At 44.6% G+C, this 50,896-nt stretch overlaps 1 protein-coding gene across 1 annotated transcript; it reads right to left on the reverse strand.

The window, feature by feature from the left end:
- Positions 1 to 4,815: 4,815 nt before the first annotated feature.
- On the reverse strand, positions 4,816 to 26,452 carry NUAK2 (NUAK family kinase 2). The gene is made up of 7 exons (XM_044004517.1): positions 25,699 to 26,452; positions 15,188 to 15,308; positions 11,957 to 12,108; positions 10,520 to 10,585; positions 7,919 to 8,038; positions 7,197 to 7,329; positions 4,816 to 6,763 (listed from the first exon to the last, which is right to left on the reverse strand). Exons 1-7 carry the CDS (start codon positions 25,930 to 25,932, stop codon positions 5,706 to 5,708), a joined length of 1,884 nt encoding a protein of 627 aa, XP_043860452.1. The 5' UTR covers positions 25,933 to 26,452; the 3' UTR covers positions 4,816 to 5,705.
- Between the last annotated feature and the right edge of the window lie 24,444 nt (positions 26,453 to 50,896).

Here is a 50,896-nt window from a genome sequence, read left to right on the forward strand (position 1 = left end):
TTCCTTGATTTTGGTAGACATTGTGGGGATACCAGTGGAGCACACGATCAGTGTATAAATTGTCCTTCACCCTCACTATGTGACCAGCTCACCTTTTTGTTCATTCACTTCCTTGATGACATCCTTTGTGCTGATTCATCTGATGATTCCTTGTTTGTAAGGATATAGCCTGCTCATACTCACTCTGTGCCTCTCCCTTTTCCTTTAAAGGATACTCAATTTCAATTCTTGGAAAACTGCAGTTTTCTATGACTTTTCATGATGTCTCCCACTCTAATTAGATTGTAAACTTTTCAAGGGCAGGCGCTGTCTTTTGCCTCTCTTTGTATCCCCAGCACTCATGACAGTCACATAGTAGGTACTTGATAAATGCATATTGACTGGCTGGTTTAAAGCCATGCAACCATGGCATAAGGGATGCCATCTGGGAAATGTATGCTAGGAAAAGGAAGTGGGCCAGTCATCTATTAAGAATGAGGGATGTTGGGGGGCAGCTAGATGGCGCAGTGGATAGAGCACTGGCCCTGGATTCAGGAAGACCTGAGTTCAAATCCAGCTTCAGACACTTGACACGTACTAGCTGTGTGATGCTGGGCAAGTCACTTAACCCTCATTGCCCCTCCAAAAAACAAAAAACAAAAAAACAAAAAAAGAATGAGGGATGTTGATGGACAACCCAGTGCTACAGGGGGACCCATGAAATGTGAAAAGACTTAGAAAAAAAGCTTCTGTCTTGTTGGGTAAATCCTTTATGGAGGATCTGCAGCATGACATGAACAAGATGGGCAGGCTGCTTCATGGGAGGGAGTCCACACTGATGAAATCACAGATCCCTTGGAAGTTTTGGAGTGTTCCTGGGGACCAGTGCTTAGCACACAGTAGGTACTTAAGAAATACTTGTTGAATTGGAGGCATGTAATCACTTCCCAAAGGAAAACCCTTTCTGGGAAAAAAGTCCTGGATGTCACGAGTTTGGAGAGTTATCATAGATGTAAGACATGAAGAGTTTCAAATATCTCAAATGCTCAATACTTGGATAGATTTGTGTGTTCCTTCCAAAGATGATGATGATAGCATTTATATAATGCTATAAGGTTTGTAAAGTACTTTATAAATTTTATCTCATGTGAACCTCATGATAACCCCAGGTGGGTGTTATTTATCCCCATTTTACAGATGAGGAGATTGAGACAGACAAAGGTTGTCATCCATCCATATCCACCTATCCTGTAGGACTCTTGTTTGTGTCTTCCCTTAAGTTCAGGAGCAGGGAGTCTTCTTCACTTTCTCCTGACATCATGAGGATACCTGTGGTACACAGGGTTCATCCACTGGTCTTTCAGAGCATTAGCCATGTGGACAACTCACACCTTCCCCTTTTTTTTTTTAAATTATACATTCATTTGATGTCATCCTTTGTTCTAGTTCTTCTTTATATTTCCTTATTTGTCATGTTGCAACTTGCTTATACCCACAATGCACTTCCCTACTGTCCTCTGGGTAGAGTTATTTTTAATTTTTCAAAGTGTCCTATGACAAAACCACACGACACTGGTAGAACACCTAAAAGAGTGACCTTTGTTTGTTTCTAGAAGTTTGGAGCCCTTAAAGGAGCTTTGTAATTTCCCAAATGTAATCTAGCCCACTTTACTCTTGTTTAATTACTGCCCCACCTTCAGTAAATTCACTTTATAGTATCTGACCAAGATAAAATTTGATCAAGGAATTCTTGTTCAACACCAAAAGTGGGAGATCTTGTGGTGCATGGAAGACTGAAATATCCCAGAAAGGAGTAATGCTTCAGGTATGACTAGATAACCTTAAAGATCCCTTCTAATTCTAGGATTCTCTGAGTCTGTGATGAGCTTTTTAGCCCAAATCTCTTTTCCTACGCAAGATACATCCAATTAAATAAGCTTTTCATGTCATTATAAGTAATGAATGTCATTGATAAGCAATTAAATGTCATCCCACCCTCCAAATATCTAATCAAAAATCATTTGTAAGAAAAGAGAATAAATTCCATTGTAAACTTTTACATATGTATGTATGTACATATGTATATATGTGTGAATGTATGTCTGTATATATAAAATGTGGGAAATGTATAATAGAAAAGTGGACCAGTCATCTATTGAGAATATATGTTTATACACACACACTTACTTAGTGGATGAACTCTGTATATTGTTCACCTAAACATGCCACTTCCACAGCCAATATACTCGAGTTTCCCTATCACTTCTAGGATCAAATATAAAATCCTCTGGTGTTCATAGCTCTTCATGAACCTTGCCTTGTTCCCCACTTTTCTGGTCTTCTCGTACCTTACAACCTCCCCACCCCACCGTGCATTGTTCAGTCTGGTAACTAGTCTCCTTGCTGTCCCACACACAAGATCTCTCTTGGCTTCAGACATTCTCTCTGGCTATGTCCTGGAATTCTCTCCTTCTTCATCTCTACTTATTGGTTTCCCTGGCTTTCTTCAGGTGCTAGCTAAAATCCCACCTTCTACAGGAAGTCTTTCTCAATTCCTCTTAATTCTAGTGCCTTCCCTTTGTTAATTATTTCCCATATATTTTCTGTATAGCTTGTTTGTACATAACTGTTTCCTTGTCTCTTCCTTTAGATTGGGAATTCCTCCAGGGCAGGTACTGTCTTTTGCCTTTGTATCCTCAGAGTTTATCATAGTTCCTGGCACATAGTAGGTGCTTAATAAATGCTTTCTAACTGGATGTCATAATCTAGACAATAGGCATTTTTCATCCATTTGATTTTTCTGGTTTGGATGGTTCCATCAAACTCTTGAGTAGTTAAAGCAGATTTGCAATGTTCTAACACTTGTAGCTACCCAAATGCTATCCAAAAATAGGAACATCTGGAGAAGTTCATCATCCGTGAGATCTCTCTTCAAATTGGATTCCACCCTAGATCTTCCAAGATTCCATCAGCTTTTGGATTCCACCCTCTGTCTGATTAGAGGACAGAGTCATGAACCCCAAGCCTCTACAGTTTAAAACATCTCATTTCTCACCTGGATGAATTACTTCGGGATTTTGTTGAATTTTCCACTATACCCCTGTCCATTGGGTACTTTCTTCTGTCCACTCCCCCCTAACTTCTAAACTTCCTTTTGTGTGTTGTCTTCTATCCTTGACTTCCTGGAGGTCAGCAGAAACCTTTTTGCCTCTTTTTCTATCTCCAGCACTTAGCATAGTGCCTGGCACTTAGTATGCACTTAATGTTTATTGACTAATGGGTTAAAATATGGGAAAGCCTTTGGCAATAGGTCAAAGCTCACCAAACAGCAGAGAATTTAAAGGAAAAAACTTACTAATATAACAAATGAAGATCCTTTAAACACACTTGATCCCTCATCACACACTGGAGGCCTCACAGGAATGTCAGGGAACAAAAATTCAGATTTCTTCAAATCCATCTAATTAAAGAAGCTGGATGGATGGCCAATAGCTAGGTATACCACAAAAGGAATTCCTTTTGCATGTGGGTTGGGGTAGATTGATAGATCTTGAGATCCTTTCCAACTCTCGAGTTCTGTGAAAAATCTTGGTCACAAGATATGAGGGGCGGCTATGTGGCGCAGTGGATAAAGCACAGGCCCTGGATTCAGGAGGACCTGAGTTCAAATCCGGCCTCAGACACTTGACACTTACTAGCTGTGTGACCCTGGGCCAGTCACTTAACCCCCATTGCCCCACAAAAACAAAAACAAACAAACAAGATATGAGGGGTCTTTCTTTTGGAAGGCTGTAAAGGATAGGCTTGTTTTCAGAAAACAGGCATCATTTGTGATGTTAAGAATAAGTATTTATGGTATCTTGAATAGCAACTTTTTCCTTGGTCAGACTAGAAGACATCATTAAAATGGGCCAGAAGGGGGCAGCTAGGTGGCACAGTGGATAAAGCACCCGCTCTGGATTCAGGAGGACCTGAGTTCAAATCTGGGCTCAGACACTTGACACTTACTAGCTGTGTGACCCTGGGCAAATCACTTAACCCTCATTGCCCCACTTTAAAAAAAAAAAAAAAGGGCCAGGAAGGTCTTAGCAAACTATTTGATAGAATGGGACGAAATGCCTGCCTTGACCTGTTTCGTATGCCTGAGTTTGCTTGCACAGTACAGATGTTCCTTTCTCCCTCTGTGATTGGTTAAGACTTGACTTTGGCCCTTGATGTCATGACTTTCAGGAACTCTGAGGCCCAAGGAGAGGCAATGTTCTTCTTAAATCTCTGTCCAATAAAACCAATCTGAACTATTGGCAACTAAGAGCCTCCCTGCCAGAGTAATCCTTGACTCAACTTCCAAAATCTAAGCTCAATTTGATTTAAGCAGTCAGATGACTGAAGTGGAAGGGAAGGGCTAGAGTGCACAGGCAATCCCAAAGCCCCCCCAGTAACCAGGATCATGAGCAAGTTGGGCCAATTCCAGACTCTGCCAAGGGAATGTGCTGGGGACAAAGAGCCATCTTCAACTGAGGTGGTAAAGCCAGTGAAGCTGAATGCTTGAGGGTCTGGAAAATCACAGCAGGGTTAATGACAGTACTAGGGAAACTTGATTGAAAATAGATCAGTAAACTGAGGGGCTGGGCCACGCAGTTTGTGTTTCATTATGTACTTTCACTTCCCTGAAATTTGATTTGTGTGTGTGTATATTGCTGTTTTATTTTGTTCCTTGTGACTATAGCAACACCAAAAAAACCCCACCAAAACAGTTTCTGGAGGATTCAACCCATCCATGTTATTGAAAACAGCAAGATTCATTTAAAAAAAAATAATAATACACAAGTGAGGAAATACAAATAAATAGAAAACCTTTTTCAAGACAAAAAGGCCCCAGGCCAGTGATCCATCCACCCACCCATTAGAGAAGAGGTCAGACATTGTCTGGGGTGGGGAATTGGGCAAAGAATGAGGAGGGCTACCAGCCCTTCTTTGAGGTTCAAGGATCCAGGAGTCCAGACTCTCACTGAGATGACTGTTTTATCTGTGTAGCAGCAAAGAGTCCTTTTCAAGTCCTTTGGATTTATAGCAGCTTCCCTTAATGGTTCAAAGGGAAAAGCCTGATACAGGGTCAGGGCCCATGTGTAGGCAGCAGGGGAAAAGGGGGAAGAGATGTGTAGTTCTCTGGAACTACTGGGTGGACCCTCCCCTGCACCTAGGAATGTACTAGAGACGCCAACGCCATGACACTGTAAGTCACTGTAAAAGTCACCACAACGGGCACCTTATTTCAATTTTGGAGTTCAGGCTTGAGGAAGAATTAATTTCTTCTGAAGACTAGACTTTGGATGTCTTCCAAGCCCACTCAACACCCCATACTGGAGTGATAGGGTCTTCTGGTGGAGGTGGATCCAGTTGTATGTCAGTCCTAACTTGGCACATCAGAAGGAATTGGCTACTTGTAGATTGTCCATTCAGACATCTTTGGCTACCTGTCTCTCCATCCCCTTTCTATTGGGGGTGATCAAGGCATATGGTTTAAAGGGGAGATCTCTAACCCTCACCACCTCACTTACTTTCTTCCCTTCCTCTCCTCAGGGCTTAAGCCCAAGTCCCTTAAGCTTCCATCACAGTGAACTCAGCCTACTGTAAGGCTGTCTCTTCTGAGGTGGAGGTATGGCAAAATATTTGAGCCTTCTTTACTAGACACAAGGGATGGGGCAGAGTTTGATGCTTTCCCACCCTCAGCTGAGTTTCATGCCAACAGCCATTGCTTTCTGGTAGAACGTATTGAGTCTCTTGCAGTCCGCCAGGGAGAAGCAGCTGTCAGCAAGGGGATCCTGCTTCCATCGCCTGAGCCTTGAGCCAGAGCCCTGGGGTGCTGGCTCCTCTAGGCCCATCAGGTCGTCCACTGACACGCAGCCACGCAGGCTCAGCTTAGGGTTAGGTAAGCGTTCTGGTAGGTCAAGCTGGTCAAACGACTCTGTGGACAGGATGCTGTCCTCGCTCACAGCACCTGAGGGCCGAGGGGCACGAGTGGAAGATAGGGCCGGGACCAGCTCATCCAGAGAACCAAAGACAGTGAGCTCTTGAGAGGCCCCTGAGAACTTGCCATTGTGTTTGAGGATGCCCTTGCGATGGAGGGGCAGCTGTGGGGGCCGGTAAGTCTCCCTGACACTGGGGTAGCTGTTCACAAACACGTCACCTGCATCCAAAAGGTCCCCTGAATCACTTGGTTCAGGAGAAGAGTAATACCCTGACTCCCTCTGCCGAGGCTTCTTAAGAATTCCCTTCTTGGGTAGTGCCAGGGCAGTGTGCCTGGGACTGATGGGGGGTGTGAGGGGCTCCGCTGTAGGCTCCTCTGAGTGCTCTCTCTGTTCCTCTGTGGGACAGGCCACCTTCTTCTTGAGGATACCCTTGGGCAGCTTGATACCTTTGCCTGGGCCAGGGGAGACCTCTGCAGTTACACCCCCCTGGAGAGACTGAGCCATATCGTTCTCCTTTCGGGATTTCTTAAGCGAGTGCTGGCGCTCCAGCCCCGCCCCGCCCGTCGTATGCTGCTTAAAGAAACTGCGCACCTTGGCACTGTTTTCCAGGAGGGGCCGAGAGGATCGTCGGAGCCACTCAGCCACTGTGGTCCGGGGGGACTCTCCCCCTGGAACTCCGCTTTCTTGAAGAGCCTCCTGCTCCCTAATTGGCATAGCATAGCCCCAGTTGACCCACCAATGGCTGGCCACATCCTCCAGGGTGGCCCTGCGGGTAGGGTTCACCATTAGCAGCCACCGGATCAGTCCACAAGCATCTAGAAGGCAGAAAAGAAAGCAATGGGAACAGAGCATCCCAAGAAAAGGCACCTGATTTCTCTTGATGGCCTCTCTCCTACCTTCTGTCATCCTCCTTGGGACAGTTAGGTGGCCCAGTGGATAGGACACTAACCTTGGAGGAAGAATCTAAGCAAGCTTTTCCAACTATAGGAAAGCAGTGTCCCAAGGAAAAAGAGCGACCTATAATCCATATTCCTTGGAGATATTCCCATTTTCTGGGATACTGACAGGTCTGTTGGAAGGAGAGGAAGAGATAATAAGATGAAGGAGGGTGATATCTGACACTCCTTTGGATTTCCAGCCATTGCGAGTGACTGTTCTGCCCTTCTTTCTATTCTACTAAGGAAGCCAGAGAGAGGAAGATCCTTTACCAGGAAAATCCAGTAAACCAGTACATCCCATGCTACTCACCAGAAGGCTTGGTGGGTTCCCGATATTCACCATTGCTGATCTGTTTCACAAGAGTCTTAAAATCCTGTCCATCAAAGGGCATCATGCCGTGTACCAGGATATAGAGGAGAACACCCAGAGACCAGCTGTCCACCTGACACAGAGAGAGGGACATTGGTGGCAGGGAACACCAAATTCCTGGGCAGACCTATCAGCCTCCCCACCCCTATCCCTGCCATGGCGCCAAGGAAAAGAAATGCCCTTGGGCATATTGGAATTGTAAGGCCCTTCCCTCCCTTGTGATGGTATAAAGACATATGCTGGAGCAGGAAGGATTGAGGATAACCTCAAAGTCAAGATAGTCCTTCCGGTCTCTAAGGAGGGGTCAGTTTTGACATGGCCTTCAAACAGAAGGCAACTAGGCCATGCCTAGTTGTCCCATATGTCATCTGAGGCATGGAGATTGAAAGAGTACAAACATCATCCAATCTCCTCATTTCAGAGGTGTGGAAAATGAGGCCCACAGAACTGGCTGCCTGCGTAAGCAGCGGGAGATTGGTCCTTCCTCCTACTCCAGCTCAGTATCTAACCCCCCTTCTAAGACCCCATGAATGTCACTTGTATTTCTGAACTAGGCTAAGCACTCGTGTTTATCCCTGGGTACCACCGGACTAGACCCAGGCTCCAGGCCAGCAAAGGAGTCCCCGGGGAAACCGATTGATTTGGAAACTGAAGCTACTCACCTCTGGGCCCATGTAGGGCTTCCCATTGACAATCTCCGGTGAGGCATAGAGGGGGCTCCCACAGAAGGTCTGCAGGAGCTTGTCCTGGTGGTAGAGGTTGGAGAGGCCAAAGTCTGCGATCTAGAGGGTCAGACGAGAGGTGGGTGGTCACACGGAGGCTTAGGCTGGAGAGAGTTTTTCTTACCGTCCCCCTGCTCCAGCAAGCCCAGCTCGCTTCCCTGAACACTCTACACCAGGCACATCCAACAAGAGGCACAGACCAGGTCCTTTGGCCCTTGACACTCTGCTCACAGTCTCAAGGGAACAGCTAAGAGAGTTGATATAAGGCAAGAACCTCCTCAGGAAGGGGGCATTGGGGGAGGGGAAGGTTAGGGTTCCTTCTTCATCTGTAAAGTAAAGGGTTGACCTAGATGGTTTCTAAGACTCCTCCTTTTTTTTTTTGGTGAGGCAATTGGGGTTAAGTGACTTGCCCAGGGTCACACAGCTAGTAAGTGTCAAGTGTCTGAGGCCGGATTTGAACTCAGGTCCTCCTGACTCCAGGGCCGGTGATCTATCCACTGCGCCACCTAGCTGCCCCAAGATCCCCTTCTTCAGCTCTAAATCTAGGATCCTAAGATCCTTCCTCAGCTTCATGAAGCCTTTGGTGACTTTCATACCCAGAAGCATGTGAGTCCATATACGCGTGTTGAGGATGGGGATGGAATAAGGGAGATGGTGTCTGGGGCTTGTACCATTCTCCAGATGTTCCCAGTGTTCAGTTTCCTTTCTTCCAACGCACTAAGCTGCTGAGAGGGAAGAGGACTCCTGCTGTATAGACCTCAGTCTTTCCTAGCACAGGGCTGAGTATGAGATACATGTTTGATGACTGAAACGAGGATCTGGGAGAGTGGAGGCAGGGAAAAGCTTGGAAGAGAAGAAATATTCTCTTGACCTGTAAATCTAAAGGCTGGACCTTAAGAGAGCCCTTGGTTACTGATTAGCCCTACAAACATAAGCTGTCTATTTTCCCAGTCAATAACTCATTTCTCTCTATATTGCCTGAACTGCAGAAGGGTGTGGTGGGTCTGTGTGCTCTTGAAGAGTCATGGGCAGGAGGCATCCGGTCTACACACAATCTGAACTTTTATACCAACAAGACTTGGGGTGGGAACCTCTAAAAGGACAGGAATCCCAGGAATAGTAGTTGTGACAACTCACATGTAGAGAGAGCTGTTTTCATTATTTCATCTGATCCTCATAGCAACCCTACCTTCCATCTTGCAAACGAGGGAAACTGAGGCTCTAAAAAGCTGTGACTTGTTTGGATCTCCCATCTAGGTAGTATCTGAGATGGGACTGGAACCCAATCTTTCTGACTAAATCTAGCGTTCTAACCACTAACCCCCTAGCCATTCAGGACTCTCTGGGGCCCAGGGACCCCAAGTGCAGTTCAGACCAGGGTGGTAACTTGAGACCACCTTGATGGCCATCCCCCCCAGTTGATGCTTAAACCACTGGTAGAGATCTCATCCAAGTCACTCCCAGGTTAGTTTCAGTCAATGGTTGTTTATGAAACTGACTAGAAGGTTTATGGCTTAATTGGTCTCTTATCAAGGTAGTAAGGTCGTTAGCACAAATGGGAAGGTTCAAGACTATTCCAGAAACCTTTTACTGGCGCCGGCTGTCTCTGGCCAGCTGCAAGGAAAGCCCCACCTGGTCCGGGAATCCCTAGGCAAAGGGCACCCGAGGGCAAAGAGCCAGAGCTACCCATGGGAAGCACATTTCATATTTGGGGTTGGGTGAGACCTCTTCCTCTTGCATGGCACCCAAAGGCATGACCACAAAGATGCTTAGCCCCTGTGCTGAAGCCTTCTTGCAGCCTCCTGGCTAAAAGATCTGAGTTCCAAGACATTTGGCTAAATCCACCTCCTGACACAAAGGTCCTGGACTTAGATGCAAAATGAGACATATGTTTATTGATATGGTCAATGTGGGAATGTATTTTGTCTTGTTTTGTTCTTCTTTTCACTTTTATTTTGAATTTGGGAGGGAGGAAAAGTAAATGCTTGTTAATTTAAGAAAAAAAAATTTAAGTATACTTAGCTAAATCTGAGATAATAGGATTATATTTTAAAATCACAAGATTATAGGCCTGGAGCTGGAAGAACCCTCAGGCATCCTCTAGTCAAATCCCTTCATTTTACAAAGAGGTCTAGAGAAGTAATTTCCTCAAGGTCATGCAGGTAGTAAATGTCAGATGAGATTTGAACCCTAGATAACTTGTACTTTCCATTGTACTATGTTACTCTTGTTTTCCTGGCCTTTTGAGTCAGTAGACATACAGATGGGGATTTACAGCAGCAAAAAATTCCTTCCAACTTCAAATGAGCCACTTATCATTTCTTGGGAATCCAGGATGATTTCTGGGAAGCTGTACTGGAATGCAGGCTCCCCATCATAGGCATCAGACCGAAAGGATAAAGTTCTCAGGCTGTGAGCAAAGGTCAAATTGCTTTGAGCTTTGTGAGAACATGGAAAGTTTGGCTCAGCTACTCCCAGTTACCTGCTCTGAGAGCTCAGCAGACTTTGGGAGAGGCCTTGGAAAGAAAAACAGGGGCTCACCTTGATGTTGTCATTAGCATCCAGGAGGATATTCTCCAGTTTGAGATCCCGGTGGACAATCCCATTCTAAAAAGGGAGAAAAGATAAGAATTGGTCAAGCAGGAAGGCATGCTGACCAGGGGAGGTAATAGCTAGGGCTAGCTGATGGAATGAACATGGAGAAATTGGGGAACCCCTAAAATGAAGGGAGTCATAGGTTAAATATTGGAAGTGGAGTTTCATATAAAGGGTTCTGCTTTGGAGTCAGAAAACTTAAGTCTGCCACTTACTAGCTAGTCAAATCAATTTATCTCTCTGGTCACTTCTAGAAAAAGGGGATGATATGCACAAAAATATAAAAAAATTTTTTTTAAAAATTTTTGCAGGGCAATGAGGGTTAAGTGACTTGCCCAGGGTCACACAGCTAGTAAGTGTCAAGTGTCTGAGGCCGGATTTGAACTCAGGTCCTTCTGAATCCAGGGCCAATGCTTTATCTACTGCATTACCTAGCTGCCCCCACAAAAATATTTTTAGAGCAATTTTTTTTTTATAGTGGAAAACTAGAAACTAAAGGGGTGCCCATCAATATGGGGAATGGATGGACAAATTTAAGTTACACTAATGTATGGAACATCATTGTGTTACAAAAAATGAGAGGGATGGTTTCAGAGAAACCGGGAAGATTTATATAGACTGATGAAGAGTGAAGTGAGCAGAACCATGAGAACAATTTATACAACAACAACATCATAAAGAAAAACTTTGAAAGACCTAAGGACTCCGGTCAACATAGTGACCAACTACAGTTCCAGAGGACCGATATTAAAGCATGCCTCTAGGTAGATGATGGACTCAGAATGTGAGATGAGACATTCACTTCTGGACACAGCCAGTTAAGGAACTTGTTTTGCTTATAATAAATATATACTTGTTACAAGGACTTTTTTTTTCTTTTAACAGGTGGGGAGGTAGGGTCTGTGTGTGGTTAGGAATGGTTCTCCCTTCTACAAATAAGTGAATAGAAGGAGTCACCCATAAGCAGGGTAGCTTTGAAAGTTACATGTGAAATTTACTATATACTTAAGAAGAAAAGCAAACTATGTAACAGATCCATGGTTTCATGTGTAATCTTCTCTTTCTATCCCACAATGTATAAGGAGCAAAATGCTCTCTCCTAAGTTCCATTCCAGTATTAATCTTTTCTACTCTTTGATATGCTGCCTTGAAGGCAATGGATCCTGGACCAGGAATCTAAGAGATCCCAGTTAAGTCTTTATTTGTTCTTGGGCTTCCTGTGACCACAGTGGAGTCTCCTCTGATTGGTACAACACAGAAACTTTCCAACCCCTTCCTAGTATGTGGAGGGTAAATTGAAGAGCTCTTGGGAGGAGTATCTTGGGGATAAAAGGGCAAGGAGGGGAAGGGAGGGCAGATGTAGTTGGGGAGAGGGTGTCTTACCTTATGACAATAGTACACAGCTGAGACAATCTGTCGGAAGAAATGCCGGGCCTCTTGCTCACTGAGACGCTGCCGTTCACTAATGTAGTCATACAAGTCTCCTCGGCTGGCATACTCCATGACGATGACGATCTTGTTGTTGTTTTCAAATACTATGGCAGAGAGAGTGAAGGAACAGTCAGATTTAGGAGTATCTGACTAGGGGCCACAGTAGGCAGGGTATGGAGCTGGAAGCAGGCCGACACATTAGGCATTGTGTGCGGGGGCTCAGACCCCCCTGCCAAAACACAAGCAGGATGGCACTTCTTGCTTTTGGGGAGAACCAGCCCTGTGAGGGACTTATCATGAGATCATAGATTTAGAGTCCAAACTCCTTATTTTATAGCTAAGGAAACGGAACTTGGGGTCTTCCTCATTCAAAGTCTAAAACACGGGGCAGCTAGGTGGCGCAGTGGATAGAGCACCTGCCTTGGAGTCAGGAGTGGCTGGGTTCAAATCCGGCCTCAGACACTTAACACTTACTAGCTGTGTGACTCTGGGCAAGTCACTTAACCCCAATTGCCTCACTAAAAAAAAATAAAATAAAATAACAACAAAGTCTAAAACACTGCTCAGTACCAGCCAGATACCTCAAACTATGGCAAGATGGAAGGCATGGGGGTAATGACCCAACTCTCCTAGAGACAGTGGGCCAGGTCAAACCCACAGTTGTGAAACTAAAGGCTACCTGATCTGCCAATTTCTAGAGAGGGCGGGGAAGAGGGGAGTATCTTTTCAATTAAATCCAATAAACATTTACTAAGGGCCTAAAGAGCTCTGTGCCAGGTGATATAAGCAAAATTTATAGAAGACATGTTCCTTTCCCCAGTATATAGTAACATAGAAATGTGGAGAAGCATAAAACAGGTCTGTGAAAGGCCCGGTTCTCTCACATACAACAGAAGCTCCTCATGGCAGCCTCTCTTGCCAGTTCACATTCAGAAGAAGGCAGGGAGGGACCTCCTGGGACCCTTATTAGTGCCTCTGACACTGTGATTCCTGAAAAGGGTGTACGGGTATAGCATGGGAGGCTCATGCCCTAGCCCCAAGGAACTGCCTACCTGTTGTTCCTGAAAAACTGGGGCAAAGATGGATTTACTAAGTTGGTCCCTTAGCAGGCAGGAAGGGCATATGTGCCCATGAGTGTCAAAGGTTGCTATGCATTTAGCCAGTTACAAGAGAACTTCTCCCAGTCTCCTGTCTAGGTCCAAAGGAGGGAGCTAGGTGGTTGTGGCTGTCAAGATCACAAGACTAGAACCCAAATGTCACGCCTGGGTCAGAGTTCCTCAGAATACAATGAAGCATGTGCCTCGGGCCTCGTGGTCAACACTGTACTGTTTGTACTTTTTGTTTTTTAGGGGCAGAGGGTAGGGAAGGGAAAGAATTAAGCTGCTGCTTATAGCTCAACCAACTTCCAACTCAGCTCAACCTGAGATGGGAGGCTGTCCCATCTCAGAGCTTGGCACCTCTCTGCCTACGGGAGAAGAGAGAATGTAACCTCTGCCCCACAAACTCCAAGGAGATAGGCCCTACCCTCAAAAGCTAGTCAGGGCACGTCCAAGAGAAGGAGCAGGGTCATTCTCCTATCCCAGAAGCCCACATTAGGATCAGCCAAGGGGCCTGAACTCTCATAGCTTTTATCCCCATACCTTTAGGATCCAAAAGAACTGGGGAGAGGGGGTGGTAAGGAGGGTACTCTTTGAATTTGTGATCGTGCATGGATGGACCTCATGTGAGGAGGCCTATGGAAGTCCCTATGGGGTTGGTTCTCCCTGAAAGCAAGGCTACACTTTGACGCACACCGTCCAATCACCAAACCAAACCTGACTTCACCAACATGTTGTTACCTTCCTGCCCTGCCCTGGGGACATACACGGAGATCCTCCAGTCAGCCTTTTCTACCATTTGCCCAGGCATTCTGCATGATTGGCTGGGGTGGGAGGCCAGGCCTGGGCTAGCTGCTCTCCCCTCCCAGGTCTTCCCAGGGAGCCAGAGAGCGTCTGAGGGGGAGTGGTTTGGGACACTTCCCTGCCTGCTCCCTGTCATTAAACAAGGATAAAGAGAAAAGTGGCCTGGTCTTGGCTCCCTTCTCTCCTTCCCTTTTCTAAGCATTATGAAGATCACAATGCAGACAGGTGCACGTGGGTGTCTGCCCTCTCCCCCACCCCCCCCAATTGTTTGGAACACGGGACAGAAGGTGGCTGGAATGACTGACGTCAAGGGGAGAGGAAGCCAGGATGGAGAGAAAGAGAACAGAACACAGCAGAGCAGGTGGTGAGCCCGGCCCTCAGGGCGGGAATGACTCAGGCTACAGGTCCAGGGGAAATGAGACACTTCAGCTCTGTCTCTGCGTGTGTCTGTGCATGTATGAACACCTTTGGGGGGTGGGGAAGGGAGGCTTTGAATTCATGATCATGTATGAATGAACCTTATGTGAGTAGGCATGGGAAGGTGGTATGAACATCAGAACCTTGGAACCTGATTTATTTAGAAGGTCTGAACCCCAGATCTATTACTTAATAGCCACGTGACCTTGACAAATCTCTGAGACTTGGTCTTCTCATCTGTAAAATGGAGATAAGATATGGTCCAACTTCTAGGTCAACTTGGCTTACCCCATCTACCCCGACTCTCACAGGGCTATACTAAAGGTCAAAATAGATAATGCTCGGAAAATGTTCTGGAGCTATAAAAATGGTACCTAAATATGAACAGTGATTTGTGGATAGAGGAGCATCTGGATTTATTTAAACTTTCAAATACTCTATAAATGTGACTTATCATATAATGATAGCAGCAACATAGTATATAGGGAGATAGAGCACTTTTAATCTGGAAGACCTTTGGATTCTCTTTCAGAATTACTAGCTGTATGATCCTGGGCAAGTCACTTTATGTCTGTTTGCCTCAGTTTGCACAACTGTAAATGGGGATCATAAAATAGTACCTACCTCCCAGGGTGGTTTATGGGGCTCAAATGAAGGGCTATTTGTAAATAAAGTGCTTAGCACATAGTAGGTGCTTAAAATGCTTATTCCCTTTCCCTATCTCCTTCCCCAGTTGGGATGAGTTGAATAACCTGCTATTTGAATATCCCCTGAGCACTAGGGGGCTAAGGAAGATCATGTTCACCTCAGATGATGCCCTCCCCCTCCTACGGGCCCCTGGCCACCCCTCTTCCTCTTTCCTTACCTTCATGGATGGTGATGATATGTGGGTGGTTGAGAGATGACATGATCTCAATCTCCCTCCGGATGTGCAGCAGGTCCTGCTCATCTTTAATTTTATCTTTTCGGATGGACTTGATGGCCACCTGGAAGAAGAAGGGGGCAGGAATTGAGTTAGGAGGTAAACAGGTTCATCATATTCATTTTCCTGAAAGTCTCTTTCCCAGTAGATATATCACTGAAACAATGTGGTGCCACAAGATTGAATAAACCTAAAATACATTCAAATCCTGGGTTTGCTATTTGTTGCCAGTGTGACCTTGGGTGGTCACTTCATCTCTTGAGATTACAGAGGGGGAGTAGCTAGGTGGTGCAGTGGATAAAGCACCGGCCCTGGATTCAGGAGGACCTGAGTTCAAATATGGCCTCAGACACTTGACACTTACTAGCTGTGTGACCTTGGGCAAGTCACTTAACCCTCATTGCCCCACAAAAAAACCCAAAAAACAAAAAACAAAAAACGAGTAAAGAGATTACAGAGGAAGCTTTGGGTAGTGGACAGGGCACAGGACTTGGGAGTTAGGAGGATCTGAGTTTAAATCCTGACTCAGACAGGTAATAGCTGGATGACCTTGGATAAGTCACTTAATTGCTTTATGTCTCAGTTTCCTTATCTGCAAAATGAGCGGTGTGTGAGGTCTTTCCCAGTTCAAAATCTATGATCCTATGAATTGGGGTGCATTACAGGCCCTCCAAAAACCCATTCCAGCTCTAAATGCTAACTTTTCTCTTCTGAGATCAGAATAAGGGGGAAAACAAGTTTAAACTGCAGCTTGCTGGCTACAAATGAGATGGGATAAAGAACTTCTGCACAGGGAGGGCTGTTAGTCATCAGAACTGCGGACAGAATCTCACCTTCTCTGGTGATTTTGGATTCGCATTTCCCTGAGGCCAATTGGGTGTGGTCTAGTCCTCTAGACAAGCAGGGGGATCCTCTACCTTCTTTGTATATTCATGGATCCCCTTTGGCAGCGGCCTGGTGAAATCTACAGGGCCCCTTCTCAGAATCATGCTTTTAAAAGTATAAAATCAAATATATGGGATCACAAAGGAAACCAATTCTACTGAAATAGTTATGGAAATTTTTTTAAAGTAAGCTGAGTTATTTCTTGCATTTCTGAGTATTTTTCAGAAGGTACTGTGACATTAAGTACATCTGTGTATCCTGGTAAAAACATTACATTCATATTCTGTTTAAAAAGGGGGGGGGGGGCAGCTAGGTGGTGCAGTGGATAAAGCACTGGCCCTGGATTCAGGAGGACCTGAGTTCAAATTCGGCCTCAGACACTTAACACTTACTAGCTGTGTGATCCTGGGCAAGTCACTTAACCTTCATTGCCCTCCAAAAAAAAAAAAAGAAAGAAAAGAAAAAAAAGGAAAGAAGGGGGTGGGGGGATCCCAGGCCAAGACCTCCTGCCCTAGGGGCAGAAGTTAGATAGGTGGGATGAGAGGATATAGCCCTGGGACTGGTCAGGAAGCCTGGAGTTCAGATCCGGCCTCAGATATTTCCTGGTAGTTGTGAATTCTGGGGAAGATACTCAATTTCTGTTTGCCTCAGTTTCCTCATATGTCAAATGGGGCTAATAATAGCAAATAACAGATTTATTTTGTAAAGCGCTTAAGCACAGTGCCTAGCACATAAGAAGCACTGTTATTGTTACCAGACCTGAGAAACCCTGGACATTGGTGAGATCAAGGCAATTCTTGGTGGAAGCCAATGACTCTTTACAAGAGGCAAAATGCCTGGGAAGAAGGGCACTGATGACCTCTGCCCTTCTCCTGGGGTAGGGACTTGAGTGGGCATTGCTGTTATGGACCTAGCTCTCCTCATATGTAAAGATGGGGAAGCACCTCAGAGGCTAAGCTCTCGGTCTCTGAGGGGCAGAAGGGGAAATGGAGCAAAACCTGATTGACAGCAGCCCCCTCAAGGGCATACTTTGTCTGCAGGAGTCTTCACACTTTGTGAGCTTCGAGAGGCAGCTGCTACCTTACAAAAGACAATGAAGCAGCAGGACCGTGGGGGAAGGGCGGCCCAGTCAGTGTTCAAGGAACAAAGTCAGAGACTTGGGATTATTCTGGGAAAGTCAACCATTAGGATTGGTTATATGGCGGTGGGGGGAAAATCAACCTGCTCCCAATAACCCCTTGTCTGCTGAGAGCTGGAACAGTAAACATAAGATTTCTTCCGGCCCCCAGCCTGATAGACAAGTTTTTAGAAACCCGAACACAGGCAGAGGTGAATAGCTTCTGATTCAATACTCCAGAAGGCTTCTCTCCAGAGGGGCTCTGAATATTTGCCCTCCACCCCCTAGCAGCCGAAGGGAGACAGAGAAAAGGAAACCATCCCAGGAGAGGAGGGGCCGCTAATCCACCCTTTCAAAGGGGTCCCAAAGGCAGACAATGCCCTCCCCGGCTCAGAGGGACAGCCAACTCTGCTGGGACTGAGTTCCCCCATCGGACAAGAATGCGGAACAATCATAATCCCGTAAGAGGAGCTGGCTCACAAAGCCAAGAGCCTGGTCACCCCAGCAACAGGCCAGGGGGATGGCCCGGCCTCCACCCCCATCCCTCTCTCCGAAGCCCGCAGAGGAGGGGCCGGACCTAGCCCCAGTGAATGGGCAGAGGGGAAAGCCCCACTAGAAGCAGGGTATCTAGGACAATGGGCAAGGCGGGAGAGGGAGAGGGAGGTCAGTCACCCCAGAGGCCTCCCTCCCAAATATTCAGGATGAATGAGGCCACAGTAAATGAGACAGGCTGCTCTAAAATGAGATGGGATTGCAGTTTCTGTTCTCTCCTTGTCCCCCAGTATTTCTTCGGTAATCAATACAAAGAATAGAAAATTCCCAGGGTGGGAAGTAAAAAGATCTGGATTCTTATCCATTTGCTAACACCAATTCACTGTGTGGTTTTGGAAAGTCACTTAAATTCTCTGGGCCTTGACTTTCACTGAGTAATCTCATTCTGGGCCCTCCCTTCCCTATTCCGGGAGAGGAGGTTTCAATGACCCAAGATATAAAAGCGCTTTGAGTTCTTCAAAAGAATGAAGCTATAGAAAAAGTATTATCGTCATATAATAAAAAAGTTGTAAAATAAAACACACCCATAAATGCAGATCAAACAAGTAATAATTGAGCACTTATTAGAGTGCCAAGCATGGATATAAAATATATACATATTAGTCATAAAAATTAACAACAAGCCTGAATCCCCAAAACAAGTTGGGCCAGGCCTAGGAAGTCAGTAGACCTGGGTGTGAATCCTATCTGTGTGTATATAGAAGAGAATCTCCTTTTTTGCGAGCTGGGAACTATTTGCTTAGCATGGGTACAAAACTTTCAAACATTTATTATGCACTTGCTATGTTCAAAGTAGACACTTTTTGTTGAATCGGACTGAACTGAGTGATTGTGAACAGTTCGTTCCTTCTCTGTAAGCCTCAGTTTCCTCCTTTGTAAAACGAGGGATGAGAATATTTATACTCCCTACCTCAAGGCTGTTGTGAGAAAGGCTTTTTATGAACACCAAAGGACCCTATAAAATGTGGATTGTTATTATTATTATCATAAAATAAATTAGGTTGCCAGCAAGTAGGAATGCCAATTAACATGGGAATGCTATCCTGCCTAACACCCCTACCCCTAGTAACAGGAAAGGAATGATGGATCAGAAAGACTGGTCAACCAAGGAGGTCAAGGGGAGAACTGAAGGGCCAATATAGACCAGAATGCTCATAGCAGTATTCTCAGTGGTAACAAAGGACTGGAAACAAAGTGGGTATCCATCATTTGGAGAATGGCTGAAAAACCCATGATGTAGGAATGTAATGCAATATTATTACTGGGCAGAAAAGAATATAAGGAATCAAGAAAAATGTGGAAAGAGCTGTATGAACAGGGAACAATTAAAATGATGTAAATGAAAAGAGCTCTAAAAGGAAATCAAATTCTGGGTAAATGAAAAAATTAATGATGGTTCAATGTATTAAGCAATTTTGCTGATCTCTTCTTCGCTTTCCCTCACTCTTTTTTTTTTGGTGGGGGGATGTCTTTAAAAATGTTATTTGTTACATTGGATGGCTCTCTGGGATGGAGGCGGGGAATTTGGATGAATAAAAAAACCCCACAAAGATACCAATAAAAACCCTTTTTTAAAAAAAGAAATGATGGTCCCAGAGAACAGATGAGGAACTACTAGTACAAAAGGTGGTATACAATATCAAATGTTTTTGCTTAATTCTTTTCTTTTGTTACGTAATAAGGGTTGATCTAAAAAGGTAGAGGTGGGAAATGATTGATATATGAAGACAAAAAAACACAAATAAAACATTTTTTGGGAAAAGCTTTGTTGCTCATTTTTCTAAGCTTTATTTAATCCTCTAAACAACCCAGTGTAGAATTTGACTATTATTATTCCCATTTTTTAGATCAGGAAACAACTTGTCCAACATGGTTAGGCTAATAAATCTCAGAGCTGGGACCTAGACTCTGGTCTCTTGACTCTAAGATCTAAGTATTCTTTCAGAACTGCGAAGTTTCCTTCTTTTTCTTCCCCTTTCTGTCCCAAAGGGTATCTTCACTTAGCTGGGGTCCCTAAGGGGTGGGAGGGGCTTCCTAACCTTGTTTTCCAGCCCAGAAACAGACTGTGTCATCAGGCTCCTTGCTGGTCCCCAAACAGGTGACAAGATGAGAGCACTAATTTCCCATCAGGCCTGGGGAGATACCAACTTCTAACTCTGGCCTCTTCTCTGTGTTTCACTGTTGGTTAGATTGAGAGGGCACTGAATGTCCCTGGTGGACATTCCGATAATCCCAACTCTTACTCTAAGAGTTTTTATAGGGACCTTTGTCCTAACCCCATGAGGACAGTCATGCATTGAAGCAGGACAAGAGCCTCCCTCCTCACAGAGTAACCAGGTAAAAGCCAAAAAGCACAGGATCACCATTCTACCCTCGAACCCCATGAGCTCATTCAGAGGGAATAAAAACAACCTCTAGACCTTCTCAAAAAGCAGTAGCTCTAGGCAATTGTCATAGAAGATTTTTCATAAGATTATGATGTCATCTCTATTAATGAAGCTTGCTTCCATTAATAATGGCTAGCATTATAAAGCATTTTAAGGTTTTCAAAGCATTTTATAAATATTATTTTATTCTCACAATAACCCTGGGAGGTAGTTGCTAATATTATCCCCATTTTGCATGTGAGGAAATGGGAGTCAAACAGGTTACTCACAATTATCAGCTGAGGCTACATTTGAACTCTGGTCTTTCTGACTCCAGGTCCAATGCTCTATCCACTCTTTTTTCCTCTTATTTTAGTATTTTGATTTCATCTGACCAGTAATATTCCTACTAATTAATCTCAACAACTTCACAGGGCCTCAGTGTGTTTCTATCAATCAACCGATAAGCATTTATTAAGTGCCTACTGTGACGGATACCGAGTAACAGGGTGACAAGCCTGAAATGCTGTCCCCCTAAAATTTGTTTTGTTCATGGTTAAGAAGCATGGAAAATCCAAACTAGAACAAGTAAGGGAGAGGGAGGTGTTGACAGTAGTGTGGAGGAGAATTAGCCAGATTAGTCCAGTCCCAGATAAAATATTTCATTCCAAGATCTACTACAGTGGGCAAGTTACTTCACATCTGAGCCTCAGTTTCCTCCTACGCAGAATGAGGAGTTTGGCTACCTGACCCAAGGTCCCCTTCCGGATCTAAATCCTTCAATCCTATCTTTCCAGATTCCCCTCTTGTCACTTCCCAGATGTCCAATTCCCTATCCTGGCTGCTGGTTCTTTTTTTTTTCTTGATGCTCCAAGGCTCAAAAGGAAGGGAATGTTTAGCACCCAGTCTTGGGCCTCAGGCCTTCTCCCCACACACCTATTCTTCTGCCAAGGTGGATCTCTGGGCCCTGGGTGTGGACAGCATCATCTTTCTAAAGGGCTCACAAATGAGAAAGGCCTGGACTTTAGAGGAGCGTAAAGGCACGAGGAAGGATTCCTAAGGGAGCTGGGGCTGCTGGATGTTGGGACAAGGGTAGGAAGCTAGACCTGCCTGGGGGGCGGGAGGCAGTGGGTGTAGTACTAGGTGATAGGACCTGGAGTAGGAGCCGTCACCCACAACTGGAACAGGGGAGGCAGGGCAAGAAGATGGGAGGAGATGACCCATTTAGATAAGTGGCCAGAGAGGGCCAGAGAAGCTGGGCATGAATGTAGGCACACTGAGTCTGCCGCTGGAAATTGGCTCTGAAAGGAAGAAAAACCTTCTTGCCCGGCCTTCTCTGCCCCCAGGCGGGTACCCCACCTCCAAGCTGCTCCACCCTTCTTGCCAAGCTGCCCAGACAAGGAGCTTGGAGCTTCACAACCCAGCCCTGTGTGTGGCTTGGCCAGGGCCCAAGGATGGGAGCTGCCTGCAGCCAGCAGCTTCCCTCTTTCCCTCTCCTGCTCAGAGGCTGGCTGCAGAGGAGGTGACCATAAGAAGGGCTAGTACCAAGGGAGAAAGGAGTCCCTTCAGGAAACTGACAAGAGAGGGCCTGTGGATTGCATCGCTGCCTACCTAACTCCGAGGATGGTGTGAAAGGAGAAGCTTTATCCATGCCCCTCATGGACTATAGGAGACAAGAGCACCTTCAATCAAAGGATCACAGATCGAGACCTCGAGGGGGCCCTCAGAGCCTATCCAATTCAACTCCCTCGTGTTACAAATGAGGAAACTGAGGCCTGCGGGGTGTTAAGTGACTTGTCCTAGGTCACACTGATAAGAAGTATCAGAGAGGAGAACTGAACCCAAGTCTTGGGACTCCAGAACCCTTGTGCTGAAGAGGGTTGGCCCATAGGTACCAAGGAATGAAACAAAACCATCCTCGGAAGTGCCCTAACCCTAACTCAAAAGCCCAGGATCACTGAGGAACCCAAAGGTAGCTGTAATACAGAGGAAAAAAAATCAACGAGGAGAAAAGAAAGGAGAAGGACACTCTGAGAAAAAAAAAATGTCCTAAAAATTGCATCAACATTTCTACCCCCATTACCCATTGCCCTAAGCAGGAGGGATGAGGACACAGTCCATCCTGGACTGGGGCCAAGGGACGAGACATTAGAGAAAGCCAGACACGGACAGTGGTTCACCTGGCACAGATCACTCATCTGATAATCCAGAAGGCTCTGGGGTTAAGGCCAAACAGTAGGCTGGGTCTCCTGCAGAATTCAGGGAACTATTCCACCATGCTATGATACAGGGGGTAAAGGAGGAGGCTACTGGGTAACATAGGGCATAAAGATTACTGTGCCAACTTCTAGCCCTTCCACTAACTTCCTAGTCATATGGGACCTGAGGTCACTAGTATTCTTTTTTCTTTTTTTTTTTTTTTAGTGAGGCAATTGGGGTTAAGTGACTTGCCCAAGGTCACACAACTAGTAAGTGTTAAGTGTCTGAGGCCAGATTTGAACTCAGGTCCTCCTGACTTCAGGGCCGGTGCTCTATCCATCGTGCCACCTAGCTGCCCGGTCACTAGTATTCTACAGAGGGAGCTTAGGCCATGTGAATGAGGGTGAGAGAAGAGGGTCAGTACAAGAGGTTTAGGGGGAGGCAAGTGTTTCTAGGTTGGGGGCACAGGTCTTTGAGCTTCCTGCTAGGGAAGAACAGGAGGAAATGTCATTGAGATGCCAGGAGTATCCTCAGGAGGCTGAAGGATCCAGTGCAAATATTTGCCTTCCCTTTGATACCTTTCTGGAGTATCCATTAGTACTGCCCCTCCTTTCTCTCCCCAGACAGGTCAGTCCCATCTGGCTTTTGATGATGCCTTTTTTTTTTTTTTTAGGAGAAATAAGGACTTCAATCGGGGCAGAGGAACTATAGCTCGTGGTATCGCAAAGCTCCAAAGCTAGGAATACCCCATGATGCCTTCTTAAGCTGGCTGGGGGTAAGAGAGAAATCACTCCTCCCCTATTCCCAACCCAGCCCTAGGGGGGGTGGAGGCAGGTACCCCTCAGCACAGTCTTTTTTGGAGGGTAACACAGATCCCTGGGAATTTAATTTTCACCAAATCCAGGTAAAAATAAAATAGTCTGTTAAATACCTATTGTGTTCAAGGCACTGGATACAAAGATAGAAACGATACAGATCTTGCTCTGAAGCAGCTTATAGTCTCTTAGCTAACCTCTCTGGGCCTCAGTTTCCTTATCTGCAAAATGAGGAAGTTGGACCAGATAATCTAAGGCTCCTTTTAGCTTTAAATCCTTGATCCCAAGGGAAAGTAAAGATATGTACACAACAAAATAACTGATTTCAGAAATGTGAGAAGTGCTAAGAGTTCCAGGCACAATAGTCTCAATCATTTCATGATGGAATAGGGGAGGGAAAGGAAGGAAGACTCCATGGAGTAGGCGCACAATGCCTGGCACATAGTTGTTTCGTTGTTCAGTCGTACCCAACTTCTAGTGACCATATTTGGGGATTTATTGATAAAGACACCAGGGAATGGGGCAGCTAGGTGGCGCAGTGGATAGAGCACTGGCCCTGGAGTCAGGAGTACCTGAGTTCAAATCCGGCCTCAGACACTTAACACTTACTAGCTGTGTGACCCTGGGCAAGTCACTTAACCCCAATTACCTCACTAAAAAAAAAAAAGACACCAGGGAATGTTGAAAATTGTCTTTACGTGTGACTGCAAAAAATAAAACTGTTTTCATAAAAAGAATAAAGATACTGGAGTGGCTTGCCATTTCCTTCTCCAGCTCATTTTACAGAAGAGGAAACTGAGGCAAAGAGGGATTAAGTGACTTGCCCAGGGTCACACAGCTAGTGACTGTCAGAGACCAGCTTTGAACTCAGTAAGTGAGTCTTTCAAACTCCAGACCCAAAGTTCTATCCACTGCACCCACCTAGCTGCCTGCCCTCTTTGGCATAGAGCAAGGACTACTAAATATAAATACTTGCTGCCTGATTGAAGTGGTTGGCACCAGAGTTGAAGAAAGAGCCCTCTTTTACCCAGGGACTGAGACTATGTCTTGTGAATTGAAAGTCTATATCCACAGTTAGGCGGCTATCTTCAAGGTGGGAAAATAGCCTTGGGGATGAAGTTTAGGTATCAGTCCCCAAGAAGAACATCTGGTGGTGACCTTTGGGAGGCAGATGCCCCTAGATTCTATAGAACAGAAGCATAACTTCCAAATTCTGTCGCTGCTTAGTTGGCCTTTCTGAAGGAAGAGAAGTGGTTCTTAGGACCTTAAGAAGACATCTGTCTCTGGGGATCAACAAGAGAGGGAGAAGGTAAGTGGCAAGAGAAACTCATTTCAATCGAGGAAGGGCACACGAAAATCTCAGGCCGGGTAATCTAAAAACCCGGATCCTCCTCACCTGGCCCTCCTACTTCAGAAACAGAAAGAAAACTTAAGAACAATATTGCCCAACAGCTCTAAGTTGGCAGCCAGAATCTGGGGACTGTGCCAGGCATTAGAAGTGAAAACACACACATAATTCTATTGATTGGTCCATAATCCATCCCCCCATCTCCACCCATCTCCAACCATCTCCCTCCTTCACCAATGAAAGACTTTTTGCATTTCAAATCAGCAACTGACAACAAAAGTAGCAAACAACAAGTAAGGGGTGGAGACTGGGGTCAGATCCAATGTGGTAAACCTTGACCTTTGAGGACATTAAAAAAACAAAACAAAAAACCATCAAAAATCCCCACAATCTTCTAATAGAATCCTTTCTTTTAGGGTTTTTTTTTAATATTCTGGTATTTCCCACCCCAAATAACCACTGGTCTCTTCTTTTTTTTTTTTTTTTCCAGATCCTAGAGACCTTGTTTGAGCCATGATGAAGGATTTCCTCTTTCCCCGCCACCCCCTCCCCGCCCCAGCCTTCGAGGGAATACTGAAGCCCCCACTCTCAACCCTTCTAGAAACCAGGCTACACAAAGCATCTTCCCTCCTAAGCCAATCCCCAGCAGTCCTCATCACCCACAGTCCCCAAAGGTCCTTTGCACTCTGCTTTTCTTTCTTCACGCAAAAGGGGGTGGGGGCGGGCTTGTCTTTAAATTGAGTCGGGATGGCAACGGAAGAGAGAAAGCAAGAGACAATAGGGCAATGGCATACTTCCCCCCCCCCCCCCAGGCAGCCAGGGGCTGACAGGTGGATCTCAGGAATCAGGGATGTTCCCTAAAATAACACATCGTTCCTCTCTAGCTACCATCCTTGAAAGGAAATATTCAAAGGTACCCATGTAGGTAGTCCAAGAGTACGTTTCTCATCTCCCTTTCTCCATGCTTACCCAGTATCGAATCTGAACTACCAGATGGTTAGAGGATACGAGTGAGGAGGTCTCGCTCACCCCTTCATTGATAGCTCTGGGCATCTAAATAGGGTCCAGACTCTCTCTTGGAATCACCCACTCGGTCCCCTTCCCCATCACCCAGACTGCATACACTACGTAGACTTCCCCCTCAGGGCCAAAGCTGAGTGCTCAGAGCTCACCAGTCTTCCCGATCGCTCTCTCGCTTTCTGCACCTTTCCGTAGGTCCCTTTGCCCAAGGTTTCCAGGAACTCATAGTGGTGCCGCAAATTGTGCTTGTGATGATGCCTCTTTACCGCCTGCTTCTTCATCAGGGGCTTGGGAGACTTAATGAGCCCATCTGCTAGGGGCGAGGCGAGCCCCACGGAAGGGGAGGAAGCTAGGATGGAACGTTTGGGGAAAGTGAAAGGCTCCATGGAGAAAGAGGAAGGAGAAGCAGGAGGAGACGCTGGGGACGCAGCTCAGAACGAAGGACGCCAGCAGCAGCAGCAGTAACAGCGGCGGCGGCCACTGGGGAAAGCTCAGCAGCGCAGGGGCCCGGGGCACATGTGTAAGCTGCCTAGAGGCCGAGATCGAAACTTACAAATCGAAGAAACTGACTGAGACTCAGCTTTCCAAGTTCCAGTAAATGTTACAAGCCCCCTGCGGTCTGGCCCCGCCTTCAACCGCCCATTGGTCAGCTACCAGACCGCACGTGACTGCAGGCGTTTCGATTGGGTGTCTCATCCCAGTCTTCACCCCCCCACACACACACACACTCCCTCCTCCCCTTTCGGCGTGACTACAAAAGGTGTCAACGAAGGTCCTGGCCTCTTGGCCCCCTGTAACCGAGGGATGGAGAAGGGGAGGAGGGGGGACGAAGGACTCTAGCAAAGAGTGAATGGGGGAATTTGGGGAGCAGTCATGAGAATGGACTAAGGGCTGATGATTCTCGAGGACTGCCGAATTTCCAGCGATAAAGTTAAACTTTGGCGCTCGGACAATGTTAAACTAGCTCTATTTTGGGAGCTCATTGTAAGGTTTTCCCCGGTGATGCAGGATGATGTCATCATGTTAGCAGCGTTGCTTCTGCTGTGCTTGGGTTTTCTTTGGGAAGACGTAGGGGAGGGGACGGGATATCAATCTTTTAAACCAGGGGTCATTAACCTTTTTTGTCACGGACAGCTTTGGCATTCTGGTGAAGTCTGTGTGTCCTATCCTTTCTCAGAATAATGTTTTTAAATGCATGAAATAAAGTACGTGGAAATAGCAAGGCATACTTCAAAACGCACACAAATTCACAGACCCCCGGATGAAGAACCCCTATTTTAAACCTTTAGAAAACCTAGCCCCCTCCTTGAAGTCTCTCCTGATTCCCTTTAGCTAAAAGGGATCTTTACACAAATTTTCAGAAAGCACTTTTGCTCTCATCATTTTTATATTCTCAGCCTCTGGTATACCGTAGGTGATTAATACACAGAACCAATCTAAGTTGCAGCACTATAAGTGCTCACCTTATCTAGGCATTCCCTAGTATTAATCAAATCACAAGTCTAGTCCCTACCTCTATCATTTGTATGCCCAGTGATTGGCATATAGAACATACTGTATAGCACCAGCACATAGGTTTATTAATTGATAGATTCACACCAAAGCCCTCACATCATTAGTATCCTCTTTGATTCAGACCTCGAGTTTCCTGTGAAGATTCTTAACAATTCAAATATGGGGGGGGGGGACTAACTGTGGGAAATGCTTCTGGCATGGGCGGACATTGATAGTCACCTTTTCCCCAGGAAATAACAATGTCACGGTACATAGTTTGCATTTCTATAACTCAGTAAAGTTTATAAAGTACATCCCTCACAACAGCTCTTTGAGATCAGTAGGATAGCAAAGGCAGAAAAGACCTCGGAGACCATCGAATCCAAGCACTTCATTTTTACAGATTAAGAAACTGAGGCCCAGAAAGTTAAAGTGACTTTCATAGAAAAAACATGTCTGAAAGATAGATCATCTGATCCAATGGAGATCCAAAGTGTAAATCTTGTCTATAGCATCCCTAAATGAGGGGTCATTTGATTGGCCTCCGATTGAAAAACTCAAAGGCTGGAGGACCGTGAAAAAGGGGTAGCCCATTCCATTTTTAGATAACTATCATTGATAGAATTCCCACTTACATCCAGCTGAGATGGTCACACAACGTTTCTGGCCATGGCAACACTAGAACCCAGTTTTCTTGACTGCCAGACCAGAGACTGCTTCTTCTACCACTATATCAAGTTCTGTATTTAAGTCAATTTTGTAGTGGGGGAAAGGGTTGGGGGGGGGGCGGGGAGACGTGGGGGAAAGAGAAAGTGTTCAGGGAAGCAGGGAAAGAGTGAATATTATATTAAACAAGAAAGCAAAATGAGAGCTAGGGGGAAGAGAAAGAGAAACACTCCTATCTGTGCAGTCTCTCTTGTTCTTTCTCTATATTTTCTGATTCTGAAGGGATGAAGTTAGGTCACAGAACTGATAATATAATTGGAAAGGACCCTAGTTTACCCCATACTTGATACAAAGGCTTTAAATGGCTTATTTCCTTATAGCCCCAACATAATTTCACCCAGCAGACAAAAAAACGCTCTCTAGATATCTCTTACTCCTAATGACCTTGCATCTGGGGGTAGGGGGGTTGGGGAGTCTGGGATGGTGAAATCAATCTCTAGTCCATTTCCTTGAAGGGATTCCCCCCACACACACACTCCCTTTCCCCCCAGCCAACCACAGTCCTCTGGATGGATTCCAGCAGCTGTTGGTGGAAGCCCAAGATGACATCTCCAGCTGTGCTTTCCAGAATCTGTCAGGGCCGATGAACAGGTCTTGGGGGGGGGGTGTCTGGGGGGGGGGGTCGGTGAGAGCTGTAGGAAGACCAGCCTCCCAGAGGGGGTCATACCATGATTCTGGTGAGTATCTACTTTCCTATTCCCAAGCTCCTTTCACCAGATGGACGAGGAATGTCCCCTAGAATAAGAGTTAGAAAATCCTCCATCACTTATTTCAATGGTCTCTTTTAGATTGAGGTGTTAACACCTACATTATTTCCCTCATTAGTTTGTTGTTTAAACCATAAAGAGCCATTGTTATGGTTATTGGTATTGTAGGAACAGGGCAGGGGTTACCTGTCAGTTCTGTGGCTTGTGAGGGAGCCACCATACATAGAAATGGGGAAATCCCCGTAATTCATGTACCATTTTGTAGTCAGATCCTCTTATTGTCCTTACAATACAAGGAAGAGAAGACAGCCAGTCCCAGAGTGGGCCCAGGAAACAATTTAGTCTCAGACACCTAAAGCTCCTTACATTGATAGAGAGGATTATGCCTTCAACCATTTTGCCAGTGGGAATGTGGGACAAGTAGGTGGCTCAGCATATAGAGCTTGGCATCGGTAAGGCCTGTGTTCAAATTCTGCCTCAGCTACTTACAAGCTATGTAAACTTGGGCAAGTCACTTAACTTCCATCAGCCTCAGTCTCCTCATCTGTAAAATGAGGAGGTTGGACTTCATGGCCTCCAAGAGTGTGCTGGAGCCAGCTGGAGAGCCAGGATTTTGAGAGTCCATTGTTAAATTGTATTTCTTTTTTTCCCTTTTCTTTATTTTTGAGGCAATCAGGGTTAAGTGACTTACCCAAGGTCACACAGCCGGTAAGTGTCTGAGGTCACATTTGAATTCAGGTCCTCCTAACTCCAGGGTTGGTTCCTCTGTCTAGTGCCACTTAGCTGCCTCTGGTTTGTTAAATTTCCAATGGGAGCATTTATATCTCAGAAATTTACAAAAGCTACTCATCTGGGCTTGATTTGTTTTGTTGATTGTCTAGACTTAAGAAGGTGATGAAAATATTGATAATTCCTATTAAACTCAGAAGTGTGTCATGCATACAGTTGTTTGTTTGTGAGATCCTGTTGTTAAAAATTTACTAGCATGCCCCTTGTGGCTGTTGAGGTCCCTTAGCTCTAGATCTCTGCTCCTATGATCCCTGAGTTTAGCAAACCATCAAGATGAATTAGGGGTTTAGGGAATCAGTGTGCTACTTGGGAAGGCACAAGAGCCAAAGAGTTAGGGGACCAGCGTTTCTACTCCTAGTTTTGCTCTGACCTAACTAGAATGCCTTGTCTTTTCCTGACCTTGGTTTCCTTTGTTACTCCCCTTTCTCCCATATTCCCAAGGAATCAAGTAAGCTCCTTTCCTCTCTGGGGACTCCAACACAAGGATTTGGAATTCTTTAGATGAAGTAGATAACTTGGCTAAGTAAGAATTCCCTGGGAATTTGACCAGTGTTGAGAATTTGTTATCCCTTATAACAATCTGGTCACCTTGATGTGGTTCACCATTTCTTTATCATCAATTGCAATGTGGCATCAACTCAGATTCTATCACTGGTCTAGAATTTTTAAGGTCCCTTACAGCTCTAAAATATGTTTCTAAACCTCACTGGTCCATAAGGTCCTCATTCCTATCCCCTTACCCCCACCAACTATGACCTTCTACAACTGACAGGACTATAGATTTAAGGGTCATGAATCATGTTAGTTCAGCTGAGGTGTGGGTAGTGTACAGGATTCCATTAATTCTGCCTCAGTCCAGGGGACTCCCCTCCCCCATTCCAGCTTTCCATTAAGAACTAGAGGTTCTTAATGTGGGGAGGGGGGTACTTAGATTTCAGTCAAGCCCGTGAACTGGGATGGGGAAATTATATATTTATTTCAACATGATTGGTTTCCTTTGTAATTCTATGCATTTTATTTTATATTAAAAACCTTATTCTGAGAAGGGGTCCCTTGGCTTCACTCACCAAGCAACCAAAGGGTGGTTTACATTAAGAACTTCTGGTCTAAACAATATTCAGTCACAGGACTACCTCTGGGGACCCATGACTTGGCCATAACCCAAACCAGGGTATCTTGCTGATTCCCATCTAAGCTTTATCTGTTTAGCTCAAGCCCATGAAGGAAATGAGCATTAGGATTTAGACCAAGGTGGGTGTTTCTGGCCTGGCAAGCAATCGATTTTAAGTCAGCCCAGGAGGCAGACTGAAGGACACACAGAGTGGTCCGAGCCAGGAACAGCAAGCAAATGATGCTAATCTCTGAAACTCAACTCTTCCTTCCAACCAACAGCCCCCACCCCTACCCCCCTCCCAAAGGGAAGCTCTACCAAAGAGGGAGAGAGACTGACATGGGAATTTGCTTACATCACAGGGACAGATTTCAGGGAAATTCCTGAATCAGATGCTAGGGATGACATAGCTAGGTTAAGAAGATCTGTGTCTCTTCAAGCACCCCCACCCCAGCCCAGCCTCAGGGCGATGAGACTGGAAGAGAAAACTTCTCAGTCTCTAAGGAATAAAATAGCTGTGCCAGAAGGGGTCAAGGAGACACCTGCACCCCTCACCTTGACTTTTTGCCAGTTCTGGCCATCTCAAGGACAGCTCAGATCTCAGAGGCACCACCATGAAGCTCCCTTGTATTTATAAAAGGGAGATGTGGAAAGAGAATCAGAAGGGGCCCCAGGAGACCTGGGTTCCAGTTCCTACTCTGTCATTAACTTACTTTGGGCATCATTTTGGACAAGTCCCTCCCAAATCTGGGCCTCTATTTCCTTAACTGTAAAATGGGTGAGTTCTGAGGTGCCTTCCAACTCTATAATAATCATTAAGATAATTCATCACTCCCATATAGCAACATGTGCACCCCTCCACACATAAACACACACTTAAATGCTTGTGCTTTCCCTCTGGGGGTGATTTTCGATTTATACTGTCTCAATCTTGTCTGTACCTGGCTGTTTCCATGTCATTTCGCCCACTAGACTGTAAATGCCTTGAGAGCAGGACTGTATTTTACCTTTCCCTGTATCTATCTTCAGTACTTAGCACAGTGCCTGGGCACACACTTAATAAATATTTGTTGCTTAATGACAGACTGATGAAAAAAGAAACAAGAGAAATACCATACTACAAAGGGAACCACACAGGACCATGGTTCAAATCTCCCTCCTCCCACCGACTACTTGTGGTACCTTAGCAAAGTCTCTTAATGTCAGGGTGAGGGGAATGGGGGTGGGGTGTGGGAGAGTCCTCATCTTCAAAATGTAAAGGTTAGACTAGATGACCTCTGGGGTCCTTTCCAGCTCTGACTCTATGACCTTTCTCAGACTAAGGTAGCCAAAAACTAAGGATTACACATCTGAGAGCTGTCCACTTTTAATCCTCCCTCCCCCCACCCCATCTTGCTTCTCCTTCCATATCAATCTTAATTTTCCAACTCTTGGAAATTAGTCTGCCTTGAAGTTGCATCAGGAGAAGGTTGACATGATGGAAAAGATATTTGCTGAAACTCCAAATGGAAGCGCCTGACAGAGCCCCACCTCTCAGACGAGTGATCCTGAGGCTGTCCAGAGCATTAGACCCCTATGGGTCACAGAGAAGTATTTACCACCCACTTCCAGTCAGTGACCTCAGTCATTGTGTTCCTTTTCCCCAGAGACTCTTAGGTGAGTCATCAGCTCCTTTTAGGGTCCCCCTCCCCCAAGGTAGACAGGAAGGAGCTCTGAAACTTCCACTGATAGCTAGACAGTTTGGGCCAGGAATCATCACATTGGAATTGGCCAAGGGCAGCTGGAGACCCAAGTAGTAGATCTTGGAATTGTCTTTGGCAAATGGTAAGATTCAGCTCATGGATGCCATCTGCTGGCTCTGTGCCCAGGGCCAGGTTGCACAAGTAAGATTGCATTTAAGAGTGGGGGATGAACAGCTTCAAGGAGCTTGGGGGCCTTTCATAGATCATAAGATCATTAGACAGAGAGTTGGAAGGCTGCTGCTATCAGCAGTGTCTATAAATCTTGAGTAGAAACCGAATAGATCTGCTCTATGATTCTAGGTTAAAAACTGAGGGGCTGGCTAGGTGTCACAGTGGATTAAGCACTGGCCTTGGATTCAGGAGTACCTGAGTTCAAATCTGGCCTCAGACACTTGACACTTACTAGCTGTGTGACCTTGGGCAAGTCACTTAACCCCCATTGCCTGGCAAAAACAAACAAACCGGGGGCAGCTAGGTGGCGCAGTGGATAGAACACCGGCCCTGGAGTCAGGAGTACCTGAGTTCAAATCCGGCCTCAAACACTTAACACTTACTAGCTGTGTGACCCTGGGCAAGTCACTTAACCCCAATTGCCTCAATAAAAAAACAAACAAACAAACCAAAACCAAACCAAAACCAAACCAAAACCAAAAAAACAAAAAACCTCGAAAGCCCCAGAAGATTTAGTTTTAGGACAGGATCCTATATTTAGAGTTGGAATCTGAGACCTAAAAGGTCATCTAATCCAGAGATGAGGTCTAGAGAGGTTAAGTGACCTCCATCCCTGATAGCCATCTTCCTGTATCTCTTCTCCCCTTAAACTCCTTGAGAAAGCTGTTTACACTAGGTCCCTCTACTTCCTCTCCTCTCACAATCATCATCTACACTGGCTTCTGCTTGAAGATTGAAGAAGGGAGCTATGAATCTCTATTTAAGGAGTGAGCTCAGTTCAACCTGGCTGCACTCCTCTGGAGAATCTCTGACTTCTCCACCAGGACCTCAACTCTCAGGCACATCCCCCCACTTTCCAGTTTTTTTTTTTTAATGTATCATCTTCCCCCATTAGATTGTAAGCTCCCTGAGGGCAAGAACTGTCTTTTGGGATTTTTTTTTTTATTTGTATCCCCAGCACTTAGCATGGTTGGTACTGTTAAGGGCTAAAATTCTAGCTAGTCTGTCTAAAATATCTAATGAGTGGTCACCAATAAATTATAAGCTTTAGCAAGAGTTAGGCTTTTAAGCATTTATTAAGGAGAATAAGAATTTGGTAAAGAGAGAGAGAAAGGCCTACATTCATCTATCTATTAAAGGGAGAGCGCATTTCTCGCTCCCTTCTCCACCAGCGTCCTCAGGAAAGAGCCCCAGTCAGAGTGCCAGGCTCTTCCTTCTTCCTCCCACTAGCAAAAGTCACTTCCTGACGCCAAAGAAAAGATGCATGTTTTTGCCCTCAAAGACCTTCGCCTCATGGGCGGAGCTCTTCTACAGTAAGTCTCCAGCAGGTGGCGTCATTCCAATTGTTACAGTACTTAATAAGTGTTTACTGACTATTCACTCTCTGTCTGGGTTATCTTTCTCAGTCTCCAGTGCTGCTTCTTCATTCCTGTTATACCAATTAATTATGGGTAAAGTCCAAGGCAGTGTCCTGGGCCCTTTTATCCCTTTATAGGAGACTAGGAGATTTCATCAGTTCTCAAGAGTTCAATTATCTTTATTCAAATGATTCTCAGATTTATAAATCCTGCCCTAGTATCTCTCCTGATCTATGGATTCTCATATCATTATCAACTACTTTTTGAACCTCTAGAACTGAATGTTCCATTGGTATTTCCAATTCAACAAGTTTAAAACAGAACTCATCTTTTACCCAAAACTCTTCCCCTCTTCCAGACTTAACTATTTCAAGCACTACCATCTCCCCACTCATCCAAGCCCAAGGGCTCAATGTCACTGTAAGACTCTTCCCTTCCACTCACCCACACATCTAATCATGTCTTACCATTTCTTCCTTCACAATAGTTGCATGTGTCCCTTTATCTCTGTTCACATAGCTACCACCCTAGGTTGGGCCTTTATTGACCTCTCACTTGGGCTATTGTTACATTAGCCTCCTAATTTGTCTCCCTGCCTCAAGTCTCTCCTGATTTTAATCCAGAGACTCTTAGGTGAGTCATTGAACTACAGTGGCTCCCTATTACCTGAAGGATCAAATATGAACTCTGACAGCTCTTTCTAACCAGGTGTCATCTTATCTTTTCAGCCTTGCTCTTTATTTTCCTCCATGCCCACTACGATCCTGTAACACTGGACTACTTGTTCCTTGAACAGGATTGCTCATCTGCCTTTGTACTAGCTGTCATCCCCCACTGGAATGCTTTCTCCTTCCTCATTGACACTTCTTAGTTCTCCTGGCCTCCTTCAAAACTCGATTCAAATCCTACCTTATGTTAGGGGGGTCTTTTAGTTCTCTGGGACTGCTAGTGCTTTGCCTTTGAGATTCCCTTCCATCTATTCTGCATATATCTTCTATACACCTAATTCTTTACCTGTTGTTTCCTCTATGGGAGCTCTCAAAGAGCCTAATTGTTTTTGTCTGTGTCTCTCCAGTGATTAGGGTTTTTTGTTGTTGTTCAGTCATTTTTTCTGTCTTGTATGACTCTCTGTGACCCCATTTGGGGTTTTCTTGGGAAAGATACTGGAGTGGTTGGCCATTTCCTTCTGCAGCTCATTTTACAGATGAGGAAATTGAGGCAAACAGGGATAAGTAACTTAGTGCCCAGGGTCACACAGCTGGTAAGTATCTGAGGCCAGATTGGAACTCAAGAAGATGAGTCTTCTTGACTCCCCTAAGTGATTAGGGTTAGTGGATTAATACAGTTCCTGGAAGATAAGTAATCACTTAATAAATACTTATTGACTTATCCACTAATTGTCTGAGGTATGATTTAAACCCAGGTTTTTCTGCCTTTAAGTCCAGCTGTCCACTTTGTCATAGATCAAGGGGAAAACCAAAAAAAGGCAAGGAGAAACATCAGAGATCTTACACATGAGGAAACTGAAGTCCAAAAATGCAAAGTCACTCAGTAAGTAAGAGAGCTAGAATTTAAGCTCAGGTCCTCTGACACCAAATATAGGGCTCATTCCATTCACTGAAGAGACCATGCACCCCTCTTCTCCCACTGGTTGCTATCCTTCCCTGCCCACCCTATTCTCCTCCCCCAGCTATGTCCTAACCTTATAAACTCTGGGACTTTCAGAAGGCTCTCAAGTTGATATCATCTATGTGAAATAGAACTGAGGGATGTGTCAGGAGACGTGGATTCTAACTGCTTCTTTTCATCTTTGTAAGTAGGATCCACCAGAGTGCCTTGCAAAAAGTAGGTGCTTAATGTTGGCTGAGTTGAATTTGTGCCATATTAGAAAAAGCATCAGCCCCTCTTTGCTTTAATTTCCTAATTTCTAAAATGGGGACCATATGTCCCTATTTAGTTCAACTTGATTTTACTGTTGTTCAGTTATATCTGACTCTTCCTGAGCCTGTTTGGGGTTTTCTTGGCAGAGATACTGGAGTGGTCTGCCATTTCTTTCTCCAGCTCATTTTACAGAAGAGGAAACTGAGGCAAACAGGGTTGAAGTGACTTGCCCAGGGTCCCACAGCTAATGAATTTCTAAGACTGGATTTGAACTTGGGAAGATGAGTCTTCCTGAGAGCCCAGAGTGATATTCACTGCACCACCTCGATGCCTTCAATTTGATTTAACAAACCTTTATTTCCTGCCTCTTGGGGGTTGGGGATAAGAGGGAGAGGGAGCAAGCATTTACTAAGTGCCTACTAGGTGCCAAGCACGGTGGTAAGTACTTTGCAAATGTATCTTTTATGATCTTCATAACAACCTTGCAAAGTGGGTACTATTATGCCCATTTTATAATTGAGGAAACTAAGGCAAAGTGGCTTAGTTATGGTTACTCCAGGTCCCCCGATGTATCCATTATACCAGCAGGTCTCAAACTTTTTGGTCTCTGGACCCCTTTTACACTCTTAAAATTTATAGAAGATTCCCCAAAGCTCCTTTGTTTATGAGCTAGAGCTATTGATATGCCATATTAGAAATTAAAATGTCTTAGTATTATTATAGGTAGTTAGGTGGCTCAGTGAATAGAGCACTGGACCTGGAGTTAGGAAGACTTGAGTTCAAATTCCACCTCAGACATTTACTAGCTAGGTAACCTTGGGTAAGTCACTTCACTGTTTGCCTCAGTTTCCACATCTGTAAAAGCTAGAGCTAGAGAAGGAAATAGCAAACCATGCCAGTATTTTTGCCAAGAAAACCCCAAATGGGGTCACAGAGTCAGGATATGACTGAGCAACAAAGTATTATTGTGAAAATAATGTCGATCTCTTGGACTCAGGGATCCAGACTTTGAGAAGCAAAGCAGCCTCTTCAATGTGAGCCACACCACTAAGCTGTGGGAAGGGTACAAAGATTTAAAAAAAAAAAAGTCTGTCCGGGAAGGCCTTGTGTTCTACTGGATTTCTCCATTGTAGCTAAGATCAATAAAACAGATACTGAGTAGTGAGTCGGTAGCGCGTGAGGGGCAGGGCAGTATACAGATGCTGCTCTAACCGCTGGCTTAATCGATGTTTGTTGAATTCAGTTGATCTTAAGATGCAGATGTCGGAACCACAATTGCAACAAAAGGATGAAGTGTAAGGAGGGCACGGAATTACAGTGAGTTGTTGCAGCTCAGACTCCGGGGTGGGGGAAGCGTTTTATGACACCCTCCTCCCCAAAGCCTCAGCCCCCTTCCTGCCTAAGGGAGGGGCACACTTTGGCGGCACTCTAAAGGAAGGGGTTTTATCAGATAGTTCTACAGCATTCTAGGATCTGGACTGCAGGAAGGTGTAGATAAGGAAAACTGTCAGCGAAACTGCCCTGGGGGTAGAAGAAGGGTGGGGGAGGGATGGGAGCGTCCTTCCCATTCTTTCCTTCTAATAAACATTTACTAAGCCACTTCTAGGCTAGGTGCCATTAAACTCAAAGTTTACTTAAGACCCCTTACATTCTAGTGGGAAATTGGACTTAGGTACAATGAAGATATTATAGAATCATATATGACGTATGCAATCACATGTAACAATAACATATCAAGGTATGATGTGTGTGAGCATCTAGGAGACCTGGAAAGGTTTCCCAGAGGAGGTGCCATTTGGATTGGGTTTTGAAGGCCAATTAGGAATTCACCCAAAGGGACAGGCAAGATGTCCTATGGTCGAGGTAGAGCTTGGGGCTTTTTAGGGCCCAGTTCGGGGTGGGTAGAGGGGTGGAGATGATGGAGACGAATAATAGTCTAGTTTAACTATATACATAGATTCGCAGGTCCGAATGCAATCAGCTTTTTTATTATATTATGTTATGGAAATACTTGTTTTAATCCATAAACTAAAAATGAAACAACTTTTTAAAAAAAGGTTCGCCTAGTTGAATCTAACAGTGATTTACTGTTGGCTGGTAAAAAATCCAACCATTTTCTTAGTCAAAAAAAAAAAGTAGTCTAGTTTAACTATAACACCCTAGCCAAGTTTTCAGATAGGATTTCTTTTCTTCACTCCTCTTCTCTCTTCTTCTCCTTCCTTCCTTCCTTTCTTTCATCTTTCTTTCTTTTGTGGTTTTCTTCCTTTTTTCTTGCGGGGCAATGAGGGTTAAGTGACTTGTCCAGGGTCACACAGCTAGTGTCAAGTGTCTGAGGCCAGATTTGAACTCAGGTCCTCCTGAATCTAGGGCTGGTGCTTTATCCACTGTGCCATCTAACTGTCCCCTCTTTCTTTCTTTCATGAAGAGGGTCCTCCTAATTGTAACATGAGTAAATCTTCCCCCTTTCCTGTCTGCCTTTTCCAATTCAACAAACACCTATGAATGGGAAATATTTGTGAGTTTTGCTGCATCCTTCCCAAATTCCTCAAAGTGTAACAAAGGTTGATTTTTACTGGAAAGAGAGTTGGATTTGGATTCAAGTCTTCAACCTCCCAGTTGACAAACTGTAAAAGGACCTTGGGCCAGTAGGGCTGATGAAGTGTTAAGAAGACTGGAAAGGGGGGCAGCTAGGTGGCACAGTAGATAAAGCACTGGCCCTGGATTCAGGAGGACCTGAGTTCAAATGCAACCTCAGACACTTGACACTTCCTAGCTGTGTGACCCTGGCCAAGTAAATTAACCCCCATTGCCCTACCCCCCCCCCCACAAAAAAAAGAAGAAGACTGGAAAGGCAGGAAGACTACCTCTATTGTGAAGGGTTTTAAATTTGGCCTTAAAAGTAATAGTGGAGGGGTCAGCTAGGTGGCACAATAATATTTTCTCCTAATAGATCCTGGAGTGGTTTGCCATTTCTTTTTCCAGTGGATTAAGGCAAATAGAGGTTAAGTGACTTGCCCAGGATCACACAGCTAATTGTCCAATACCATATTTGAACTCAGATCTTTCTGACTCTGGACACAACTTTCTATCCACTGAGTTACCTAGCTGTCTCCCCAAGTGTGCACCTAGGGAATTTTATTTTCTTAAAGGTTAATATGTTACTATTTGGTCATAAAGGATATTATTTATATTCATCAAACTAAAGAAATGGAAACTTAATTTTTAAAAATTAGCAACTAAATGTTCCTTTTAAAAGATAGATTTTGTGGGGCAGCTAGGCCCTGGATTCAGGAGGACCTGAGTTCAAATGTGGCCTCAGACACTTGATATTTACTAGCGTTGTGACCCTGGGCAAGTCACTTAACCCTCATTGCCCCGACAACACACTTTGCAAAGAGTTAATCCCACCCACCCTTTACCCATAAAATGCAGACAATCTTTTTAGCCTCAGCTTCTTGGGTAAAGAACATCTTTCTGAGAGGATCCTGTTATCTTATGCCATATCCCACTCTGCCGTAAAGGACCAGCAGTTGGTCTTAAGGACTCATGACCAGAAATCCATGCTTTGACAACTTTTAACATTTTCCGCTTTTCCCTACTTTGACCAAAACTCCAGGGATAGGTCCAGGCTTGGATTTGGAGTGGTCAGAGGAGTCAAGGGTTGGTTTCCACCCCCACCCCCTTTGTTGGGGGCTACAGCTACCTGGAGTTGGGGGTCTTCTAGAAGCTGGAAGGAAGAGAATTAGCCATTAATTATGGGCTCTGCCAATAGAAGCTCAACAGGGCAGGTGGGGAAGAATCTGGGAGAGTCTGGGAAAGGGACACAGAAGGGCCCTGGACTCTATTGATCAAGGCAAGAAGCCACCAGTAGAAGGAAAGCTAGTGGAAAGCTGAGAAATGAATGAATGAATGAATGAGAAGGCATTTATTGAGTGCCTATTGTATGCAAAGAACTTGAAGGATAGGAATAATGGTAGTTGCTGCTACAAACATTGGAAGTCCCCAGAGACCCCATGGGAGGCAGTCCTGGTGATATGTCCACCTATGGGTGTCCCCATATGCATCCCTATGCATGGTCTACAGTTCCCTCACAATCTCAGTCACCCCTCCTAAATTTTTAGCTTCTGGAATGACCTGCGGACCACTTGTTACCTGTGTGACCTTAGGCAAATCACTTCATTTCTCAAGGACCTCAGTTATTCATCTGTAAAAATAATGGAGTTAGTCTAGACAATTCTCAGCATCTACCACTCTAAATCTCTGGCTGTTTTATGAACTTTTATAGATTGGTGGGACCTGGTGTGAGTTACTGTCTGGTTTAGATGGGGTTTTTTTGTTAACTGGTAAAGCTCTGTATGCCTGGCATAGTACAGTGTTTTCAAACCTTTTGATCTCAGGACCCCCTTACACTCTTTTTCCCCCCAGGGCAATGAGGGTTAGGTGATTTGTCCAGGGTCAGTCACACAGCTAATTAAGTGTCAAATGTCTGAGGTGGGATTTGAATTCAGGTCCTCCTGAATTCAGGGCTGGTGCTTTATCCACTGTGTCACCTAGCTGCCCCCCAGCCCCTTACACTCTTAAAAATTATTGAAGAGCTCAAAGCTTTTGTTTCTGTGGGTTATGCCTATCCATAGTTACAGTAATAGAAATGAAAAGATCTTAGTATTATGAAAACAGTTTGGATTTCAACAAAATGGTCTAGGGGACTCCCAAGGGTCCCTGGATCACACTGCTAGTATAGCGGAAAGGATGCTGGATTGAGAATCAGGGAACATGGGTTCAAATCTTGCTCTTGCTATGAGCTGTGTGATCCTAGGAAAATCATTTAACCCCTCTAGACTTCCATTTCCTTATCTGTGAAATGAGGGCATTGAACCAGTTGACCTGTGAGACCCCTTCCATCTCCGGATTAATCACTATATCATGGGAACATGTGATTAATTTTGGAACAGGGCCTTATGAATGTGTGTAGTGAGGATGTCTTATGTCTGAGCAGCAACACCTCCAGAGCTATGACCCCATCTGATGCTCACACTAATCCTGTGATGTCCAAATGTGAGGAAAAGTCCAGGTGGCACAATGGTGACTGACTGGTCCAGCTTTTAAGGTCCTCTAAGGTCATTCCAATGTGGGTGAATCATGCATACGAGGTGATATCCATCCTTATTATCCCTCTGGGCCTTATGTGCACAAGTTTGGAATTAGAAGGGACACTAGCAGTCATCTAGTCCAAACCCCTCATTTTACTGATGAGGAAACTGAGGCCCAGAGAATTTAAGTGATTGACTCCGCACAGCAAATCCTGAGCTAGGATTTGAACCCAGGACCTCCAAATTGGGTGATGTCATCACTATACTACCCAGCATCCATCCATTTCATATCGCCAATGGCATTTAAGTTATTATTGGTAACTCATTAGTGAAACAATGTAGATCAAGCCATGGTCATGGGTGACTTAATTTTTCACTGCCCAGCAAGTCTCTGGATCTAGAAGTTTCAGAAAACTAACAGAACTTAACTGCTGGAGAGACCCCCCTTCCCAGGAGTTCCTTATGTCAATGGAATCACAGGTCTAGTCCATTAAATAAAATAGCCCACAAAGAATTTTCCTCATAATTATTATTATCATTCCCATTTTACAGATGACAAGACAATGGTGTGGAGTGGTTTCAATCATAAGATTAATAAATTTCAGCACTAAGATTTGAATCCAGTTCTTCTAATACTCCACAGCTTTCCTCTTCACAGCATCTTTCTCCATAGTTGGTACCTGGCCTCATCAAATTTGGCACATTTTGCTCTGGACTGACCCAGTTGGGAGTAGAGCAGGTATGCCCAGCCCGGAGGCACAAATGAGTCTTGCCCAGTGCCTGCCTACCCTGTGCCTGGCTCCCCCTGGCAACCCAAGCCCTCTGCCTCCCACGCAGACCCTGGAATGTAAAACCCAAACAAAGCACATTCTTTAGCTGGGTCACCAGCTCCTAGACCCGGGAAGGCCGGTGCCAGGCCTTTGGCCTGGAATATGCTTGCCACAGGGAGGCAGAGGCAGGAGGACGCTGCCCCAAGGACACAGGCTGGCGCTGAGTGAGTCCAGGCCCAGCACTGCTTCTTAACAAGGGTGCTATTAATTGGCTGACTCACCCTCATTGGTCCATTCAATCACCCTCTTGACCGCCCTCCTCGCTCTTGTATCACCCTGCCTGCCACCCCAGGAACTGGAGGAAAAAGGGAAAGGGAAACAATATCCTTTGGGACTTGGCTCTCAGCCACAGGGATTTGAAATGCTCAACACTTCCTGGATGCAGGACTGCATGCTTGAGCTTTTCTGTGTCAACCCCCAGGGAGCAGATGGTCTGGGTAGGGTGGGGGAGCAATCAAGTAAGAATTTCTAGGATGCTTCTGGACGCCCGGAGCCCCAGGGGCTAAAGAATTTACTGATTAGATTTGGGGTGCTGGGCAACAACTGTGAGGCCCCATCCGCAAATCAGAATCACAAATTTATGGGGTTTCAGAGTCAGAAGGAACCTCAAAGGGGTCTAGTCTGATCCACATCTGACTGAGAATCCCTTCTCCAACATTCCCCCCAAATTCTCCTCCTGCCTTCTCTCGAAGACTTCCAGTGAGTATGAGACCATGAGTTCCCAAGGTGGCCCATTTTCATTTAAGAGAAATGAATCCTACCTTCTAGGATGTTTTTCCTTGCATCAAACTGAAATCAGCCTATGCAGTTTATAACATTGTAAGGTGGGGGCAGCTAGGTGGCACAGTGGATAAAGCACTGGCCCTGGATTCAGGAGGACTTGAGTTCAAATCCAGCCTCAGACACTTGACACTTACTAGCTGTGTGATCCTGGGCTAATCACTTAACCTTCATTGCCGAAGAAGAAGAAGAAGAAGAAGAAGAAGAAGAAGAAGAAGAAGAAGAAGAAGAAGAAGAAGAAGAAGAAGAAGAAGAAGAAGAAGAAGAAGAAGAAGAAGAAGAAAGAAAGAAAGAAAGAAATCCAGGCAGGGTCAGCAGATGGACATGAGGAGGGAGGGCATACCAGGCATGGGAAATAGCCAGGGAGGATGCTGAGTCAGGAGATGGAACTGGATTTGAAACGTATGTTGTGGGGAGACACTACATATGCGTTGCTGTCATCATTGCTCTTTGTTCTCGAAGAGGACCATGACAGGGTAATGTCTTGACTTACAGTGATTTGTATTTAAGTGAGGGAGGAGTGTGCAAAGTCACCTACCTCACTCCTCCAGAGCCATCTGGGCCCAGCGGCAAGATATACATCAGGATGACTGGAAATGACCCTGGATGGTTTTTTTTTTTTACTTTTTTTTTTTTGGGTGAGGCAATTGGGGTTAAGTGACTTGCCCAGGGTCACACAGCTAGTAAGTGTTAAGTGTCTGAGACCGGATTTGAACTCAGGTACTCCTGACTCCAGGGCCAGTGCTCTATCCACTGCGCCACCTAGCTGCCCCAACCCTGGATGTTTTTTAAGGCAATTGGGGTTAAGTGACTTGCCCAGAGTCACATAGCTAGTAAGTGTTTGAGGTGAAGATTTGAACTCAGGTCATCCTGACTCCAGGGCCAGTGCTCTATCCCCACATACATGTAAGGGGACAGGAAAGGTAGAAGTAGGTGTTGGATATGAAGGGCATTAAAAACAAAGCCAAAGGGAGGATTTTCTCTTTGATCCTAGTAGCTATCGGACATGATTGAAGGGCATTCAGACTGGAATGGGGTTCAGACCTTCCCTTGGGAAGATCACTTTGATAGCTGAATAGAGGATAGACTGGGGAGAGGAGAGATTAGAGGCAGGGAGACCCACCAACCCAATAGCCCATGTGTGAGGTGATGAGAACTTGTACCAGGGTGGCTAGCGTCCTAGGGAAGAAGAGGTAATAGATGAGAGATGTCATAAAGTTAGCATCAGCAGGATTTGTCCAATGATTGGATAGGAGGGATAAGAGAGAATGAGGAGGGGAGGCTGATACCTAGATTGCAAAAGCAAAGTAGGTAGAGTTCTGGGTTTCTAAAGGCTCATTCATTCTCTTAACTCTATCCCACCATCTAGAGACCTTGCTTTTCACACCTCTTCCCTTTCTAATTCAACTAGCTGCTAAAGAGCCTAGGCCAACAAAAATAAGATCCTAATTAGGCAAGGTGCTAACAAGCTGCATTCCTAGGGGTCCTCTGCCAGTCCCTAGGCCCACCCCCACCCGCAGGGTGTCTTAGGGACCCCAAGGAGGAAGAGAAGTCACAGACTTAACAATTCTCATTTTTCACATTTGAGCCAAGTGTGAACCACAAATGTCCTGCTTTAGGCACTAAACGTCTAGTTCCCTCCCCCATGTCTGTCCCCTCCTCCCAGCCCCTCAGATGAGCCAGATGAGTCATCAATTAGCAATTTCCTCCCTCGTGGAAGGTGGCTAGGAATCTTCTAGCTTGAAAAAAGAAATCAAAACAACCCTAGGGCTGGAGAGGTGGGCTTAGAGAGGAAAGTGGAAGAGGAGAAGGAAAGAACCCAGAGCAGAGAATTGAGACCAGTGGATTTATTTCACTTTCTATCCTAAGGCATAGTAGCACCTGGAACAATTTACTAGACTTCTCCGCAAACTGGAAAGAATGAAAGGCACAAGCATTTGCATAGCACCTTCTATGTGTGTTAGGCACTTTACTAATATTATCTCATTTGAAGTTGTTTGGTCATTTTCATAATGCCCTACTCTTTGTGACCCCATTTGGGGTTTTCTTGGTGAAGATATTGGAGAGGTTAGCTGCTTCCTTCTCCAGCTCATTTTACAGATAAGGAAATGAAGCAAACAGGGTTAAATGACTTGCCCAAGGTCATGTAGCTAGTCAGAAGCCAGATTTGAACTCAGGAAGATGAGTCTTTCTGACTTCAGGCCCTCTTCTATCCACTGCATCACCCCTTGGAAGTAGGTACTGTTATTATCCCATTTTGCAAATAAGGAAACTGACACTGAGGTTAAGTGATTTGCCCAGGGTCACATGGGCAGTTGGATTTGAACTCAGGTCTCTCCTGATTGAAGGTCTAGCACTCAATCCACCGAGCCACCAGCTGCCTCTTACCTTATCTGTTTTACTTTGCCCCAATGTGAAAGCAAGGAAATTCTCTGAAACCCATGGAAGAAAAGGGGCTAAAGAAATAGCTAACCCTAAAGAGGCCAAGCACTGTGCATCATCTCAGATAGTAGATACCCCAATGACCCTTACCATGCAAAGTCTGATTTTGCAGCATATTTATACAATCCTTTGCTTAGCATGGTATTAAAATGGTTTCTGACCCAAGGAACTTGGAACACTGGGGTTGTGGTGACCTAGGCTGGCCTATAAAGTCCTTTCTTTCTGTGGCTTTTGATTGGTGAGAGCTGCTTCCCAGCCAGCTTTCCTCACGCTTTTCCCATTTTTTCACTCACTATTACTTCCTTTTCTGGGAATGGTAATCAAATCAACACCATGATTTCTGGAATGGGCAAGTCCATCAATTATCCTCCAACTCCCAATGCCATAGCTGGGACTGACTTCTCCATGGCCCACTTCCCATATGTGTCATCTTCCCTTATTAGAATGTAAGCTTCTTGGGGGCGGCTAGGTGGCACAGTGGATAAAGCACCAGCCCTGGATTCAGGAGTACCTGAGTTCAAATCTGGCCCCAGACACTTGACACTTACTAGCTGTGTGACCCTGGGCAAGTCACTTAACCCCCATTGCCCCACCAAAAAAAAAAAAAAGAATGTAAACTTCTTGAGGGTAGGGATTACCTTACTTGTAGTATGTATATGTAGCATTTAGCAATGTCTGGCACCTAGTAAGAATTTAATGTCTATTCATTCACTCATTCATTCATTGTCAGTCAGTCCACAAGCCTTTGTTTGTCTCTTATGTCCCATTGATTGTCAAACTTCCTGAAAAGTTGACCCCAAGTACTTCCCTCTGTGGAGGAGAATTCTGGCAATCTGGCTTCCACACCCCTTAGTCTCCTAATACTGTTCTTTCAAAAGTGACCTCTTAATTGCCAAATCCAATGACTACTTTAAAAATTATCATCCTTCTCCCTGGAACATTTGACATTTAACTGCCCTTTCCAATTCAGCTCAGTTTAGTTCAGTTAGATTCAGTTCATACTCATTAAGCACCTACTACATGCAAGGTACTAGGCATACAAAGATGAAAAACACAATCCCTCCCCTCCAGGAGTTTACCATTTCCTGGGAGATACTACATATATACAGATAAGGATGGTATAAAGGGGGCAAAGGAGAAAGAAGACCAAAGTCACTTGGAAAATTTGAGGAGGGAGAAAGAAAGCGTTGTTAGCTGAGCAGATCAGAGAAGGCTTCATAGAGGAGATGGTACTGAAGCTGAACCCTGAAAGAACAGGAGAATTCTGAAAAGGAGAGATGAGGATGGGAGTGACTGCAGCTTCCCTGAATGCAGTTGGGAAGTGTGATCTTTCAAAACTCAGTAGAAGCTCAAATAAGGTAATTTTTAAAAAATGCTTTGTGAACTTTAAAAGGATGGGGAGGGGCTGGACCTATTACTTCAATGGGGATTTCCCAATGGATTTCAATTACCTTGCCAGTGAAGAAACTCCCTTCTGCCAATATAGAATGGCATTTTCTACAATTTATATTCCTAGAGGGTTGTCTGGACTTCTGAGGAGATTTGCCTGGAGTCACACAGCCAGTAATGTGGTAAGCATGGTACTTGAGTGCAGGTCTTCCTGATATTGAGGTCTGTTCTCTATCACTATGCTATCCTGTCTCATATTATTATTTTTCCCTATTATATTTCATCTGTTGGATTTTCACTAGTAGATCTCCTTCCTACCTTGGTATCATCTTCATAACCAAAAAAAACAAAAACAAAAACAAAACCCAAACAACTTCCTAAGGATGAGCTGGAGATGCCCACTAAATGGCGGTTCCTCTGGAGGGAAAACTGGAGATTCTGGCGTATTTCAAGTTCAAAGTGAGTCAACAGTGTGATATAGCATTTGAAAAATGTTAACATGATACCTTAAAGCAAGGCATTATTTTCAGGATTTGAAAGGTGATATTCTTTTTTCTTTCTTTCTTTCTTTCTTTCTTTCTTTCTTTCTTTCTTTCTTTCTTTCTTTCTTTCTTTCTTTCTTTCTTTTTTGCCGTGCAATGAGGGTTAAGTGACTTCCCCAGGGTCACAAAGCTAGTAAGTATCAAGTATCTGAGGTCGGATTTGAACTCAGGTCCTCCTGAATCCAGGGCTAGTGTTTTATCTACCGCACCACCTTGCTGCCCCTGGAAGGTGATAGTCTTACTTAAAAATAGCTAATATTTATATTGTACTAATTATTATCTCATTTGATCCTCACAATGACCCAGAAAGGGGGGGGTGCTATTATTATTATCTTCATTTTACAGATGAAGAAATTGAGGCAAACAGAAGTTAAGTGTCTTGTCTAGGGTCACACAGTTAGAAGTGAGCTAGGGCAGATATGAACTGAGGTCTTCCTGATTTGAGGCCCAGCACATCATGTACTGCCTCTCCCTAGCTGCCTTCTAGGGGACTTTGAGTACATATTGTATTCAGCTCTTGATATGCCATTTTAGGAAGTACATTGATAAGCAGGATAGTGTCCAGAGAAAGGTGAATAAGATGGTGGAAAGGCCTTGAGATAAATGCCACCAAAGGATAGACTGAAAAAACTAGGTATGTTTCTGTAGGAGAGGAGATGAATTGTGGGAGGATGAGGAGAATGACAGCTTTCTTGTAAGTCTTTGATGGGCCCTCACCTGGAGGGAGGGAAAACTTCTGGACAAGTAGAATTGTCCCCAAGTGTGATAGGCTGCCTTAGGAGGTGGCATCATCCCCTTCGGTAGAGGTCTTTAAACAAAGGCTGGATGACCAACCAGGTGTAGGCCACTTTATAAGAGATTCCTGTTCTGACACAGGTTGGATTTAGATTATCTCTGAGCTCGATTACAACTCTGATATTCTAGGGTAAAAATCTTAGATTTAGACCTAGAAGGAACCTTAGAGATGGGTTAGCCTACCACTCTCATTTTATAGATGAGGAAACTGCTAGGTGCTAGCAGTTTGATTTCAGTTTGGCTGGTAATTATGCTATGAGAAGGGGTGTAAAGGAAGCTGCTTCTCTTCCTTTGGTTTCAGGGACACTGAGATGCTGCGCTTCCTGGGTCTTCCTCCTACCTCTTTCTTTTATTTATTAATTTTTTTAATTTTGGATTTAATAAACACAGGAAAGGAACATTTTCATGTACAAAGTTGAGCAGAAAAGAGGACTATATGTGAAAACATGAATCTCTATTAATTACAGCTTGCTTTTTAAAAGAAAAAGCACCATATAATACATGTAACATTATTTCAAAGCCATTCTGCTTCTGTTTCCTTCTTAATTGCTTTCAGTTCTCTTGTGTATATATATCTTTTTTAAATGATCCACTGACCTTTTTCATTCTTTTCTTCTTTTTTGGCAATTCTGTCACTGGCTCCCCTCTCCCCTCTGACTGATACTTCCCCTACAAAAAGCAAAAAATAATGATCATTGTGATTAATTAGACCATGACCTCCTTGAGAATAGGGATTGCCTTTTTTTTTTTTTTTTTTTTTTTTGGTGAGGCAGTTGGAGTTAAGTGACTTGCCCAGGGTCACACAGCTAGTAAGTGTCAAGTGTCTGAGGCCAGATTTGAACTCAGGTCCTCCTGAATCCAGGGCTGGTGCTCTATCCACTTCGCCACCTAGCTGCCCCAGGGACTGCCTTTGTAACCCATGGCTTAGTTCAGTGACTAGTGTATATATAGTAGATGCTTAATAAATGCTTGTTGACTGACTAGTGAAGCAAAACAAATCCACACACTGGTTGTGTGTAAAAAAGTATGTCCCATTCTGCACCCTGAATCCATCACCTCTCTGCCAGGAGGTAGGTAGCATCATTCACCATCAGTCCTCTTAGGTTATTGTTGGATCATTCTTTTTTTTTTTTTTGGTGAGGCAATTGGGGTTAAGTGACTTGCCCAGGGTCACACAGCTAGTAAGTGTTAAGTGTCTGAGGCAGGATTTGAACTCAGGTCTTCCTGACTCCAGGGTTGGTGCTCTATCCACTGCGCCACCTAGCTGCCCCATTGTTGGATCATTCAGAGTTCTTCAATCTTTCAAAGTTAGTTTTTCTTTACAATGTTGATGTTACTGTATCAATTGTTCTCTTGGTTATGCTTACTTCACTTTGTATCTATTTATACAATTCTTCCCAGGCTTCTCTGAAACGATCCATTTAGTCATTTCTTAGGGTGAAATAATTTACTCTTTTTTTGAATTCTATCCCTTTTCTTTCTCTGTCTCTCCTGGTTCTTTATACTCTTCCAGCCCCCATAATGTATAAATCCCAACGTTTGGTTCTTAGTCCTTTTCTCTGTCTCTATTCTCTAGCTAGATAATCTCATTTACTTCCCTGACTCTATTTCTGGTTCTGAAGTGACTGGCAGACCCACATTTCCACATGATCATAGTACATCTCCATCTACTGCTATCTGAAATTCAACAATGAGAGAGTCCTTTTCCTCTTATAACTATCTCCAATGTGACATAGTGAACAGACGTTTGGCCTTTAGTCCTTGAGGGGGTGGGGAGTGGAGATGGGGGAATAGGCTTTAGGAGTCAAAAACAACTTTCACTTGCTTCACTACTTTGACCTGGGACTATACTTGAAATAGCCCCCACTGTTGATCTTCCAATCTCTTTGGTCATTTATAGAGTTTCTTTATTCTCTTTCCTCTTTTCTATTTTCCTTCTGATGCTGTGGGGCTCAAACAGGATCAGGATCTGGAAGCTTCTGCCATTCTTAAACTAAAGTGACCTTCACTTAATTTATCTGAGCCTCAGCTGTAAAAACTGAGGGGATTAGATTAAATGGTCACTAAAGTCTTTTCCTGGTTTAAGATTAAAAGCCAGATTCCTTAGACTAATATTCAAGGTCCTTCACAATCTGGTTCCAACCTACCTTCCTAACCATATTTTACACTACTTTCTTCATTTCTTACCTAGTTCTCCTCACCTAGCCATACATTCATTATGCTCCAGGAACCTCACCATCTTGCAAGATACTTCAATCCTGGAACTGACATCTCATCAGTACCCTGTGTTCCTCAGGCATCCCCTGATTGGAGAGGGTGAAGATGGAGATTACTTCCCAGAAACCTCCATTTAAAGAAGGGAGAGCAGGCCTGTTATCTCTTCCTTTCCTACTTGGCCAAACTTGGCCATCATGCCTCCTTCCCCTCAACCTCCCTCTGGTTTTCAGCATCTTTTTGTTTATTGTCTTCTCCCATTAGATTCTGAATTTCACAGATAATAGTAATAGCTGATGTTTAAATTAGCACTTACTATGTGCCAGGCACTGTGCTAAGTGCTTAACAACAACAACAACAACAACAATAACATCTAACATTTACATGGTGCTTACCATGTGGCAGGGACTGTGCTAAGTGCTTAATAATAATAATAGCAATTGCTAACATTTATGTAGTGCTTATTAAGTGCTTAACAATTATGATCCCATTTGATTCTCACAATAATCCTGGGTGGTAGGTATTTTGCACCCATTTTGCAGATGAGGAAACTGAGGCAAACAGAGGTTAGGTGACTCATCCAAGGTCACAGTAGCTAGTCAAATTTGAACTGAGGTCTTCTTGACTCCAGGCCCAGTGATGTGTGCTCTTTGGCGCCACCTAGCAGGAAAATGTATGATACTGTGCTATATATACTCTGTCTCTGGGATTGGCATTCTCTCTCCAGGCAGCAATGTCCACCAACACACTGTGCTCATGTAAGTCCAAGCCTGGATTCTGGGCCCCCGACTGCCTTTTCTGCTGTGTACTTCTTTCCATGAGCATAGGTCTCTGAACAAAAGATGCTTTTCCAGCCTGGGAGGCATCTTTGTGAGTGAAGGTCAGGAGTTCTTGAGACCCTCAGTTGGCAGAAGGAAGAAGCTGAAACACTATACCCTTCTTGGAGAAGAAAACCACGAAACAATCATGAGCCCAAACCCTGGCCAGTCAAAAGACATGGACTTTGAGCGAGCAGTTCAGAGAGTTCATCACCATGGAGAGGACAAAAATGTCCCATGAAGAGCTTCATGCTTTAATGTTTTAAGTGTCAATATTGGGGGAGGCTATAATAAGAGTTTCCTTTTCAGGTTTGGGGCTTTGTTTCGTTTCGTTTTGTTTGGAGACTGGGTCTTTCTATCTCTCAGCCAAACCAGAAGTGCAGTGGCCCCTCCCAATATTAATCAACAGGGAAACTTTAACCTGCTCCATTTTTCTAACTTGGGTGGGTTTGCCCCTTAGGCAGCCTGTTG

Source organism: Dromiciops gliroides, chromosome 4, assembly GCF_019393635.1.
Source record: "Dromiciops gliroides isolate mDroGli1 chromosome 4, mDroGli1.pri, whole genome shotgun sequence".
Taxonomy (NCBI): domain Eukaryota; kingdom Metazoa; phylum Chordata; class Mammalia; order Microbiotheria; family Microbiotheriidae; genus Dromiciops; species Dromiciops gliroides.

Coding starts and splice junctions, on each gene's coding strand:
- NUAK2 (XM_044004517.1), bottom strand. CDS start 25,932: ATGGAGCCTTTCACTTTCCCCAAACGTTCCATCCTAGCTTCCTCCCCT. Junction 15,309..25,698: donor GAGAGCGATCGGGAAGACTG/GTGAGCTCTGAG, acceptor TTCTTCTTCCAG/GTGGCCATCAAGTCCATCCG. Junction 6,764..7,196: donor GGAACCCACCAAGCCTTCTG/GTGAGTAGCATG, acceptor TCTGCCTTCTAG/ATGCTTGTGGACTGATCCGG.